Raw genomic sequence first — 60,948 nt, 5'->3', positions numbered from 1 at the left:
GCTGAGGAGCTCTTTTTTCAAATTCGAGAGCTGGTGCGGTCCGCCGTGATGGAGTGTTGGGTGGGTAGAGGGGCTGGGGAGGCCAAGCGGGAGTGGGTGGCCTTGGGGGAGGGGTTCTGAGAGGGGTGTTGGGTTTTCTTTTTGTTTGGTTGTTTTGTTTGGGTTTGGGGTTTTAACAATGTATTGGGTCTGGTGTGACTGTATTATGATGTGATGTGACTTCCGGCAAAAAAAAAAAAAAAAAGAAAAGAAGAAAATGTATTTTGCCTGACTGTACTTGTGGGTGTTTAGGGTGATTTGTGGATGCATGATGGGCGGTGGGGTTTGTGATCTTTACTCCCCACAGGCTATTGACTGGACTTTGCTTTTGTGCCGCATAGGATCAACACACACAAAAAAAAAGGCTGGTGTGGCCTGTAGTGTCTTGTTTTGTTGTTTCTGATTGATTGATCTTCTGTGTGTTCCTTTATGTATTTGGGTGTTGACATGGCATGCCTGTGCTTTCCTGTGTGGTTTTTGGTTTGGCTTATTGGCTTAAAAAAAAAAAAATCTGTTCTTATCAGTTTATATGTCTGATACGTCCTCTACCCGAGGACCATATATTAATCTGATTTTTGCAACAGGGAGACGGAAGAGGGGCTTGCTCCGTCCGCTCCACGCATCGACCCAGTATTGCAGTGACTCCAGGAACGGTGCACATCCTTTTGACTGTGGAAGAAAAGAACCAACCCAGTGGAACTGACTGACTGACTGACTTACTGACTGACTGACTCTGATGAAATCCTCCTTGACAGACAGCAGACACAGCAGGAGTCCTTGCCAGGTCTTTTGGCCAGCAGTGCCACCTCCCTTTACGGCCCCTTTTGGGTTTTCCCGCCCTTTTACTCTTTTTTTTTTTATTTTAAATTTAAAGGGGATGTTGATACTGCTGTCTTGTTGCAACGCCTTGGAGTCACCCTCATGTCCACGACCGGCGCCGTTCATGCTCTCCGTCCAGCGTGCCCTGTGGCAGCCATCGCTCGGGTTTCTCTTAATCTCGTACAAATCTTTCGCCTTTTACTAAAGATTTCCGTGGAGGGGAACTGCCCCGAGTTTATGGTATTTTTGGAAGCTCTGCTTCAGCGGAGCTGCACCTGCCTGTCCAAAGTCAAGCATCGCGGTGTTTTGTTTTGCGTCGGCGGCGGCGGTCGGCTTTTGCTGGCCCCGCCTCCCCCCGTAACCATGTGAGCGCGGGGGGTGTCGCTAGAGGGGCCGCCGGACCCCGTGCAGTTGTGGGGTATCGCTTCTCGGCCTTTTGGCTAAGATCAAGTGACTATGGCTAGTGACCGTGTCTCTACGTCGGCCTTTAAGGCGCAGCTTCGCAATACAGTGCGTATTGAAGTGATGGACGGTGCGTCGGTGGAGGTTCGCAGCAGGTTTAGGCGTTTTTTTGTTACGTCGGTTGTTCACAAGGAGACGTTTTCTTTGACACCGGATGTTGTTTTTTGTGTTCAGGATTTTGCAGGCCAAGGGTTTTTTGATTTATCGTTTTTTGAGCTGCGGCCTTGTGTGGCCTTCCAGGAGGAATGGGCGCGAAAGAGTGGATTACCTGCCCTGGCTGGACTACGTTTGGTGCCGTTGTACCTGCAGGAGTGGATCCCCCTGCAAGTGCACCTCTACAATCCGTTTTTGGCAGATGCGGATGTGGAGGCTTTCATCAGGTTCCAGGTGGCGGACGTTAAGGGAGATGCGGGACCAGCTTGGCTTTTGGACTGGGAAGAGGCAGTATGTGGTGAAGCTGAAGGCGCATCCTGCAAAGCTGGTTGAGTTTCTTCACCCCCCGGGGAGTTTTAGCATTGGGCCTGACTGGGGTTTTTTGTCGTACCCCGGTCAGCCCGTGTATTGCTGCTGGTGTGGGGCCATGGGGCACAACAAGGCGCGGTGCGAGGGACGGATGTGCCGGTTTTGTGGGGGTACAGACCACGAGGCGGCGCGGTGCAAGGCCCCGAAAAAATGCTCTCTGTGTGGGAGTGAGGACCATCTCTTTCGGGGCTGCCCCAGGCGCCGGGACTCCTATGCAGCGGTTGTTCGGGCGGATGGGGGGAGGACGCTGATCAGTCTGCTGAGCCGGAGGTGGAAGATGGTGGAATTCTTTCTGCCGAGCCGGGCGCTGGGGAAGCTAGGCCGCATGGCTCGCCTAGCGACAGCCAAATGCTACATGCCGTGGAACAAAGGGCTGGAGCACATGGTCGGGAGGGTGGTGGGGGGCTCCCCCTGGTGGAGTTTTGTCCGATTTCACCGGCCAGCCCGATGTCATCGATGTCTTTGCCGTCGGCGCTTGGTGCCTCTCCTATGACGGGGGGGCCGGAGCCTCCTAATCGGTGGTCGGAGTGTGAGGAGGAGGACGAGATGGAGATGGAGGAGCGGGGCGCGCTGAAGCGGAAGTCGACGGAGGCGGTGGGGAATGGAGCGGAGCGTGCGGGGAAGTTTCCCGCAGTGGGGGAGGATGACGGCAGCGGTCCGGAGCGGCTGGAGGCGGCTGGTGATGAGGTGGCGCTTTCGGAGGCCCAGGCGGGTTCTTCGCCGGGAGGCGGCGCTGCGGTGGTCCTGGTCGAGCTGGAGGAGCTTGTTGCCCTGGTCGAGGGTTCGGGGCAGCGTGGAGGAGCAGGGGACTGGTGTGACGGCGTGTGACGGCGTCGCCGGTGTTTGTCCGTGAGGGGGGGCCGCTGGGGTTAATGTCAGCTTCCTGGAGGATGATTCCTTCTGCAAGGCTTTCCGACAGATGTATGCGGGGTTGCAGTGTATGAAGTTGATGTTCGCCTCCTTAAGGGAGTGGTGGGAGGGGGTGAAGTTGCGGGTTGGGTGCTTCTGCCGCTCCTGGGGGAAGGAGCGGGCGTGGGAGAGGAGGAGGGTGGCTAATGGGTGGGCGGCGGAGCTGCGGAGGTTGTGGTGTGCTGGAGAGATGGCTCGGCCGAGTGGTTGCGCTCGGGCGGCGGTCCTCCGCAGTCGGCTGTACGCTTTTTTCCAGGCAGAGGCCAAAGCCCTGTTGGTGGAGTCTGGGGTGCGGGGGTGCCTGCAGGGGGAGACCCCGTCGAAGGCTTTCTTCGCAGATGTGCGTGGCAGGCAGGAGAGTGGGGTTATAGAGGGCCTGGAGGTGCCCTCTGGGAGGGTCACGGGGGAGGAGGAGATCCTGGAGGCCTTCTACCAGGACCTCTTTAGTGAGAGGGAGGTGGATGACGCTCGGGCGGCGGGTTTCCTGGACGGCCTGGTGTCCAGGCTGTCGGCTGATGACTGGCGGGCCTTGGACGAGGACGTTACGGTGGAGGAGGCTGAGGAGGCTATGAAGTCCCTGAGGCTGGGTCGGGCGCCGGGGGGCAATGGCCTCCCGGTGGAATTCTACAGGGCCTTCTGGGGTTTGGTCGTGGTGGAGGTGTTTGTGGAGTCCTACCGAGAGGGTGGGCTGCCGGCCTCTATGAGGACCGGTTTGGTTTCCCTTCTGTACAAGAAGGGCAGCCGGGAACAACGGCAAACTGGAGGCCGATTACGGTCCTCACGGCCGATGTCAAGATCTTGGCTAAGGTCCTGACTTGCCATTTGGGGCGGGTCATGGGGTCAGTGGACTAAACGTGTGGGGTGCCGGGGAGGATGTGCAGCCTGAACCTGATCCTGGCGAGGGATGTGGTTGGCTGGGCAGATGTGAGGGGTCTCCCGCTGGCCCTCCTGGACCAGGAAAAGGCGTTCGATCGGGTGCAACATGCCTTCCTCTTCAGGGTCCTTGACGGATGGGGTTTGGGCCGGTGTTTGTGTCGTGGATCCGCCTGTTGTATACGGACGCGGTTAGCCGCGTTTGGGTTAACGGTTCCTTGTCGGGGCTGGTGCGGCAGGTAGGGGGTGTCCGGCAGGGCTGCCCCCGTCCCCGCTTTTATATGTTCTGTCCTTGGAGGCTCTGATGGCAGGGCTGAGGGCGGCGCCGGGCATTGAGGGGGTGCCCCTCCCGGGGAGCGGGGGGGAGGTGGTGAAGTTGGCAGGGTACGCGGACGACCTGACGCTCTTCCTGACCTCAGATAGGGGGTTTGTGTAGGCCGCTAGGGTGGTCGAGGAGTTTGGGAGGGCGTCAGGGGCCAAAGTTAATCTGGCTCTGATGTACTGGGAGGTGGGGGAAGGGTCGGTGAAGACGCTGTGTTTGCATGTGTCTTTCCATGTGCGCTTGGTGGTGGGTGACGCCTCACATAAAGCGGCCTATTTGGCGCGATATTGGTTGGGGCTTGCCTTGCGGCAGCTGAGGCCGCTGAGTACGATGTCCCCTTGGTCGTGGGATTCTCCGTGGTGGTACGTCCGGGTCAAGGACTTTGTGCGGGCCCGGGAATGGTGCCTGAGGATGGTGTGGTGTTAGATCACCGTAGGCTGTATGGGGACGCTATGCGGCGGGACCTGGAGTCAGAGCCGCTTCCGGTTTGTCCCGGGGCATCCAGTTGGCTCCTTCTGCCGCCGGGGTTCCTGCACCCTGGGGGGAGGGATTTGAACTGGCTGGCGGCGCTTAACCGGCTGCCGGTCAGGGAAAGGATCGTCGGCTGTGGGGGAGGGCGTTGCCCGGGTGTGTCATGGGTTGTGAGAGGGTTGAGACGGTGTCGCATGTGTTTTCGGCATCAAGGGTGTGGGGGTTGGTGAGGGCCTGGGTGGGTCCTGGGGTTGGGGTCTTTTTGGTGGAGGATTTGGTGGTGAGGGGTGTTGGGCTTTCCCGGCTGAGTCCGGAGGTTTGGAGGGTGGTGTGGGCGGTGGGGACGGAGGTGAAGAGGGCCTTGTGGGAGCGGCGGAAGGATTCCATCCGTCCTCAGACTCCCCAGGGAACACCGGAGGGAGTGTTTTACAGGGTGAAGGTGCGACCACCTCCTAGCGCACAGGCTACAGGTCTTAGGCGCTGTGCAGTCCCTGACCTCGTGGTCGGTCGCCCCACACCGCCTGCATTGTCTCCCCCCCACAGTCTTCCTTTCGGTGTCCTAAGCCCCCACACCTCCTGCAGTACACCGGCTGGCCCGGAAAAGATAAAAAAAACCCTGTCCGGTCCAATGGCAAAACTCCCCGGGGGATAAAAAGGCTCCCCCGGAGGTGCTTGCCGGAGGTGGTCGTGTCTGAGGTGGTCGTGTCTGAGGTGGTCGTGCCGGAGGGGGTCGTGCCGGTGTCACAGGGGCTGGAGTTTGCCATGCTGCCTTCTTCGGCAGATTTACTTTCCCTTCCAGGATCGGCAGAGGGCGGCTGGAGTGGAGGAGGTGGTTTCGGCGGGCCAAGGGAGGCCGCATGGCCAAGATGGCGGTGGCATGGGTCTTCCTCTATGGGCTGGTGCGGTGGTCCTGCAGTCGCATCTGGAGGTGGCGCCACCTGGTGGCCGGAGGGGGCCTCGCTGGAGCGAGGACCTGGAGGCAGAGAGGGAGTTCGTGGAGTCGGTGCTGCCGGTGGACATAGTGATGTTGGAGGCTACGCGCCGGTGAAAAGGGCGGCGGCCTCAGCGGACGACTCTGCCGGAGTGGTGAAAGTGAAGGTGGTCGAGGTGGGGGCGGCTCCGGTCCAGGAGGCGGAGCAGGTTTTGCTGCCGGGCTTGGCCCCTGCTTCTTTGCTGGGGAACGGGCTGGGGTTGAAGCAGGCTCATGGCCCGGCTGAGGTTTTACTGGACATACTGGACGCGAAGGTGGCCGACTATGGGCAGCAGTCTCTTCCGCTGTATCCTTCCTCTCCTTCCTCGGGGGGCGATCAATCGTTTCGTGCGGGGGCCTTGGAGGGTTCCAGCAGGGGCGAGGAGGTGGAGTTCGTACCGGGGAGCCAGAGCCCAATGCCGGACATCAGGAGGAATGTGCCCCCGCGCGGCCGTCCGCTGCCGGGAAGGGGGAGTGATGGTGGGGGACCTCATAAGGTATGACAATGATGATGATGGTGATGATGTGTCATGTGTTGGACTGGTTCTGGGGATGTGGGTTTTTTGGGGGGGGTTGGGGTGTGTTTGGAGCTGGGTTTTCTTTGTCTTTGTTGGGAGGTGTGGGGTTTTTGTGTGTGTATTCCATGTGGGGGGGTGGGGGGTGGAATGGGGAGTGTGGGGGGGTTTCAGTGCTGGGAGGGGTTGGAGGAGCACTGTCCTGTTGTTACAGGATTGCTACTTAAGCAGGGAAGGGGCCGTGGAGGTCTCGGTGAGGGGATGGAGGGGCGGTCCTTCTTGGTGGGGTTTTGTATGTGGGGTGGGGTTTCTTTTTCATGGTGGTTATGATGGACTGTAAGCTTGCCACTGTCAATGCACGGGGTCTAAAATGTGTGGTGAAGAGAAGGAGTTTTTTCTCTACATTGGTGGGGATGGGGGTGGATGTGGTGTTCCTCCAGGAATGCCATGTGAAGGATGTTGAGGATGGGTTTTTGTTTTCTAGCGATTGGGGGGGCGGGCCATCTTTCAGGGGAGCGGGGAACGTCCATGCAGATGGAGTGGGGATCGTATTTGGATCACGGGAGGTGGAGGTGGAGACTGCGGTGTGTGTGGTGCCGGGGAGGGTGCTATGCATCGACTACCAGTGGAGGGGGGCTAAATTGAGGTTGATTAATGTTTATGCACCTAGTGTTAGGGGGGATAGGGGGGGTTTCTTCGCTGGTCTGGCCCCGTTGCTGACCAGCAATAGAACTGTGGTGGTGGGGGGTGATTTTAATGTAGATGTGGATGAGCGGGCATGGGAGGGGGAAGAGTTAAGGCAGCTCTGCCGGGATTTCAAGTTGCAGGATGCGTATAGGGTGGCTGGTGGGGGGGCAACTTGGAGTAATGCGAGGGGGGTGTGGAGGAGGTTAGATTATGTGTTTTGTTCTGAGGGAGTGGGGATTGGGGGGTGTACCCACATGGGGCACGGATCATTGTGTGGTGGAGGTGGGCTTAAGTTTGGGGATGGGGGTCAGGCAGGTGCCGCGGTGGCGGTTCAGGGGGGATCTGCTGGGGGATGGGGATTTTTACGGGGCTTTCCGCAGAGAGTATGGGAGATGGCGGACCGTGAAGGTCTTCTTCCCTTCTCTCACGGCCTGGTGGGAGGAGGTGAAGGGGAGGGAGGAGGGGTTTTGTAAGGGCTGGCTGGGAAGACGGAACAGGGAGGCTCGGGAGGGGGTACAGGCTGCGTCGAGGGAGCTGCAGTGCCTGTGGGGTAGGGCAGTGGGGGGCGGGGAGGTGGACAAGGGACGGGTGAGGGAGCTGGAGGGGCACATCAAGAAATTCTATCTCCAGCAGATACGGCGGCTGGAGGTGCAGGCGGAGGTGGAGGAGAGGGAGCAGGGGAAGCGTCCATCCGGGTATTTCTTTAGGTCAGTGAGGAGGAGACAGGAGATTTGATGAGCGGTTGGGAGATGGGGGGGAGGTTGGGGAGTTCTTGGGGGGGATAGGCCAGACTTTGCCGGAGGAGGAGAGGGACAGGCTGGAGCAGCCGGTGAGGCCCGAGGAGGTGTGGGAGGCGCTAGCCTCTATGAAAGCGGGTCTTGCAGTGGGTGGTGGAGGAGGACCAAACGTGTGGGGTGCCTGGCAGGTCTTGTAGTTTGAACCTGGTCTTGACTCGGGATGTGGCGGAGTGGGTGGAGGAGCGGCGTCTTCCCCTGGCCTTGCTAAGCCTGGACCAGGAAAAGGCGTTCGACAGAGTCAGCCATGGATTTTTGTTCAAGGTTATGCGTCGCATGGGGTTTGGGCCGGGGTTTATAGGGAGGGTGAGGGTGTTATATGAGGGAGCGGGGAGTCGGTTCTCTATCAATAGCTCTTTTACGTGGTTGGTGGCGCAGAGGGGGGGCGTGAGGCAGGGGTGTCCCCTCTCCCCTTTGCTTTACGTCCTCTATATCGAGACTCTGGTAGCCAGACTTAGGAGCGATGAGGGGGCGAGGGGGGTGCATTTGCCGGGGGCAGCGGGCAGGTGTGTGAAGGTGGCAGCTTATGCCGACGATGTGTCGCTTTTTATGACATCGGAGAATAGTTTTAGGCTGGTTAATGATATTTTGGGTTGTTTTGAGAGGGCTACAGGGGCGAAGGTTAATAGGGGGAAGTCCAGTGTAAGTTTTTTGGGTCATGGGCTGGCAGGAGGGATGGGATGGGGGTTTTTGGGGTGAGCGAGGGTAGGGTGAAGGTATTAGGGGTGTTTTTTGGTAGGGAGGGGAATGCAAAGTTTAATTGGGATCAGAAGGTGGCAGCGGTGAAGGCGAGGTTGGGCATGTGGAGGGAGAGGGGTTTGTCGCTGTCGGGCAGGGTGATGGCCTTTAAGGCAGACATCCTGCCAATGCTCAATCACCTGGCCTATGTATACCTGTTGCCGCCAGCATGCGCTCGGGCGCTGGAGAGGGAGGCGTTTGCCTTCGTGTGGGGTGGGAGGGTAGAGTTGGTGAGCAGGGCTGACATGAGACGGGAGGTGGGGGAGGGGGGTCGTGGGGTACCCTGGTTCACACTCAAGCTAGCGGCATTGTTTGTGGCCTTTCAGGCACAGGTGGTTATGGGGGAGTTTAGCCACATGGCGGTGTTTCTAGCCCGGTTCTGGTTGGGCTTCACTCTACGGCGGCTCTGGCCGCTGGAGGCGATGAAGCCGTGGTCCTGGGAGCAGCCGGGGCATTATGCCGTGGCTGCTAGGTTTGTGGCGCGGCGGCCGTGGGCTCTGGAGGACGGCCTGATTCTGAGGCACAGGGAGTTGTACAGGGAGATGGTTAAGCGTACTCTGTTGCAGGAGCCAGCTAGGGTGGACAGGCGGCCTGGGGTGGATTGGGTGCAGTTGCAGCCGAGGGAGATAGGGGGGAGGGGGAGGGACCTAAACTGGCTGGCAGCGCTGGGTAGGCTCCCGGTGAGGGAGCGGGTGCACAGGTTGGGGGGTGGGGGGACGGCTTTGTGTCCCGTCGGGTGTGGGGAGGAGGAAACTGTGGACCATGCTTTGTGGTCATGCAGGGGGGCGGCAGGGGTGTGGAGGAGGGTAAGGAGGTGGTGGGGAGGATGGACGGGGAGGGCCCTCACGCGGGACCTAATTCTGTACAGGCAGGGTTTGAGGGGGTGGCAGGGGAGGAAGAGGCTGGTGGTGTGGAGCATCATCACAGCCTTTAAACTGGCCCTCTGGGACTGGAGGGGGGACTGTGTGAGGAAGGTGGTGCCCAGGCTGGAGCCAGAGAGGGTGTTTGGGATTGGGTTGGCAGGGAGGTGAGGATATTTAAGGGGATTCATGGGGAGGAGGAAACGAGGGCGGTGTGGGGGGGATTGCCCAGGGTGGGGGTGGGTTGACTTTTGGGGGAATGGGCAGGAGTTTGGGTGATGTGGGTGTTGTGGTGGTGGGTATTGTAAAGACCTGTATGGATTGTTGTCAAAAAAAAAAAAGGTGTTGTAAAATGTGAATGTATATGATACTGCATGTACTTGCTTATGTTTACAGGCAAGGGGCCGGTTTAGTTGTGTTTTGGTTTTGGTTTTGGGGTTTGGTTGGGGGTGGGTAGGTTTTTGTAGTGTTGTTTTGTTTGGTCCCTGAGTCTGGCTTATGTTTGTATGATTTATGATTTGTTAATAAACATTATTATGGCATCTGTTCTTATCAGTTTAATATCTGATACATCCTCTACCCGAGGACCATATATTAATCTGATTTTTGGAACAGGGAGACGGAAGAGGGGCTTGCTCCGTCCGCTCCACGCATCGACCCGGTATTGCAGTGACTCCAGGAACGGTGCACATCCCTTTGACTGTGTAAGAAAAGAACCAACCCAGTGGAACTGACGGACTGACTGACTCTGATGAAATCCTCCTTGACAGCAGACACAGCAGGAGTCCTTGCCAGGTCTTTTGGCCAAGCGTGCCACCTCCCTTTTCGGCCCCTTTTGGGTTTTCCCGCCCTTTTACTCTTTTTTATTTTATTTTTTAATTTAAAGGGGATGTTGATACTGCTGTCTTGTTGCAACGCCTTGGAGTCACCCCCATGTCCACGACCTGCGCCGTTCATGCTCTCCGTCCAGCGTGCCCTGTGGCAGCGATCGCTTCTCTTCATCTCGTACAAATCTTTCGAGTATGGAAAATGAGAGAGCGACTGTGTCGGCCTTTAAGGTGCGACTTAGGAATACCGTAAGGATCGAGCTGAGGAAGGATGCTTCGACGGTTGTTCGGGACAGGTTTCGCCAGTTCTTCGTCACCTCGGTGATCCTTCGAGAGACGTTCGCCCTGACTCCTGCTGCGGTTTTCTGCATAGAGCCGGTGGTGAGCCAAGGTTTTTTTTATTTATCTTTTTTTGAGCTGCGGAGGTGTCGGCTTTTTCAGGACGAGTGGAGGGCGAAGGAGGACCTGCCGGAGCTCCAAGGGTTGCGGCTGGTGCCCCTGTTTCAACAGGAGTGGATACAGCTGACGATCCACCTGTACAACCCTTTTGTCCCGGATGAGGACGTCGAGGCGTTCTTGAGGACCCAGGTAGAGGAGCTGAAGGGCGGGACCAAGATACGTGACCAGTTCGGCTTCTGGCTTGGGAAGAGGCGGTACGCAGTCCGGCTCCGGAGGGACACCACGAGGCCGGGTGAGTTCTTGCACCCCCCCGGCAGCTTCTCTCTTGGACCGGACCGTGGCTAATTATCGTACCCTGAGCAGCTTGTCTACTGTCGGCGGTGCGGGGGCCAAGGCCATGAGAAGGCGGCCTGTTCAGGACAGCGGTGTCGATTTTGCCAGGAGGAAGGCCACGTGTCGTCGGCGTGCACCGCACCGAAGAGGTGCTCCCTGTGTGGCAGCTTGGAGCACCTTTTTTGTGGCTGCCCGGTGAAGCCGCGGTCCTATGCGTCGGTCCTGCAGGATCCTGCGGGCTATGGGGGTGAGGAACTGGTCGCGGAGGTGGAAGGTGTCGAGCGGTCTAGCGTTGGGACTTTCCAGGAGCAGGAGGGGGTCATGGAGTCTGTTAGCTTCGGGCTAGATGCCGAGCTAACTGGCGGAGCACATGGCCCTTTGGCATCGCCGGAGCTCCCTCTGGTGGCTGCTGAGGGGGCGGCGCCTGCGCTCAGGACTTTGTTTTCCGAGTCCATAGGTGATAGCCCTCTTTCGGACTGGGCTGGGAAGCGGATGGGCTGGAGGAGGATGCCTCGTGTGACGGTGGTGGGCTAGAGCCCCGTGGGGACAAGCGGCCGCATGGAGATTCGGAGGAGGAGCAGCCGTGCAAGGTGGTGGCGAGAAACGGTTCCCAGGACGGAGCGGGCCCGGCGGAGGTGCAGTCGGATGGCTCCTCGCACGTTGTGGTGGGCTACGTGGAGGGGTCGGCGTCGCCCGGGCAGGCCTCTGCCTCATCAGAGTCTTCGGGGTCTGGGGAGTCGTTGTCGTCAGGCTTTCTCCCCCTCGAAGGCGAGGATGCGGTCTCCAGTCCAGGGCTCAACAGCGGGACGTTGGAGAGGAAGGCTGGGTCGGCCCCGCGGGGGGACCTTTTGGCCGCCCGGATCCTGGACGATTCGGTTCCGCAGTCAGAGGGTGAGCTCCCGCATCCCATGCAGCCCGCCGTGGCTGAGGGTGATCCTGGGGGGGGAGTGGAGGGCAGCCCTCATGGTGACTCATGATGCTGATGTGGACTTGTGTGTTAATGTGGATGGTGGGGCTGTGGACTTTTTTGGGGTTGTGTTGTGTTGGGTATTGTGTGTGGGGAGGGGGGAGGGGGGGGTGGGGTGTGTGTGTATTTGTATGATGGCATGTCTTCGGGTGGAGTCCCTGAATGTTCGGGGAATGCGGATACCCCTGCGGAGGGCGGCGGTTTTCTCGGCTGCCGAGGACAGGGGATTCAATGTTATGTTTGTGCAAGAGTGCCATGTGGGGAGTCCGGGGGATGTTAACATGTTTAAAGCGGGGTGGACATGGGGTCCTTCTGTGTGGGGGGGTGGGAATGTGCACGCAGATTTCAATTTCAATTTATTTCCTTAGGGGGATAGCCCCTTGAGATAAGATATCTCGTTTTCGAGGGGGTCCCCAGGACAAACAGTACAATACAAAAACAAAAACAGAACACTGAACAGGACACTTTCACACATACAGTACACACAAAATCTCCCCCACTCCCACCCCAACGTCACCACCCTTGAGGAAAATAACAATAGGTCATAGCATGGTAGTATTCAGCCTACACATTTACAAAGTATATTCAGTATAGGTGTTACAGAGAATAGTACTCAGCACATCACCAATATACATATACAGACACCTAATCATAATTATTCAAAAACATTTACATGTGGAGTTCACCTGTAAGTAGGTCAGAATGGAAAATTTGAATGAGTGAAGGCAGACTATGGATCTGATATGCCTCGGCAGACTATTCCAGTCGTAGGGCGCTCTAAATTTAAATGCCCGTCTACCAATCTCCTTTGTAATATTTGGCACCGTGAACGTGGGGTGTTCAGTGTGCCGCAATCTGTGGCTAGGTCTGTGTGGAATTAGATAGCGTAATACACAGTGATGGGTCATAAACGGACATCTTAGAACAAATCTACACAGGTTATTAAATGCTACAGTTAAAGGTTTCAGGTTTGAGTCGGAGGTGTTTTGATAAACAACGTCCGCGTAGTCTAACAGTGGGAATATTAGTGTTTTAACAATTCTCAGCCGCGTTGGTTGAGAGAAACAGTTTAGGGACCGTTCATTATTTATAAACGGGATCACCGGAGGGATTTTGAGTGCTTCGATCAAAAGTTGAATGACCCTCCCCTGCCAGCAATATAATTTTCAACGACCCTCCAGCAGCATTTTCAAAAATGACATGACCCTCCCCGGCCAATTGTCGATGTCTTCTGCCCACGCTCTTACGCGCTATGACAACACATCAACATATGCTACCGTCCTAAAATCAACCTCTGCTTTCTGATCTTACACATCACACTTCACCAAGATGGTGGCCATTTCAGTAGATTTACTCCCTAACATTGTTGTGGAAACACAATAAGCATGGAAACATGCACACTTCCTGCAACTGCATTAGCCTACTTGAAAAGTTACTCCAAGTATTCACATGAAATAAAACAATAAAGCATTGAGACCATTCAACAAAGCACACTGGGTAATAACAAATTCAACACATGAACTTGTTGCTATGGACTCGTCTCTAGGCTTCCTCAGTCATTGTAAAGCTGCCGAAGCTGAACATTATCCAAAACTCAATTTCTCAGACGACTCAATTTGGGAGCTTGCTACACTCCTTCCTTCTCAAATGACTTGAAAAGGCCGTTTGTACAATTTCACAAATAATCACAGGGACCGAAAAATACCTAACATGCCAACTTTTTCCGGGTTTATCATTTTTAACGTTTCCCTGCTGTCTTGCCGTTTTAATATTTTCCCGTAGAATATCCCATATTACTGTAATACTCATAACATTAGTCCTGCATTCTGGCCTGTCTCTGTGTTGTCCTGTTGTTACCCCTTGCCCTTCCAGTGAAACAGATGTATTCAAATCATCGTTTTGCTTGCTTGAATGCGAACTCAGAGTGATGTTAACCTAGGCCTATTTAAGTTAACGACGTGGTTGTCGTGAGAGCAAGATTCATTAGCGCTTGCGGTGTTCGGCCGTAGGCTATGCCTACGTGCGCACCTGCCAGGCTACTCAGCTAGACAAAGAATTCCCCCTGTATATTCACTCCAAGTTGGCCTACCATAACTTACCAACTACACTGTAGACCATAAACTGGCTATTTATATGACCAAATGTATTTGTTCAACTTTATGAAGCAGAATTACGCACTGCTACTTGGAACGTAGGCCTAACACATTTTTGTTGGCAGGAGAGAGAATGACAGCGATTAACAAATTGCACTTGTTGCTGGTTACCAATAAATACTATATATTTTTTTGCAAACAACAAAAACAGAAAGGATGGAGACAGCAAAGCTAGAGATGGGCAGGAACAAGGTCAATTGGTAGAAATGTTTGTCAAAACGTTAGGAGCTGGATGTGTGGATGAATGAAGCACAAGTATGCTTTGTGTTAAGCATGCACACTGTTTAAAGTTAGGCTACACGGTAAACTACAAGTAAACCAAAGTTAAATTTACCTTTTTTAGGGCTGGATAAAGTTAACCAAATAGGCTGTAAGGCGTGAATAAAGTAGGCTACTTTGTTGCTCCAACCCTTCCAACGTTAATGGGGATGAATGTTGACATTTTCCGTATTTTGCGTGAGAAACCCGGGAAATCTCCCTCATTTTCATTGTTCAATGTTGACAGAGCTATGGAACGAAAGAGAACGTTATATGGCGACAGAAATCAACAATCAAACAAGCCACTTTGATTTTTTGCTGTTTTCATTAATACAAAAGATGGGTGACCCTCCCTCCTAGACAAAAAAAAGTTAGGTGACCCTCCCCTCAACAAAGAATAAAAAGACATGACCCTCCCCTATTTTCCTCCAGTGACCCCGTTTATAAATAACGAACGGTCCCTTACTGATCGATACAATAAACGTAGGCAATTGTTAATCTTTTTTACAACAGAGTTAATGTGGTACCTGTATGAGAGTTGCGAATCAAGCCATAGTCCTAAATATTTAAATTCTTCGACTTGTGCAAGTATTGAACCATCGAGGAATTTAAGAAAAAGAGAAGAGACTTGGGTACGTGATGCTGATATGGTGGGAAACAACATGCAGTCTGATTTTTTTGTATTCAATAGTAGGTGGTTGGTCTGGAACCAGTGTTGCATGGCAACAAAGTTAGACTGTAATGAAGACTGGATCTTAGAAACCGACACATTAGATGTATATATCACAGTGTCATCTGCGTACAAATGAATATTGCAGTCTGAGCAGATTTGTGGAAGCTCATTTATGAAAAGGGAAAATAAAAGTGGCCCTAAGGAAGAACCCTGAGGGACACCCTTCTCCATTAATACAAACTGGGACAGAGAGTCATGTAGGGAGACACGTTGACGTCTACCATGGAGATAAGAATTGAACTAGAGAATAGAGTCCTTAGAAAGGCCTATTGCATGTAGTTTGTCAAGAAGCAGGTAATGATTGACCGTATCGAAAGCCTTGGAAAGATCAATAAATATGGCACCCACTGACATGTTGTTGTCTAGTGCAGATGATACATCATTGGTAAATTTGATTAGGGCAGTGGCTGTAGAAAAATTTGGTTGGAAGCCAGATTGAAATGGGGACAAAATAGATGAGTCATTAATATATTTGAATAATTGTTTAAATACTAGCTTCACAAACACCTTTGCTACACTACTAATGATAGAAATAGGCCTATAATTATTATTAACTCTAGCTGATTTCCACATTGGAGGAACCACACCAGTGGATAATGATAGGTTAAATAAATCAGCTAAAGGAAATGCAAGTACATGTGCAGCAACCTTAATGAACCTGACCTCCAGTCCATCCGGATCCATTCCACTGCCAACCTTTAAATCAGTAATTGCCTGCTGGACATCTGTAGGGTATATTGTTGAAAAGTCAAAGGAGCTACCTTGCATTTTACATGAGCTTAGATAGGAGAAATTAGAGCATTGGGTGTTGCAAATGTTGGAGAAATGCTGGTTAAATGCATCAGCAATTGCAGTGGGATCACTAATAACACTGCTGTTGAATTTAATTTTTGTAGGCATGCTTTTAGAGGAATTATGAAGTAAGGAGTTAAGATTTTTCCAGAACTTCTTGGGATTGCTAAAGTTACTAGACAGTGCATTTTTATAATAATTAGATTTAGCGTTCCTAGTTTTAGTCGTACAGATATTTCTTAACTTTTTATAGATATCGAAATCATCTGCGTTTTTTGACTGTATATACTTCTGCCAGGCCATATCCCTCTGTTTAAAGGAGTATATTAGGTCAGTGTCAACCCATGGTAAATGATGGCCCTTTACCCTAACTGATATCCAAGGGGCATGTTTATCAATGACTTTAATGACGTCAGTGTAGAAAAAATTCCAGGCATCCTCAATGTAAGGTATGAGATGAAGCCTGTCCCAATTAATGACAAGTAAGTCTTGGATGAAGTTGTCTGCGTTAAAGTGTCTACTTTGCCTCACTCTGATGAGCTTGGGTGGCAAGCGAGGTAATTTAATTTTCCACACACAGTAAATCATAGAGTGGTCACTAAAGCAGTCTGATAAAACACCAGGTTTAAACTTTCAAAATAATGTCGATTATTTAGTGATGAGCGGTCAAGCCAGTTAATATTAAAATCACCAAGAATAATCATCTCATTTGAGTTGCATACTGAATTGATAGTATTACCAATACACTGTATTGACTGGGATTTTTTTTTTGGATTCTGTGTGGGAGCCTGTGCCGGGGAGGGTGTTGGTGGTGGATGCTAGGTGGAGGGGGGCTGCGTTACGGCTCATTAACGTGTACGCACCAAGTGCTGTGGGGGAGCGGCAGGGTTTCCTCCAGAAGGTGGCCCCGCTCCTTTACACGGGGAGGGTGGTGGTGCTGGGGGGGAATTTTAATGTGTCCCTGGAGAGGGCACCGGGGGGGATTTGGGTTCTATGCTGCAGGATTTTTTGTTACAGGACTGTTTTAGGGCGGCTGGGGATGGGTCGGCAGGGGTGACCTGGAGTAACTCTAGGGGGGACGAGTCTCGTCTGGACTATATCTTTGTCCCAAAGGTGCTGGGGGTCCGGGACTTCCGGGTTGAGCCGGTCTGGGTGTCTGATCATTGCTTGGTGGGGGTGGAGGTGGTGCTGCCGGGGGTGGGGAGGGGGCGCGGCCGGGGGGCCTGGTGGTTTAACGTTGGGTTCCTAGAGGAGGCGGCCTTCTGCCAGGCCTTTCGGCAGCTGTATGTGGGCTGGCAGAGTATGAAGGGGTTATTTGACTAAAGTGGTGGGAGGGAGTCAAGGCCCGGATCGGGAGTTTTTGTCGCTCATGGGGGAGGGAGCGGGCGCAGGAGAAGAGGGGGGAGGCTAATGGGTGGGCGGCGGAACTGAGGAGGATGTGGTGGACGGGGGAGCTGGCCTCACCGGCCGGCCACGCTCGGGCGGCGGTCCTGCGCGGTAGGTTGGATGGCTTTTTTATGGCTTAGGCCAAGGCCCTTTTGGTGGGGTCTGGTGTGAGGGGGTGCCTGTCGGGCGAGACCCCGTCCAAGGCGTTCTTCGCGGAGGTGCGTACTAGGCAGGAGCGGTGCGTTATTGAGGCCCTGCAGATGCCTGCGGGGCGGGTTACGGGGGAGGAGGAGATTTTGGAGGCCGCCAGGGTGTATTATCAGGACCTCTTCTGTGAGCGGGAGAGGGACGAGGCCCTGGCAGACAGGTTCTTGGGTGGGCTAGAGCCTAGGCTGTCGGCAGAGGACCGGCAGGCTTTGGAGGCGGGCATTACGGAGGGGGAGGCCTAGGAGGCTATGAGGTCTCTGAGGCTGGGCCTGGCACCGGGGGGCGATGGTCTCCTGGTGGAATTCTACAGGTCCTTCTGGGATCTGGTGGGGCAGATGTATGGTGGTGGTGTATGGGGACTGCTTCAGTGGGGGGGTGCTGCCTGCCTCCATGCGGGCTGGGCTGGTCTCCCTCATTTTTAAGAAAGGCTGCAGAGAACAGCTTGCTAATTGGCGTCCTATCACGGTCCTTACAGCGGACGTGAAGATTTTGGCCAAGGTCCTGACGCTTACGTTGGGAAGGGTTATGGGATCGGTGGTCCATCCGGACCAGACCTGTGGGGTGCCGGGGAGAATGTGCAGCCTGAACCTGGTCCTGGCAAGGGATGTGGTCAGCTGGGCGGACGTGAGGGGTCTCCCGCTGGCCCTCCTTAGCCTGGACCAGGAAAAGGCGTTCGATCGCGTGCAGCACTCCTTTCTGTTCCGGGTTCTGGACCGGATGGGGTTTGGGCCGGTGTTCGTTGCTTGGATCCGGCTGCTGTATGCGGATGCGGTTAGCCGCATCAGGATCAATGGCTCCGTTTCGGGGGTGGTGCGGCAGGTGGGGGGTGTCCGACAGGGCTGCCTCCTGTCCCCACTCCTGTACGTCCTGTCCCTGGAGGCCCTGATGGCGGGGCTGAGGGCGGAGCCGGGCATTGAAGGGGTGCATCTCCCTGGGGGTGGGGGGGAGGTTGCTAAAGTGGCTGGGTATGCGGATGACCGGACTCTCTTTATCACCACTGATAGGGGGTTTGGGGCCGTTGCTAGGGTGGTTGAGGAGTTTGGGAGGGCGTCCGGGGCAAAGGTCAATTTGGGCAAGTCTGCGGCCCTGTGCCTGGGCCCGTGGAGTTCCAGGGTGGAGGTCCCGGGGGGTTTCACAGTGGGGAGGCAGCTGGCGAGGTGGAAGAGTAGGCCGCTTTCTTTGACGGGCAGGGTGATGGTGGTTAAGGCCGATGTGCTGCCTTGTCTAAACCACCTTGCTTATGTGTATCCGGTGCCGTTCCATATCGGGCGGAGATTCTCTTCTCTTTTATCTGGGGGGGCTCGGCGGAGTTTGTTAGTCGGGCCTTGATGTAGGCCACAGAACCTGCGGGGGCTTTATGGGGAGTGGGGGGTGTGGTGGGAGGACGTCCTGCTTTGTGAAGGGGTGGCAGCGGGTCAGGGGACGGATCAGGCGGGAGAGGGTGCAGGCTTTGTCTGCCCAACTGCAGCGAATGTGGGGGGATATGGGGCGTGGTTCTGCCTTTGACTGGGGCGCCTTCGAGGGGGTCAAGGCCCAGTTGCGGGGGCACTTCGAGGCGCAGGCCAGGCATCGGATGTTGTTGGTGGGGGTGAGGCGGGCCACACTGGACGAGAGGCCGTCGCGGTGGTTTTTCCGCTCCGTGCGGTGTCGACAGCAGCGGGGGTTCCTGGAGGGGTTGCGGGTGGGGACAGGGGTGGTGACCACCACGGCTGGTATGTTGGCCGAGGTGGAGAGGTTTTATGGGGATCTCTTCGAAAAGAGAGGTAGGGGGGCGCCGGAGGGCTCCGAATTATTGGAGTGCCTGGACCGGGTGCTTCCGGAAGAGGTGAGGGGCCGCTTGGAGGCCCCAGTTGCGGTGGAGGAGCTGAGGGCGGCGGTGAGGGCTCTGAAACGGGGGGTAGCTCCGGGTGGTGATGGGCTCCCCTCCGAATTTTACCAGTCCTTTTGGGACATCTTGGAGGGGGACCTGTTTGAGGTTTTTAGTGAGCGGATCCGTCAGGGCTCCTTGATGGGGTCTATGTTGGAGGGGAAGGTGTCCCTGCTTTTTAAGAGGGGGGATAGGCAGTCTTTGGCGAATTGCAGGCCCATAACCCTCCTTAACGCTGATTATAAGCTGCTGGCGAAGGTCATTACCGCTCGGCTGGGCACGGTCATGCCCATTGTCGTGCACCCGGATCAGACGTGTGGGGTGAGGGGCAGGATGGCCAGCCTCAACCACGTTCTGATCCGGGATGCTATAGCCTGGGTGGAGGAGCGTGGCTTGCCCTTGGCATTGCTAGGGGTGGATCAGGAGAAGGCATTCGATAGGGTGAGCCACGCCTTCCTGTTTTCAGTGTTGGGGAGGATGGGGTTTGGGGATTATTTTCAGGGGCTGGTTAGGCTCCTTTATGCGGGGGCGGTCAGCAGGGTGTCCGTCAACGGACACCTGTCGGCGCCTGTGCGGCAAGTAGGGAGGGTGCGGCAGGGTTGCCCGCTGTCGCCACTCCTCTACATTCTGGGGTTTGAGGCGTTGGCTGCTCACTTGAGGCGGGAGCCACGGCTCAGGGGGTTGCACCTGCCGGGAGGAGGGGGGGAGCGTGTTAAGGTATCCCTGTATGCAGATGACCTGACCGTGCTGTTGACTGACGACAGCGAAGGGGGGGTGGTGAGTGGGATTTTTGGTCGGTACGGGGAGCTTTCCGGGGCTAAGGTTAACTATGGGAAGTCCTCTGTGTTTTATTGTGGGGCGTGGGGGGAAAGGAGGGCCCCGTTGGGGGGGTTCGGCGTCTGCACTGGGGGGATGAAGATCCTGGGGGTCCGGTTTTACCGGACGGGCAGTGCGGCGCTGAACTGGCAGGAGAAACTACGGGACTTGGTGACTAGGCTGGCGAGGTGGAGGGGCAGGGCTCTGTCCCTCGCCGGCAAGTGCCTGGTCGTAAAGGTGGACGTTATGCCCGCTCTCAATTACCTCGGGTATGTGTTTCCCCCGCCGCCGAGGCAGGGGGTGGTGTTGGAGCGGGCGGTGTTCAGGTTCGTCTGGGGTGGGGGGATGGAGATGGTACAGAGGGCGCGCATGATCGAGCCAGAGGGTAGGGGGGGACGGGGTCTCCCGAGTGCCCCCCTGAAGCTTCAGGCCCTGTCATTAGCTCTGCACGCGAAACTGGTGCTGGGGCTCTTTGAGCACCCAGCCGCGTACTTCGCGCGGTTTTGGTTGGGGCTGGATTTTAGGGCGCTGTTGGCTCTATTATCCAGGACCCCGTGGGCATGGGAGAAGCCGCCACACTATCACCGGGTGGCGGGCCTCCTTAGGAGGGAGCCCTGGCTGTTAGACGGGAGAGGGTGGGGGTGGGGTGAGGGGCTGGGGGGGGTTTTCTTTTTTTCTTTTTGACTTTTCTTTTTATGCTTCTATGACATGGAGCCTGGTATGTTGGGGAGGCTGGGGATGTGTTTGATTGGGGGGATGAGGATGTTGTATGTTTTAGGGTTTGGAATGGGAGATGCCTAGTTGGGGGGGTGGGGGGCAGGGTATATGTGTTTGTAAGAGCCCGAGGAGCCTTTTTATTTGACTGTTTATGCGTTTTGGTTGCCGTTTTTGGTGGTGGGTTTGTACTGTATTTTCACTTGTAACGTCTTGTTTGGAGTGTAATAAAAAGTTAAAAAAAAATCTGTTCTCATCAGTTTAATATCGGATACGTCCTCTACCCGAGGACCATATATTAATCTGATTTTTGGAACAGGGAGACGGAAGAGGGGCTTGCTCCGTCCGCTCCACGCATCAACCCGGTATTGCAGTGACTCCAGGAACGGTGCACATCACTTTGACTGTGGAAGAAAAGAACCAACCCAGTGGAACTGACTGACTGACTGACTGACTCTGATGAAATCCTCCTTGACAGACAGCAGACACAGCAGGAGTCCTTGCCAGGTCTTTTGGCCAACCGTGCCACCCCCCTTTTCGGCCCCTTTTGGGTTTTCCCGCCCTTTTACTTTTTTTTTTTTTTTTTTTTAATTTAAAGGGGATGTTGATACTGCGCCTTGGAGTCACCCTCATGTCCACGACCGGCGCCCTTCATGCTCTCCGTCCAGCGTGCCCATCTTTACAGAGATTGCCCTAATTCTTTTGCCAACAAGCTAAAGGCTACCAAAATGGCCGCCATGGCCCAGAGAGAGAACAGGAAGAGAAGGGCGAAATGGAGGAAGGGGTGGTCCCTGAAGTTTTGGAGGGAAACCTCCAGCCAGCTTCAGGGACTAGCCGGGCGGCTACGAGCGAAGTTAACACCCAGGCAGAGTCAGAGCAAGATTTGGAGGCCACACCCTCCCAACTGGTAAAGGAGATGGAGCAGGCGGAATGGTCATAAAGGAGGAGCAGGTGTCACAGGAGATCAACACCGGTTGATCTCCACCTGTTTTAAAAATATGCCTCGGTAGTCTTTTAACTCTTGTCATGTTCATTTTTATCATACTGCTTATGAGTCTCACAATCTCTACCATAAATGTAAGAAGTGTGAAGACTCTAGTGAGAGCTCAGAGCATTTTATCCCTGTTGAGCACTCTGAATGCAGATATATTTCTGCTGCAAGAGTGCTCCTTGCCTTTTTTTAAAAATTACAGCAAGTGGGAACAGATGTGGACCCCGGGACCCTCCGTGTGGAGTGGGTCAAATTTTAACAGAGCGGACGGGGTCGCCATTTTAATAACAAACCCACACGTTCTGGTGAAGGGCAGCACAGTGGTGAGACCCGGGCGGGCCCTTTTAACCCACTTGACGGTTTTAGACAGGGATTTTAATGTCCTTAATGTGTATGGTTTTAATGATAAAAAAGACCGACATGACTTTTTAGAAGAGTTGCAGCCCCACATGCTAGGGAGGGCTCCCCTAGTTGTCGGAGGGGATTTTAATTGTGTTTTAAGTAAACAAGATAGAAAGAATGTAGGGGGGGATTTTAAGCTAGATAAGACATCTGAAGAGTTCAGATGCAAAACCCCCTAACTCCACTTGACCACTTTTTGAGAAAAAGGACATTTTTATCAGGCCTTTGTATTTTAAGTAGAGAAACCTAGATTTATTTGAAATCACAAGGATATTAGCTAGGGAAAACACTGTGTAAATTTCACAAATGTTACTTCAGCCAAATTACTGTTTTTAACAAATATTTTCTTTCTTTGGCGTCAAAACCAGCTAAATCCATTAGTGCTTTGTGTGCAAAACCCTCTAAATCCATTTTTTTCCATACAGACATGGGTAAGTGTTACAAAACCACCAAAGATACAACTGGAAACATTGAAAATGATTATGCCACACATATGGGGTGGTTATAATAGTGCTGGTGTTGTGGTTGGCACATTCATATCTAATTTAATGGACCCATGATCATCAGATAATCGCGCCATATTGTAGCCAATACCCAAAGAAATACCAACACTCATCTTCATAAATGAAAGCAGAAGCCGGTCATGTCAACATTTAAGAAATTAGAAATCCACACTGTTTAAACGCCAATAGGTTTATTTTCTTCACATCTGCAGACTTTATGCTTTCCAAGCAAAATGATACAAAGTACTAAATCAAATAAGATTTTCATGTTGTTTACATCCAAGTTTTTTTAATTGCACTTCAGTATTATTTCAATGAATTTTAACACAAATACATGCAACAAGCAATGTTCTGCCAAGAAGTATAAATAAATAAATATATAAATAATTAATTTAATTTACATTATGAACAAAAGATTGTTTTGAGACGACAAACCTGTTTTAGGTGTGTGTGTTTGTGTGTGTGTGCCATTATGAGTTTGTGCCTGCACTTGTGTGTCTGTGTGTAAACAGACATGCATACATTTTTGTCATTATCGTGACTTATGTGTGCATGTGTGTATGTGTTTGTGTCTGCCTAAGAGTGCATTGACTTAATGGTAGGTGTGTGTGTGTGTGTGTGTGTGTGTGTGTGTGTGCGTGTGTGTGTGAGTGAGAGAGAGCAAGAGAGCATGCATGTATTTGTGTGTGTGTGCGTGTGTGTGTGTGCGTGTGTGTGCATGTGTGTGAGTGAGAGAGAACAAGAGAGCATGCATGTATTTGTGTATGTGTGTGTGTGTGTGTGTGTGTGCGCGTGTGTATGTGTGTGTGTGTGTGTGTGAGTGAGAGAGAGAGAGAGAGAGAGAGAGAGAGAGAGAGACCATTTACTCATCCTCCAGATCTTGTCCAATGTCCCTGTCACCTGCACTTGACAACACCTCTTCATTAAATGCCTGCACAGCTGCAGGCACTCCCAACTCATGCAGTAACTTCATCACATCCCTCTTCTTCACCAGCTTCACACAGTTGACATCTGGTAGAGGAGCCGGCGCAAAGTCAAGCCACCTCTTCCCTCTTCTCAGCACGGAATGACGAGTAAAATCCCCAGAAAATGAAGGCTTACAATCCAGCCTATTCCCACAGATCTGAATGACTCTAGCATCGCTAATTTTGAAGGATCGTTTCTGGGTGGTGAAGGCAGCGGCTTCTTTCTTGAAGTCATAGCACTGCCAATCTCTCCCATACTGATGGACAGTGCCATGCCTGTGAAGGATGGATGCATACTCGTCTGGCAGCAGAATGGTGGCCTGCTTTCTTATGTGCTGTTCGATCCTGCCAAACACCCTGTCGGCTGGCAGGAAGCTGTGTCCTCGGACCGGAAAGAAATAGTTTATGGTGAGGTGGGGAAACAACTGTGAATGGAGGGCAAACAGCATAGACAGCACATTGATGTTTTTGTTTTGGCCATAGCAGGAGTCGGAGAAGAGGCGGAGGCACTGACACAGGGAGAGGTTGTCTGCAGCTACAGCTGTGAAGTAGTGTTGCAGGGCTGAGGCAATCATGTTGCTGTCCTTCGAGTTTTCATACTCCAGCCAGGTGTAGAGGTGGATGTCGTGTCTGCTTTGCGATTCTCCTCTGCCATGGTGACGCACCACTCCAAAGACATAGAAGTAGAGCTGTCTGGAGTAGTATGTCTGACCTATGGCAGACTTCGGCAGGACAAGGTTCTCCATGACATCAAAACACACAGTGAAAGAATCACCCACATCATTTAAAAGGTTGTAAAACTGACGGGCGCGTCGGCGATGGAGGGAGTACAGGAGGATTTTTTCACGCTTCTGTTCATCTGTTAACGTAGGGTCATTCATCTCCATCCGGGACTTCACGCATGTGGAGCACAGATCCTTGGCCGGGTGTCCGAAGGCCAAGTTGAAATCATACATGAAAATGCTCCAATACAGTGAGTATGTAACTTTGAGATGATTCTGTTCCAAAAAAAGGCGATGCATTTTTGCAACACTTAGGTCACTAGGCAGATACTTTCTGCCTGGAGCGCCACGCCGGGCGTAATGGCTTGCTCTGCAGTCAAAGGACTTGATGTGTCCTCTGATGACCTCCTTCTTGGCTGTTACGTCATCATTTGGTCTTGAGCCTCCTCTTTTTTCTGGGCGCGCCATGCCAGTTTGTAGCCAGTGCCTGGCAATGCCCTGGACTCTGTCTTTCTTGACACCTATAATGACAATAAATGGGAGAGAGAGTTGAGAATTAAAAAAAGAAGCTGACTGGCTGTTCATTCTTACTGTGAAAAATCAGGAGGAATTGGAAGAAAAGTTTTCCTTCATTCATTCATGCAAATTATGTCAAAATATTTGAAATCACATGCTTTGTCTTTTTTTCCCATTTTTATCCCATCTTATTATTAGCCTACTCTTTTGCTAAGGTGTGCTTATCTGTCATCAAAAACGACTGAGTTAAACTCATATCATTACTGTAGGCTGTAGCCTAAATACAGGCCAATAGCCATAGGGAATAGCAAAGCCTTGACTCACATCAGAAAGATACATCAGTTTGAGTTGGACTAACAACATGATCAGGGCTCTCTCTCTCTCTCTCTCGCTCTCTCTCTGTGTGTGTGTGTGTGTGTGTGTGTGTGTGCAACAGACAGCACAAACTCGTGAAGGAAGACACTGTGTTGACTTACTGAAAATGCTGAGGAAAGACGCCTGGCAGACAGGAACCCTTGTTTTGTCCTCCTTTAAAACGGTGTATTTGATGGTCACGTCCCTCTGTCGTTGTCTCGTCCCCTCGTCAACCTCCCTCCTCCGTTTAACAGACATGATGTCCATGTGGGACAGAAGTATGGCATCCTGTGCCACCTTGTCTTTGGCTGTGTACAGCTGTTTTTTGAAGTAAGCAAGGTCGATCGCTGTTAAGTTTGCCGCGGTGCACATCAGTCGGTTATGGTTGCAGGCTATTGCATTTTCGACGTTTTCGCCACTATATCGCTGTATTTTCGCTAAATACCGACCATTATTTTCTACAACACGGCGTTTCCTCCGCCCATTCACTGTCTGGAGGACAGGCTCACTCATTCCATCGTAATCGATGTCAGTATTAGGCCTCGAAGTAGCTGCCATTTCGCAGAAACTCACTGGATAAAGTTAGCTTTCCTGAGGAGACTTTGGCTGCGGCTGCGTCTTTGTTTACAAGCGTTATTGCACGTGACACGAGTCCAGGTCACGTTCTGATTGGTTGTTGAAAGTAGGGGCTTTTGCTGTTAAAGTGAAGTGGCGTTTAGCGGGTTTTGATTTTAAACAGATATTTTAGACACGGCGGGGAGCGTTTTTTTTTTTACAAAAACATTTCATTTACATATTCTAGATTTAGACAGGATTCACACAATATCATTAACTCAGTTTTCAAAAAAATGGCGTTTAGGGGGTTTTGCATCTGAACTCTTCATCTGTACTTTTAAAGAACATAGTTAGGGATTTTAACTTAGTCGACTGTTACAGAAAAGTGCATCCACAGGAGGAGGGCTTCACCTGGTACAGTGGTGACGGCGCCCGAGCCTCCCGTATCGACTATGTTTTAACAAGAGACTGCCCGCCCACGGATGCTACATTGACCCCCCTCTTCTATTCAGATCACTGCATGCTCTCCTGCACCCTTTCACTCCCCACAGGTGTGACTGTAGGTGGAGGGCTGTGGAGGCTGAACTGCTCCCTGTTACAGGATGAGGAGATAGTTAGAGAATACAGGGAGCAGTTCAGCCTCTGGCAGACCCTCCAAGACCTTTACGATTCACGAGCACACTGGTGGGAAATGGTGAAGGGTAGGACCAAGACTTTCTTTAAGAATAAAGGCAAAGATAAAAAAGAGAGAGAGGAGGTGCATGTTGGGGCTGCAAAAGAGACTACAGAGGTATTTTAACCTTTTAAACATGGGTTTTGATTTTAATGAAGAAATCAAACAGGTAAGAAAAGAAATGTCAGTTTTAGCCGAAATTAAAAGTAAGGGAACAATTTTAAGAAGCAAAGAAAGAGAAACTGAAGAAGGGGAAAAATGTACGAGGTACTGCAAAAAATGGGGTTTCCAGGGAGGTTTTTAAAAGTGGGTGGGTTTGCTGTTTACGGAAATATACAGCAGAATTTGTGTAAATGGGCACCTAACAAATGCGCTTAGTGTGCGCTCTGGCGTCCGCCAGGGGTGTCCGTTATCCCCACTCCTGTTCGTTGTGTGCATCGAGCCACTGGCACAGATCTTGAGAAGGGACAAATGGATCAAAGGACTTGACTTGCCAGGTGGACTGACCGCGACATGTGCTCTTTACATGGACGACGTGACCCTTTTATTAAATGACGGTTTATCGGCCCAAAGAGCACTCGACTTGACTGACTGGTACGGAAGGGCCTCGGGCGCCAAGCTCAACAGGAGCAAGTCCGAGGCCCAGCTCTTTGGGCCGTGGGGTGACGTAAGACCAGATCTGGCAGTAAATTTTAAACAGACAGACATGAAAATTTTAGGTATTAAATTTGACAACGAGGGTGGTGGACGGGGTAACTGGACTGACACGCTAGGGAAAGTCAGGCAACGACTGGGGTTCTGGGGACTAAGACATCTGACTTTTGAAGGCAAAGTTTTAATTTTTAAAGCTGTGATTTTACCCTTGCTTTTATTGTTGTGTTCTGTTTTTAGTCCCCCAAGACACTTTCTTTTAGGTGTGGAGAGAGCGGTATTTTACTTCATGTGGGGGTCTAAGTGGGAGAGACTCAAGAGGGAGACGATGAAAAAAAGACATGAAAACGGAGGAAAGGGCCTCCCAGATCCCCACCTGTTTTTAGGAGCCCATTTCGCCACCCTCCACATCAGATACGCGACGACCCCATCCGGAGACAGCAAAACAGCGGCCCTAGCCCGGTTCTGGATGGGGTCGTACCTGAGAAAGTTGAACATTTTAAAGACTTGCTTTTAACCCTTTCGTGCCCGTGCTGAACATTCCATTTTTGGTGCTGAATGACCTCCTCACACAAAAAACCTTATTTCTTGAGTATATTACATACCATCAATGGGATATACATATCATTGTAATCAGAAGGATTAGTTCTATGAAATGATCTAAAATACATATAGTAATGTTGATACAGTAATGAACAGTCTTTGAAATCCTCTCCAAATGTATATCTAAAATTTGTCAAAATTTAATTTAGTTCACTTAAAAATGGATTTTTATCATATTTCCCTACGAGATAGAGAAAAATATAGAGCGTATGACTTGTTCAGCAAGTTGTGCGCTATTTAACAAAAAAAACTGAAATGGAATATCCTTAACCTTTCAAAAGTTATGATAAATGTAGTGATCAGTGTAACAAAATGCAGAAAACGGGATTTAGAATGTTGACAGAATTTACCTTCTCTTTCTCACCAACAACATAAAAGTATGCATAAAAACTAATAATGAAGTCAGACACAATGGTTTAGATTTATTTGGTCTATAAGAATAAACCATTTATTTGTATAGAAGCAAATGATACAGTCAATAAGAATGAAAAAAAAACGTAACATTACCAGTAGTACAGGAAGTAAATATATATTTATTTAAGACCATTTTGGAATAGAGACATAAAACACATGTGATTCAACAGATAAAACTTTCTTATATGATTCAGTTTAATATGAAAACTATGTACATATATAAAATAATATAAGTTAACTAGAAAATGCAATTCCAAGGAATTACCATTGCATGTAAATGCAAAAAAACTGCTGTGCATAACATTATATTACTTACAGTATGATTATTCAGATTACACAGTCTTACAGTATTCTTGAAAACCACTTACTTGGTTAGATGTTAGCTTAGAGTATATGACAGTCAGTAAAAATAAATGGTCAATTCAATATTGATCAACATTCTTTGTTTTAATACAGCAGAATGATACTCAGAAGACACTAATGAACACTTACCAATGTAAGCTTGAAGTAAAAATCACAGTTGTGTACAGAACTTGATAATATCAATCATATTATCCTAAGACAGATCTCTTTATCAGTGGTAACTCTGAACTGGCAGCAACAGCTAGAGGCCTCAGTTAATGGTATTAGGTCAAATTTGATGGTGATATATACACTGAAGAATAAAAGAGTCAGCCCTTCAGATGATCAGTTTTAGACAGAACTTAGGTTAGAATCTTATTTTTCACACAGCACAGCTCAGGTCTAAAAAGAGAGGTCTAACAGCACAGCTATGTTTCACAGATGTTACAGCACAGGAATGATTCAAAGGTATGAATGGTTGACATATGATTCACAGGTATACATGTTCCATATAGTTAGTGAGTATAGTCCTTCGTATAGTTCTCAGAATGTCTCGGTGTAGATCTCAGATAAGTCTCAGTATGGTTAAATGGTATGTGCACAGATTACATGTTTGTAAGAATGTATGTTAGTATGTTGCTAGCAACATTGTCAGAGATGTATGGTTGACAGGTGTGCACACAGACAGGCACACACGTACTGTAATGTCATACATGGTCATCACCACTGGTCTGGAACCTAAAAGACAAAAGCAAACAAGTTTAACAGTTATGCCAAAACAATACAAGGAATGTCTGCAATTGTCCTAACAGTAGCCTATTCATGGCTTTCATAAGGTCCCTTTCCACAGGAGTATAATCAAGCACCAAAGGCATTCATAATCTAGGTGCTTGATTGTATACACCTGTGGAAAGGGACCTGATGAAACCCATCAATAGACGAACTGGCATACCGTGATAGTGTTTACTTAGGCTACGTAAGAATCAGGAGCATAGAATGAAAACGTAGTCATGGCCTATTTGATACACAATCAAGCGGTGTACAACGTTAAAAATTTGGTAAAATAAAAACAGTAACATAGGCTATTTGTTAGCTTTAACTAAATGTGAACGGTAGAAGCTATAACGTTATGACCATCAACAATGAGTAACGTGCCATGAATGAAACACATGATGGGTTTAATCAGGTTCCTTCACACAGTATAGCCTAATCAAGCACCAAGTAGTCTGCATTCATAATCTATTCTAGGTGCTTGATTCTATAAACCTGTGGAAAGTGACCTGATGTTGAATAGAACCAGAGCCATTAGTAGGCTACGTTAACGTTCTAGCAGAGAAGACAGACGGGCTCTGGTTATAGTTAAAACGCTGCTGGTTAGCCTAATAACAAATGTAACGTTAGTGCGTTACGTTTGATTGTCGTTAGCTATCGAAACCTACAGCTAACCGGTCACTGTAAAGTTGACGACATATTTGCGTTGATTAACAGTGGGTTTCCTTAAATAACATCAACGTAGCAAGGTGCGAACGTTAACTATTTCACTAACGTTAACGTTACCTAACGTTATAACGTTAACGTGACCTAACGTTATAACGTTAGTTTAGCTATTTGTGACCCATCATTTCATACAACTTAACGTTACATAACATAATATTTGGCGACATAAATGACTCCAATACCAAAAACCATAACACTTACCTTGTCTGTAATTAGAGAAATGTGCCTCTGAATGAGAGCACAGAAGGCGAAGACATTCAGTAGCTCCACAGCTCCAGTGGTAGTAGGCCTAGCTCGTGTTCAGCTGTTGATTATCTTCAGCTGCAGGTCACGTCATAATGCTAAAAGTTGCCGCCACGGCGGTCAATGTTAACTCTATGAGAATTTCTTGCTCTTTTATCATAAATATCTAAAAAAGTATAAAGTTCACAAATGTGAAAAAACATAGAACAAATCTCCGTTTCAAGACCTTTGTAGGAGTGGTTGAATGACGTCGAACGGTTCAGTGGTTTTAGAGCCTTTGAACGTCAAATTTGGTCGGAAGAAGAATAACAATAATATTAAGAAGAACAGCGATAATAGTCCATTGCATTTACATGCAATGCAATGAAAAGCTAGAGATACAATCAACTTCAATATCACTCAACAATAAATGTAGTCTAAACATTTGAAAGTAGATCACATAGTAGAACAAGCCTGTGGAGAAAACACGTACACACACAAACTCACACATACACACAAACTCACACACACTCACTTACACACAGAGAAGGGTGGGAGGGTGGGGTGGGGGGTTGGGAACCGGAAGGTTGAACACAGAAGACCTATGGCTCATCACGAAACGCATCCCCTTCTGCAGAATGCCAAATCTGAAAGCAATTTCGTTTACTACTAAAACAAAGTCGCCTACCATTACACTCGGGGGCCATACAAGCTACTTTAGTTTTATGCTCCTTTTTAAGTTTTTTATAACATAGGCAACAATTCCTCAGTGGCTCCTGCTGTACAGGAACATGTACCTGATGGAAAGATGACGGACTAGTAGTTGGAGGAGCTGAAGGCCGAGGCTGAAAAACTGTGTCGACGGAAATGCCTGCCAGCTGTCGTGATAGATTTTCTCTAAAGTCTATCTGGCTGTAGCTACCTAACCTAGGCTCAACACCAGATTCTGCATTGCGCTGCCAGTCTTGAAATAATAAGAAGCTATTGACGACGGCAATGTCCACAAAGTGGAGAAAAAGCGTTTTCCACCACTTATGTGTTTTTTGGAGTACACAATATGTACTTATCATTTGGTCCGACCTATCAACGCCCCCCATGTATTTGTTGTAATCACTTATCACAATAGGCTGACGTACAACTTTTTTGTCCCAAACCGAATTGCTCTTCACTAGTCTAGATACATCAGTCGAATCATTTGCATTGTGGAAATTGGACAGGCAGGTTACTGCACGAGTGTCCTTCCACTGTACTGCTAAGACATTACCCTCTATTCTACGCCACCTCATGTCCCCACGACTTGCCCTGCGCTCCCATTTTTTATATCTTTTAAGTCGTCCGGAATTTTTTTACGGTTTATCCTACATGTTCCGCATGCATTTAGGCCCCTTGTTCTAAGTTTAACCATAAGGGTTGGTGATGTATAGAAGTTATCAAACCAAATGGTGTGACCACTATCTCTAAATGGCTGTATTAGCTCCTCTACAACTTTTGAGGCTAAATCCAAGACGCGACCATCACGACCACCTGTGTAAATATTAAAGTCTAAAGTATACCCTGAATATGATGTTGCTATCACCCACAGTTTGAAACCCCACCTAACTGGTTTCCCTTTCATATACTGCTTAAATCCTGAACGACCTTTAGATTTTACCATGTGTTCATCTATGCTAAGGTGCTGACCTGGCTGGAATAACTCTAAGCATTTATTTTTTAGGTGGTCCATCAAATAACGCAGTTTCCTAAGACGATCTTGATTGTTTTCTGTAGCTGGATCTACTACATGCAGAGCAGCTAACAGAGCCTTAAAACGATTGCGCGACATGAACAATTTGGCCCACGATCCCTGCAAAGACTTGGTTCCCCAGTAGCGGTGGATATTAGGGAGGGAAGTGAAGCCCATGTAAATGATCAGCCCCAGAAACCTGTGAAACTCTTCTGGGGTCACTTCATCCCATGTCCCTGCACTATTTGCATACGACGGCCTACTAAGCACAAGCTCCCACCCCCTCTGGTTTGTAAAGCCACATATGTCTGACACAACAGCGTGAGTGAAAAACAACAAAAAAAGTCTATGTCACGCAGAGTTTTAGTGGCAGTTTGCACTGCCCTACGTACGCCACCTAAATCTACACCTAAGGGACGACGCGGACTAAAGGCTATCGGAACTGGTGCTTCTGTGTCCCTATCACCATAAGAAGGAAAAGGGTCAGAGAAGCGTTTACGCTTCCTCCCTGACACAGGACCTACGGGAGAGTGACTAATAAACCCCAAACCCACCAAATAAAATTAATTAATAGAAATGTTGACATATTTTACATATGAAGTATTATATAATACATGCAATCAAATACTTACGAGACTGAGGATGATGGCAGGCCACTCTCCTCCTCTTCCTCATCCTCCTCCTCCCCCCCCGTCACTCAGCAGCTCCTGGTCAAGAAGGTCTTCTTCTTCTTCCTCCATTCCCTCATGGTTTTCAGCTTGATGAGCTGCTATGATCTCAAGCTCATCAGCTGTCAGCTGCCTCCTTCTCTTCAGGCTGACAAGAAGGTCTGCATACTGGTCATCCTCCATCTGAAACAACAAAACCATAAATGAGAGTGAGAGAGTGCACTAGGGGTATCTAATGGAGGACATTTTGGAAAAGGTTTTTGGTTTCGGTGAGTCAACTTTATTTTGTGTTCAGGACTTTACACGGGCGGGTTTTCATGATGTTACTTTTTTTCGGCTGCTAGTTGTAACAAGTTTTTCACAGATTTTTTGAATGCTAAAGACAATCCGGCGTTGGCTGGCCTTACGGCGGTCCCTTTGTTTGATAATGACAATGTCTTGGTTACTGTGCACATGTACAACCCTTGGGTTGATACGGCTGAAATTTCACTTTTTTGGGGACGTTTTTGCTCTTCTGTCAGCGGGGGGACCAAGGTGCTTAACCCCTGGGGAGTATGGAATGGTTAAGCGCCGTTTTTTTGTCTGGTTTAAGAGGGATTTGGGGGGGAAGCCGGTTTATCCGCCTGGGAGCTTCCAAATTGGGCCCAACCGGGGATTTTTGTTTTTCAAGGACATGCCGCAGCAGTTCCACGCGTGGGGTGGCCCTGGTGGACTTTCGTGTCACGCCAACGTGGTGTTCGGACCACTGTGTGATTTCGGTGAGGGCTGACATGGGGGGGCTGGCACGGGTGGAGGAGGGGTTTAAGGTTGGATGAGGGGACTTGTTGGTGACACTGAGGGCGGGTAGGGCTGGGTTTCCATCGTGGGCTGTCTGGTGGGAGGCATTGAAAGTGGAGGTGGCGGCTTTTTGTCAGTCCTGGGTGGCTATGGGCAACAGGGACAGGAAGCGCCGCATGGGGGAGGTTTCACGGGAATTGGAGGCTTTGTGGCCTAGGTTGCAGGGGGGCAGCTTGGTGGTAGTAGAGAGGGTGGAGGAGCTCAAGCGGGAGATGGGGTCCTTCTTTGAGGCCCAGGCTAGGCGACTGGAATTGGAGGCCAGGGTGGCTGCCTGGGATGACGAGAAGCCCTCTCGGTATTTCTTGCAGTCGGCCCGGGCTCGACAGAAGAGGGTGGCTATGCTGGGTTTGGAGGGTAGGAGGGGGTTAGTGACTGCCGCCTCTGATATGGCAGAGATGGCGGCTGACTTCTATGAAGAGCTCTTCTCTGAGAGGCCAGGGTCTGAGGTGTTGGCGGGGGAGTTTCTGGGTAGCCTGGGGGGGAGGATGGGGGACGCTGAACGGGCAGCTCTTAACAGCATGGCTGACGGCAGCTCTTAACAGCATGGCTGCTGATAAATCCCCTGGGTTGGATGGGCTGAACCTGGAATTTTATCGGGCGTTCTGGGGAATTGGAGAGGGTGTTGGGGGAGAGTGAGCAGAGGGGCTCTCTGCCCCTTTCTATGAGGTCTGGGCTGGTGACCCTCCTTTTTAAAAAGGGGGAGTGGACGAGGCTGGCTAACTGGAGGCCAATCACTCTCCTGGCCGTAGATTATAAGATCGCTGCGAGGGCCTTGGCCTTGAGACTGAGGAGAGTGATGGCCTATATAATTGGTGAAGACCAGACCTGTGGTGTAGGTGGACGGTGTTGTGCTCTGAACCTCTCTCTGCTCTGTGATGTGATTGCCTGGTCAGACCAGAGGGCTTTGCCGTTAGCCTTGTTGAGTGTGGACCAGGAGAAGGCTTTCGATCGGGTCAGTCACCGATTCCTTCTCCTGGTCCTGGAGCACATGGGCTTTGGTCCTGTCTTTTTAAGGTGGCTCCGGCTGCTCTATAGGGGGGCTGGGTGCAGGGTAGTGGTTAATGGGGTTATGTCTCGCTGGTTTCATCAGGCTGGGGGGGTGTGGCAGGGGTGTCCCCTTTCGCCGTTGTACGTGATGTACTTGGAACCACTGGCGGCCTTTTTGCGTAGGGATCCGGGGGTGAGGGGGGTCCATATGCCGGGTGGGGGGGGGAGAGGAGGTTAAGGTGGCCCTTTATGCGGACGACACCACCCTTCTTCTGACCTCTGAGGGTGGGTTGCGCAGGGCGGATGAGGTCTTAGATCTCTTCTGCAGGGCGACTGGGGCACTGGGGTTATGTTTTTTGGGAGTTGGGCGGGTAGGACGGATGTCCCGGGGGGGTTTTCAGTGTCCCAGGAGGGGTTGAAGGTGTTGGGGGTTTGGTTTGGGAGGGGGGACAATGTGGCCAGGAATTGGGCGCTGATTTTCCAGAAGGTGAGGGAGCGGCTGGCCAGGTGGAAATCCAGGTACTTGTCTCTGTCGGGTAGGGTGGCTGCGGTTCAGGCAGACGTCTTGCCGCTGATTAACCATCTGGTGCTGGTGTACCCTTTGCCTTTTCTCTGGGGGCGCAGGTTGGAGAGGGAGGTTTTCTCCTTTATTTGGAGGGGGAAGGCTGAGTGGATGGGGCGGGAGTTGATGTACAGCGAGGTGGGGAGGGGTGGTCGGGGTGTTGCGTGTGTCCCTGTGAAGGCGTTGGCGATGTTCACTGCTTTTCAGTGTCGCTTGGCTGTGGGTGACTTTCAGCATAAGGCGGTGCGGTGGGCGAGGTTTTGGTTGGGTTTCTCTGTACGGCACCTCCGGCCCATGACCTCGCTGAGCCCTGGTCATGTGAGGGGCCTGACCACTACCTTAAGGTGGCCGAGCTTTTGAAGGGGAATGAGTGGGCGTTGGAGGGTAGGAGTGTATTGGAGCACCGGACGCTTTACAGGGGGTTGATGGAGAGAAGGTAGAGTGAGGCGGCGGAGCAGGAGGTGGTGCAGAGGGGGGTGGACTGGCAGGCTATTCAGCCTCCTGCTCTCAGGGGTGAAGGGAGAGACATCAACTGGCTGGCTGCTCTGGATCGGTTGCCAGTGAGGGGGCGTGGAGTTAGCCGTACTTCTCTGTGTGCCGTGGGGTGTGGGAGGGAGGAGACTGTTGACCATGTTTTTTGGTCCTGTCCAGGTGCCAGGGGGACTTGGAGTTTGGTGGAACAGTGGTGGTGTGGGTGGGCGGGGCTTTCACTTACAGCGGACCTGGTTTTGAAGGGGCGGGGTTTGGGGGGATTGAGGGTGGGTAAGAGGGTGGCTTTGTGGGTTTTAATTTCATTTGTTAAGTTGGCTTTGTGGGAATGGTGGGGGAGGTGCATCAAGAAGAAGCTGCCCGCTTTTGCTTCTAATGTCATTTTTTCTTGGTTTTTGGATACAGGGTTCCTACACATTTTCCATTTCAAAATTCCATACTTTTCCATACTCATATTTCCAGACTATGTGGTCACCGTGCAAATAATAACTTCATTATTTAAATACATTATTTGAAAATCCAGCTGTTAACAGGTGGCATATCATAGTATTAAGTACAGCCCAAAATTTCTGCAGCACCCCTATGGGTAGGTAGTCTACTATAGCTCATACAAACCAATTTAAACCAAACCCAGACGTGTTCAATGCACAGAATTTTATTCAAACAGCAATAAACCGTGCAATGTAACTGTTACAATTATGGGTTGAAATTAGTCAAACATGACATTTACATAAAACTATTCACTATGAACCCTATCCAAGAAACTAAAAATAAAGTCAAATGAGCTTACCACGTTGTCGTAAGAAACTAAAAATAAAGTAAAATCATTACATTAAAATAGTGCATTTTTAAACTTAACACAGAACGTATATTAACATGTACTGTAAAGTATTTAATCACAAATGTTCAGTGTCTCTGTTTTTCTCTCCTTCTGCCATAAGCATATCCTATCACCTCAGAGGCACAACACACATAAGCAGACACACACACAGACAGACAGAGGTGGTAATAGACAAATATTTCCTGAGTGACATATACACCGTACACACACATATGCATATGCAGTGTCATGTTGATACACATACACACAAACCATCATTTACCATCATTTAAGTCTAGGGGCAGCCCGACACCAGTAAAATACATCCTAGATACATTATTCACACTCAGGTTTAAAACTTTCAGCTAACCTTGTTGGACGAACCTCGAACTTAAAACCTTTTTACATCCACAACTGACGTGTATAGACTATACACTCAAAGGCTCTTCAATTCATTCATTTTCTTTTCAATGTCTTTGTCATATTTCACCACCTCTTGTTCTTTATCTTTTGCTCCTTTTCTGAAGGCATTTGATTTTGCCAGCAAAGACAGATTGTCTTTGCTCTCTGCTTCAATTGCAAGTTCATCAGCAGATGTTAGAAGTGAATTTATGGTGGTCTGGAGCTTTTTTCTCTTAATCTTGAGTTGGTCCACATCATCTTGTATTGCCTTCCGTTTCTGTGTTTGATGTGTCTGCTCCTTCTTCTTCTTCTCTTCATCAAGGAACATATGGTACCTCTGTCTTGCACAGGCAGCAGACTGTAGCAGTTCCTTGGTCATTGCTACATTAGCTACCCCACCCACATGATGGAGATGATCTACTATTACCCGCTGGGCAATCAAGGTTCTGTCCTTCATGTTTTCGACTACGATGTTCTTATTAACAGAAAAGCCTCTTTCTACAGAAGCCTGGCCATGGGACAGCAGGAGAACCTTTTCAACAAGTTCCCACAGATCTTTCAATGGCTTCTCTTTGGCCAGCTGTGCATGGAAAAAGGTGTCCAGTCTAGAGTAAGCACCAGTGGGCCACTGTATGACATCCTCACTTGTTTTGCAGACCACTGCAAAGTCCCTGAACTGGTTGAGAATTGTGTCACACTGGTTCTCTCTGATCCGTCCAGCACTTGAGATGATCTGCAGGCACTGCTTCAATTGTTTCTCACAAACATCGGGTTTCTCTTTTATCTTCTGTGGATCTAGCCACGCCAAGTTTCTCACCAGTGTGTACCTTAGAGGGCATTTCTCCAGCAGCTTTATCACAGCTGCAACAAGGAACTCCTTGGTTTCTTTCCTAACCAAGAGGACATCTCGCTCAGAGACCTTCTTCCTCAGCTTCATTTCTGTAAGTAGCTTGTCTGCAACAAATCCTATGTTGATAAGGGAGGCATCTCTGTGATTTGATCGCTCTTTGAAGTCTTCTGAGAAGAGCTTCATTGGGGTCTTCACCCTCTGAAGTGTGTCATCTTTGACAAATCTCTGGAGAAGATGCTTCAGTATGGTGAAAAGATCATCAGCCAAGAAAGGTAGCATGGGCTTATCAGTTTGATACTTTATCAAAAAAGGCTGGCATTCTTGTGCTTGTGTTGGCTTTGACCAGAAACATAGGGTCAGTGCATGCCTTTCCAATAGTTTCAAAGGACTTGTTTTTTGGATGTGGTACTTTAGAGTCATTAACGCCAACTACATAAGCTTGAATTTGTGGCCATATCAGAATGGCTCTTTCAAGCACAGTGACATTTTCAAGCCATCTGTGTTGGCAGTACTTGGGGGGAAAACACTTGAGCCTGTAACCTTTGTGAAGTCATCACGTCTGGCTGGGGAGTCCTTAAAAAGCCAATTAAGGCTATTCAGTGTATGTTCAATGTCCCACGTCGTAGTACTGCTCCCAGCTTTAAAAGCATTGTGCATTATGTGGAGACCACAACTCCCTATGTTCAGGAGTTTGGAGCCAGTCTCCTCCTCCAAGCCCCTGGATAGTGTGTCGAATAATTTCCAGTTAACATGTGGGCCATCCATGGATAGCTGCAAGAGCCCATGGATCCCAGCATTGTTGCAGTTGGTACGTAATTGGTCGTGGAGGTCAACAGCACATGCATGTCTGAGAAAATGTGAGTCAAAAAATCTTGAGCTAACACAGTCTCCATCCCAAAACCTGAGATATACATCTAATTGTTTCATCTGGAGGGGGCGGTTCAAACTCTCATCGAACAGTAGGACATATGCATTTGTAGATTTGACTTTTGACAAAAGTAGGGATGATAAATGCGGCGCAATACCAAAGGTTGATAAGTAGGCTGCTTTGTCATCCCCACAACTGAATTTAGAGGCTATGTTGCTGTCTGGAAACATGAGGTGGAAAAGGTCACCCTTCCCTGCACAGCTGTTGAAGGAGCCATGCTTCTCGACCAAGTCAAGCACCCACAACAGTTCTGCTGACAGAACCTCCGATCCACTAACAAAGGTCCTCATTGAGCTACTGGATGTAGCTGTGGCTGTGATTCTAGAAAAACACCAAAGAAATAGAATAAGAAAAAGAATAAAAATCACTGAGATGACATTGAGTTTGCAACAAACATATTTTCATAGCTAATTACATCATCACATCAGTACATCATCTTCTCAATTAATTGATTTTTTTACCACCAAATAGTTGTCGATTAATTTCATAGCCCACAACTAATTGCTAAATCTATTATACTACACACTAAATAACAATATAATAAAAGGCATGTCGGTGTGCTGTGGCACAACCTAAGCTTATACATCAATCAATTATGAATTAAAACATTAACATTGACTCATGAGTTTAATTATACAAATTAACAAAAGTAACAACATACATGACCAGCTTGTGTAAAAAACATTAACATCTCAGTACACCCTGTGTACTTAAACAAGTCACTTTTTTTTCTAAGGAACATACCAGTAATCTATAATGCAGTTAAATCTAGAAATTATAGCACATTGACGCCAAAGGGTGGCGATATATCACCACAAATGAAGTGGAAGTGAACTGACTTCAGTTAAGCTAATTCATTTGACTAAAAAATGCTAGCCATTAAGCTCCTAATCTCATTACAATTACCACTGTTGCAGCAAATACTACACAACAGCTTTTAATGTAACTTAACGCGGTTAGTCACTTTTGTGTTACATGAACAGTTAACACATGCATTCAAAACGTACATGAGAGCGGTGGCTGTGATTAGCTAAAGTTAGCTTTATACAATTCCAGATGATGTTAGGTAGTCATTTGAAGAGTATAGCGACAAGCTAAAATTCTCACCTTTCATCATTTGCTGTGTGGACGTTGCTTGGTCCCACGTTGGATTTAGACAAAAACGTCACTTTGGTTGCTGAAGAAGCGACAACAAGACGATTATGCTTTTGCCCTTGCATATGGCTAATAACCTCCGCCTCCCCCATGTTCGAGATGTCAAATGATTTTGTACAAATCTTGCACCTAGCTTTGGTTAGCCATTTGTCCTTGGTCAACCAGGACTCATATTTTGGGTTAAGTAGCCAGCTCTCGGAAAACTTGCACTTGCTCATGACATTCATTCACCAAGGAAGCTCTATGGAGAATTGTGTGTGCGCGCCCATTATATTAAGGTCTGCGTAGCTGAAAAGTGATGTTGCATGTGTAGCCCAAGGAGTTGTTAGGTTTCTGCTAGTCGACTTCTCTAATCATCCCACTTTATGCATATATTTTTTTCTTTATCACAGTCACAAAGCTACACAAAAAACAAACAAGGTAAGTGTAGACTATTTCTGAACGAACTAAAATTAGCCTACAGTTTACTCTATGGAACCTGCTATGACTTTGGTAATGAATTGAAGAGCTAGGAAAAAACACCCTTTGCTAAAACAGCGACTTCCCCAAATCACGCTGTGGTACGTCTTTTGCCTGAACTTTATATTTTAGAGTATGGTAGAAAGTCTGGAAACACAAATATTTCTCCATACCCTTTTTTTATTTTTCCATACTTATCCAGACCTGGAAATTAATAAAATCAAATTCCATACTTTTCCAGGTTTTCCATACCCCGTAGGAACCCTGTGGGTAAAGTGAGGAGACATGTGCAGGAATTTTTGACTGTGCATGGGGTTGACGAGACGAGGGTGGTTTGGGGTGGGTTGCCAAGGGTGGGGGTGGGTTAACAGGGGAATGATGGGATTGTTTTATGTGTGATGTCATGTGTGTAAATAATGTAAATATGTAAATAATATATATAGGGTGGCTTGGTGGTGGGTAGTCTAATTGAGTCTAATGTGGACTGTGTATGTTGTTTTGACTTTTTTGATTTTGAATAAAAACAAATATAAAAAAAATCTATTCTTATCAGTTTAATATCTGGGAACGGTGCACATCCCTTTGACTGTGGAAGAAAAGAACCAACCCAGTGGAACTGACTGACTGACTGATTGACTCTGATGAAATCCTCCTTGACAGCAGACACAGCAGGAGTCCTTGCCAGGCCAACCGTGCCACCTCCCTTTTTGGTCCCTTTTGGGTTTTCTCGCCCTTTTACTCTTTTTTTTTTTTATTTAAAGGGGATGTTGATACTGCTTTCTTGTTGCAACGCCTTGGAGTCACCCTCATGTCCACGACCGGCGCCGTTCATGCTCTCCGTCCAGCGTACCCTGTAGCAGCCATCGCTCGGGTTTCTCTTCATCTCGTACAAATCTTTCGCTTTTACTAAAGATTTCCCTGGAGGGGAACTGCCCCGAATTTACGGTATTTTTGGAAGCTCTGCTTCGGCGGAGCTGCACCTGCCTGTCCAAAGTCAAGCGTTGTGGTGTTTTGTTTTGCTGGCCCCGCCTCCCCCCCGTAGAGCGGGGGGCATCGCTAGAGGGGCCGCCGGACCCCGTGCAGTTGTGGGGTATCGCTTCTCGGCCTTTTGGCTAAGATCAAGTATTTGGATCATGAGAAGAGAGACGGATCAGGACTCATCGGCCCGCTGGGTGCGACTGCGCAATACTGTTCGTGTCGAGTTGACGGAGGATGCTTCATCATCAGTGTCCAAATCTCCTCAAAATAGCCGCTGATTTGTGCCATTTAAATAAACGTTTGTAGGGTAGGCTACTATGTAAATTGTCCAGCGGCCTTGTCCAGCAATTGTAGCCTAGCTCATCACCCAGCCCCTCCATCAATGTCCAAACCTAGGCCTATAGCCTACCCAATCGTTTGTGCTGATTGCGCCGACATTTCTCCTATGTTTATTACACGTGATGCCCAGCCCATCAATGTGTTTTCTGTAACTATATTTTTACATTAGCCTAGTTCTATCTGCTATGCACATGACATCAGTCTCACACACACTGGCCAAATCGTCCCAAACTGTAGCCTACCAAATGTTTCTCCTGATCTGAGCAGAAAACACAAGTGCAAGGAAGCTGTTTCTTAGGTTTATAGCTAAAGAGTAGCCTAATAATTTAGTCAACTTTATAAAGTGCTAAAAAGGCTACAAATGTACCTTTAGTTTTAGTATAGCCTACTGTCGTATGACTTTAATGTTTAAACATTATTTTGACAAACATACCAATTTAGCCTACCTTCTTGTCCATCTAAAATAACTCCTAGCTTTGCTGCCTCCTTCCTTTCTGTTTTTGCTGTTTGCAAAGTTTCATATATCCACGGTGGCCTTGGAGACTTGGGTCAGCAACAAAGCCTAAGTGCTGCTTGTGTGCACAATCCACTGTAATTCTGATGCATACAATTATTGAAGAATACATTTGTTTATCTTAGAGAATATAGGCTACAGTGCAGTGATGAGTTATGGTAGGCCAACTTGGAGTGAATATACACACACAGGGGAAATTATCTCTCGTAAGTCTCTCGTAGCCCACTCCGTAGCTGCGTGATAGTAGGCCTACGCACACTGCTGTGCACACCTGCAGACGCTACTGGCCGGAGAATGGAGTGGTGTTTCTCCACAGCTGAGTAATGGCCTGCAGGTTTATTCTGGTAGTGGTTGCAGTAATTCTGACGTATGCACAAGCAGCTGGTGTAGGCTACTATAGAACCTTTGGCAGCACAAACAGCCACGTAAATAGTAGCATGTCTTCTTTTCTCGGTTAAGGTCAGCACGATATAGCTTTGTAAACAACATAAATGTTTCTTTTTTCCTTTTGTTTCTTTTTTTATCAGCACAATCAGCACAAACGATTAGGACTACGATTGGGCATTGATGAAGGGGGGGGTGGTGCTGGGTGATGTCTAGCATACGCTACAACTGCTGAGCAACTTCTGCATAGTACACACACGTTTCTTTAAATGGCACAAATCAGCACACACGTAGCCAAAGCCATCACAACTATTTTGAGGAGATTTGGACACTGATAAGGGGCTGGATGACGTCACACCTGTAACAAAGCGTGATAACTTTAAAAACATAGCTACACAAATGTTATTTTTAACGGCACAAATGAGCACAAACGTAGCACAAACTATTGAGACTATTTTGGGGAAATTTGGACAAGTATGGGGGGCTGAGTGACGTCACTGGCCAGAAAAATTTAAAGTTTAATTACTTAAAACCCTTAACAGCACAAACGATAATTTTTACGGCACAAACCGGCACAAACGTAGCACAAACGAATAGCAGTGTTTTTAAAAAAATTTGAGTAACATGGGGGGCCAGCTTCACGCAGGTCGGATGGCCCTCTCACAGCCTGAACTAATACAAAAAACAAATAACTCAATAACTCATTGGTCAGCATGCACGTCAGGTCAAAACCAGGCCATTTTCGTGGGTCTATCACAAGGTGGCAGTCTCGCCAGGCCTCGCTGATCACTTCCCGGAAAGTTTACACAAGTAAGTAACAGGCAACACTTCATATTTCAAAAGACGTTAGATGTAACGAAAGACGTTATATCTCCATTTCTAGAAAAAAAAAACAGCGATTTTGATGAAAACTAGCCACTGTTTAGCTTGGGATTTCTCAGGAACAGAGGCGTGTAGAAATACACGGTTTGCACCCACCGAGAGCTTAAAGCCTCACCTTTTAATCGAGCTATTGTATGTGTTCATAGCTATAACACAGAATATGCTGTGGCTGTACAAAAATCATCAACAATGGTCTAGATTGCTGGCACTCTAGGACAAAGCTCCCGAAAACAGCCTGGCATTCAATGAGTTAAGGGGGCCCTCCTCCCCATACGGCCTGCTCTTATAGTGTGTGCCAATTCCATCCAGACACTCCACAATTTCATACTTGGTGGACACCCATGTATCCTGGATTTTGTGGCGATGGTGAAAATGGTTCTTGCAAAAGAGTGTACATGTACATTACATTTAGCAGACACTTCTTGACCAAAGTCACTTACATACTGTATGTCAGCTATATTACAAGGGATCACATTGTCCCCGGAGCAACTTGGGGTTAAGTGCCTTGCTCAAGGGCATAACAGTGGAAGCCGGGAATTTAACCTTTCAGGCTTGAACAACTTTCAGGCTACTGCACGCTAGCCCAGCTCCTTAACCACTTCACTACCACCGCCCACTAGAAAAAGACAAGAGTGCCAGGTGGTAATATGGGTACGCTATGGTATGCTGCAGCCTCTTCTAAGTGTCTCCTAGCACTAGCATAGACAGAAGTCAGGTACTCTTGATGTTGCACCACCCAATCAGTCGGTGTCCCTGTGGTCACCTCCAGTATTTCCAAGTAGATGGTCGACTGGTAACTGTGGCTTCTGACCGAACATCAGCTCGTATGGGTAGTGCTGTGTGGACTGGTACATGGTGATAATATAGGCGAACAGGAGTTGAGGGAGCAACTGGGGCCATTTACACTTCTTTTCAGGGGGTAAGGTCTTGAGCAAGTCATGAAGTGTCCTGTTGAGATGTTCACACTGACCGTTCCCCTCTGGATGATAAGTGGTAGTTCTACTCTTTGTGTGTACATGGTGAACTTGTTGCTCAGGAGATACTTGCATTTTTTTCTATGATTGCCCACTTGACTGCAAGGAGTTTGAGTTTCATGGCACTATAATTTGACATGTTCCTCTCACTTGGCCGCAAGCCCCAGCTAGCAAAGGCTATTGGTCGCTGTAACCCATCCTTCTCCTGTCACAGAACTGCCCCCAATCCTGCATGGCTTGCTTCAGTCTCTAAGATAAAGGGACGACTCCAATATTCAGATGTCTCTTTTTTTTCTTTGTTTTTGTAATTGAAATGTATGCAAATTAGTGCATAATTAATGAAATATTGTTAAATTACATCCATAAACATATATTTTTAGAAAACTTTTAATGCAAAAAAATATTGTCTCTACATAAATAATCAACTAGTAAAGTTTCATAAGAATATCAAGGAGTTACATTTTTTTACCCTATTCACCTATTCTATGTTGCCTATGGAGGCCAATTTTAGGCCGCAAATGCTAATTAGCAGGTTTAAAACATCAGCTAAGTAAATATGATATTCAGAATCAGCACCCAAAAATTAGGCAAAATACCCTCTTTACCAGTGTTTTCTAACATTTGACCCCCAAGTGATAGTAGTCCCAGTCTTAATTATGCATTATATAAATGATGATCTCATCTAAGTGTGAAAATGGATTGTGAACATTTGAAGACAAAAAAAATCTTGTTCCTTAGACTCTATACTAGCAAAATATGCAAAACAATCTATTTTTACAAGAAAATCCAGCAGGATTACACAAGACACCATACTAAGAGAAAAAAAAGTTTCTACCTGGAGAGTTTACTCACTGTTTGTGTGGAAAAAATAAACTTTAATAAAAGGTTAAACAAAGATTTTGTGTGTTTTCTTTGGAACATCAACAATGTTATATTTCTGAAATATACATATATTGTGACATTTCTATAAATGTGACATAGCAGAACATTACATATATTTTGCAATATATTTACCTAATATGAGTGCAAATATATGTCCATAGACATATATTTGCAATATATTGGTATCCCTAGTATGCGTACAAATACATAACTTATCATATATTAACATATATGCAACTGACATATATTTGTATATCTGGGAAAATATATGTGACATATATAAAAACGGCCAATTTTGCTATATTTTGAAATATATTTGACATGTATGTGTATATATGTGACTTATATGTGTGAGGCATACATTGACATATACATAATATATGTGATTGACATATATTGCCATATATCACATTTTGTATTTTGTACTGGTGAATATAAGCGTTGGTCATGTTTTACTTTTTTGTAAGAGACTGGGTTAACGAAGCTAGCCTACTGTAAAGTTTCCAGGTTATTTCAACCTAAGGTAGCACGCTAGCATAACGTTAGTTAGCTCACCGTCAATCTTTTATCAAAGCCAACAAACTTTTCGGTTAAAAGTTAGCATTCACCCTCACCATCACTAAGTGAATTTGAAGTTCGTGTTGTCAATATAAGTGAATATAACCGCTGGTCAAGTTTTAACTTGCCGTTTGCACGGTTTCTTTTTTAAATGTGTTAGGTCCTAATGTTTCCTATTTTTTTTAAAGGATATCAAGAAAGAAGTGGTGGACTGGATGAAGCTGGATGATGGACTTTTCTATACAGGATTTCTGGAGCAAGGTAGGTCCAAAATTTAATGAATATCTACAATTAAAATTTGATACCTTTTTCTTTTTTTCCTTCCAAAGAATCAGGAATTACAAGAGGTAAAACAATGCACACAATTTTGACAGCAGCCAGTAAATGTAGACGTATATTAGAACATTTTAAACTATTAAGTGATGTATAAAACATTTGATCACTGTATTATTATTTCAAACGACCTTAACTCTTGTTTTGTCTGTCATGGTGATGATTGTAGGTGCTGCAGGACTTCCAGCTACTGTTTGCAGAAGATATTTCCTCTCAATTTATGGAAGTGGGGAATTTTTCTGAAGCCAGAAAATATCAAAGGATCCAAGAACCTCACCAAGACACCCATGTTGGACTCTTGATTCCCAAACACCACTTTATGATACACCAAAGTCCTTTAGGGAAGTCCCTCCACTCTGTGGCCATATTGCAAGCATTTTGGGCCCTTATCGGGCATCTATTTCGGGCAGAACTGCACGTGTGCAAGGCTTCACAACACCGGCCTCGCTCCAGCGGCGAGATCACAACACATGATTGGTACCTTGTATTCACAACACATCACATGATTGGCACGATGTATTCACATGTCGTCTTTTGGCCACGGAAGGTGTTGAGATGTGGATACACTACCCCAGAGCATTGTAGACAATCACATAATTACGCCAGTCCAGTACGTATACATGTTTTTATATTTTGCCAGAACTTCCTGATGTTTAGACATGATTATTTAAATCCATTCATGAATTGTAAGAATGAGGAACAAATGTAATGCCTTTAGTATATTGCTTTTTATGAATGTCAGCTGTATTGTTTCAAACTAGATTGTGGATTTTATCCAAACATTGTAATGCTTTTTTGACACTGTCTTGACAGGTTTGAAATTAAATATGTTGAACCGTGAGTTGTGGTGTAAAATAATTTCTAAATTAGTTAATATTGTTTTGTAGTCATAGGTGTTAAATGTTATTTTGGTGAGCGTACAAACCTAACAGTGTTGCATAAATTCTGCATTAGAGTAAGTGGTACACTCAAAATCTGTATTTATTTATATTTTGGGGATAAATATTATCTTTAAAGTGGTACATTTTATCTTATCAGGTGCTGAAAGGACACGGAATCAGAGTTTTCATTTTATTATTTCAGTGTTGCAGAAGTTACTATTACAGGTGTTGAAGTTACTCAAAGTAGTGTCAAATGATGCCTCTGAAAGAGTGCATTTGAACACTTGTGGTGTTAGAAATGTAACTCTGTGATAGTGTTAATATTTTAACTCTGGCCATATATACACCGAAACGTGTGTAAAGAGTATGATTTACACTGTCCAATTTGCTGTGTGCATGCTACCACTCCTTCCTTCTCAAATGACTTGAAAAGGCTGTTTGCACAATTTCACAAATAATCACAGGGACCGAAACATACCTAACATGCCAACTTTTTCCGGGTTTATCACGTATTTTAACCGCTGTCTTGCTGTTTTAATATTTTCCCGTAGAATATCCCATATTAATACTCTCATAACATTAGTCCTGCCATCTAGCCTGTCTCTGTGTTGTCCTGTTGTTACCCCCTTGCCCTTCCAGTGAAACAAATGTCTTAAAATCATCGTTTTGCTTGCTTGAATGCGAACTTAAGAGTGATGTTAACCTATTTAAGTTAACGCCGTGGTTGTCGAGAGCACAATTGCGCTTGCAGTGTTCGGCCGTATGTCTACGTGCGCACCTGCCTACCATCAGGCTACTAAGCTACGAGTACACAAAGAATTTCCCCTGTTTTATATTCACTCCAAGTTGGCCTACCATAACTTACCAACTCTACACTGTAGACCAAAAAACTGGCTATTTATGTAAAATAACCAAATGTATTTGTTCAACTTTATGAAGAAGATTTACGCACTGCTACTTGGAACGTAACACATTTTTGTTTGCGCAAGAGAGAATGACAGCGATTGACAAATTGCACTTGTTGCTGGTTACCGATAAATACTATATATTTTTTGCAAACAACAAAAACAGAAAGGATGGAGACAGCAAGAGATGGGCAGGGACAGGTCAATTGGTAGAAATGCTTGTCAAAACGTTAGGAGCTTGATGTATGGATGAATGAAGCACAAGTATGCTTTACTATGTTAAAGGGGTGATAGAATGATGATATAGGGTATTTTGTGCTGGTCCTTAAGGTCTCTGAAAAGGGTGTGTAACATTGGTTGGGCTGAAAATGGCACATGTGCTGTTCTATGTGCCCTAATGCAAGCCTGGTTAAAAGCCCTAGAATTAAAAGCCCTAGAATGAAACAAGAGGTTTTCTTCCTTTTATGGTATGCTCATGAATATTTAGATGAACTGCGTGCTGATTGGTTGGTTTACAACGAGCGAAGCTCCGGAGCAAAGACGCAAAAATGGCCGACACCACTCACTGAAACAGCCAAGGTGTTAATACTATGGAGACATAGGTGTTGAACAGCATATTTGAGTCTGAATCAGAGGAAGAATCTGATATAGAGGAGCAACCAGTCGCCCATAGATTGGAAATGACTACTTCAGAGTGGTTTTGTAATTTACACACATAGCCCCGTTAGCTAGCTGTAATACTAGTGTAATAGACGTTAGTGTCATAGACTAAGCTAAACTTTGTATTAGGTTTGTTTTTAGCATTGTAAGCAACATAAGTTATTATTTTGCACACAAACAAATGTTTTACAACTTGTACCCTCATGCAATTTTTGTCCAGATGTCCAGTTAGCTGAAAAGTTCGTAGCCAGTCGTGGGCAGTCAGGCTATGCTGTAGTGAAAGGAGTGCTGCTTGCAAGGAAAGTAACGTTAGTCGTTTAAGTCAGTATATTCTCCTGCTGAATAGGTCATCTGATTAGGAGTTACATTATTGTAGTGGTAATATGCGATCTTACAACAGGACGTCCAGTTAGCTGGGCTGGAGCTCTGTACAGTTCGTAGGCTATGTGGCTGAAGTGAAACGAGTAGCCTACTGCTCGCGTCAATGAAAATATTATGTTTGTGTCAGTAGGTAATGTACTCTTGTAACTACTATCCTGCTGATTAAGTCATCTGATTATCAAGATTTTTACCTTCTTTCCATGTAGTAATATGTGATCTTACAACGGGACGTCCAGTTAGCTGGTCAGGAGCTCTGTGCAATTTGTAGCCTATGGATGAAGTGAAACGAGGTCAACGAAAATATTACTAACTAAAATATTACTCTCGTTTGTGTCAATTCAAAAACACTTTATTTATCCCCAAGGGACAATTCACATAGTACCATGGAGTAGAGTACAATAATCAAAAATCCTATAAATATCACTGTTTAAAGTACAGTAGGTAGGCTACAGTCAGTAGGTCTAATGTAATCTTGTAACTATCCTGCTGACATCTGATTATGAGATTATTACCTTCTTTCCATGTAGTAGCCTAATATGTGATCTTACAACTCTGGTAACTAAAACTGGAGACATTTACTTAAGCTACTTTGTGCTTTTTGCTCATTAAAAATTACGAAATAACAGCAGGGAAATTATGTTTGTTTTTACAGGTTATGAAAATAATGACCCAGGTTCCTGAGGAGCTGATCATGGCCTCGATCCGTTGTGCCTCTATATTTATTCTTTGCAAAATACAATGAATATTTACAGAGCTGACCATGGCCGTTTGAGAATCAGAGGGATGGAAAGGTGAGGACAATCTGATACAAGTGTTAGCACTTACAGTATATAAATAAAATATTTTTAACCAATACACATTATTGGTTCAGCATATTGCAAAAACACAGTTTGATCAACACCACAAAATGACAAACTTTTTTTTTTTCAACAATCGTCCAGTGATACTCTTACGGAGCCCGTGAGGTGACATGAAAGAAAAAAAACGAAGGTAAAAAAAAAAAACTGAGAAAAGGTATGTACTTGGGACAAACACTGACTAGGTTTGCGAGATCTTGAGTTTGTTTTGCGAGATCTCGAGTTTCTTTTGCGAGATCTTGACTTTCTTTTGCGAGATCTTGAGTTTATTTGCGAGATCTTGACTTTCTTTTGCGAGATCTCGAGTTTCTTTTGCGAGATATTGACTTTCTTTTTGCGAGATCTCGAGTTTCTTTTGCGAGATATTGACTTTTTTTTGCGAGATCTCGAGTTTCTTTTGCGAGATCTTGACTTTCTTTTGCGAGTCTTGCAAATCCATCAATGCATTATGAGAACCACTAGAAATGTTCCGGAGAGCTTTAGCCACTGGAATTAGGTTGCAGTTCCTTATTTTGGCATCTGCGTTGGTCTGAGGTTGCGTTCCACACTGACTGACAAGCCAACCTAGTCAGGGTGCGATTTGTGAAAAAAGCCGAGGGGGGGGGGCCCTGATTTCAATAGTCAATTTGATTTTAGAGGCTTTAAAAATATGAAGTTTCTTTTCCCTTTCTTTAACTTGTTTAGCTGTATTCTCCAGTGCAGTGAACAAGCCGCTGCATTCTGCAGTGAGTCAAGACCAGAAGTTAACGTTACCGGCACACACGCACAGTAGTCTTTTGATTTTAGACAGGGCCGGTTCTACGTTATTCTGTGCCGGGGAGCAACACGCCCACGACCGCAACAGCCATTATGGTCTAGGTATACGCACGCAGCACAGGCTACCAGGAGAAACATCAACCAATTCAGATCAATTAGTTAAAATAATATAGATGAACCATACAATTGCAAGCGACCATGCCACAGCGGGCTACTGTATTAATGTCATTATTGTCCTACCGTATCCTCGAACTCGTCTATTGCCCGAATGTGAAGCCAAGAACCATAGGCCTACCTTCTTTGCGTTCTCTCCCTCCTTTTTTGTATTTTCTATCCTCTGTTTATGTTCTTTTTTTCTGGCTACCAAATTTGTTTACAGCCATTTTCCCACTAGTTTTGCCTACCAAGCATACGCGTAGCCACGGCCAGGGGCCTGTACTACGAAGGGAGCTTAACCTACCCAGATGTAACCCAGGGTTACTTTGTTAAACCAGGGTTGACAAATCCTGGTTATCTTAAGTGGTGTTAATCGGTACTACGACGCTGATTATGAAGTTGGATTTGTTGAGCCGGGGTTAACCTGTGCGCGTTCACATAAAAGGGGCGGGTTGCAGCGCAAGTCACCACTTTCAATGATGACGCGATCACCTTATTTTACGGATGAGGACTGCACAATTATTATGACAAGTTATGAGGAATTAAAACCCACTCTACGACAAAAATCAAATACGTCGGCAGTGAGCAAAGCAAGGCTGTTGGCAAAGTAAGATGCCTACAGATGCAACCCAATTCAGAAGTGGGCATATAGATTACAGTAATAAGGCATAAAAAAAAAAAAGGTTTGGTTCCTGTTGGTTGTCAGTTGAGGCCATGGGTCGGTAGGGAATTTTTTTTTTTTTTTTTTTCCCAGTGGCAGTAAGGGATAGGTAGAAAATCAATCCCACCAGGATTTCGCGAGGTTTTTTGAGACTGTTGCGACCTAAAATGCCTTGATGGAAGTTGCGGTGATTTTAGCTGTTTCTTGTGGAGAAATTGCGGGAGGAAGTGAAAATTGCTAAAATAGTTTAAATTTAGGGCAATTAAGGTTAGTAAGACCAAAATCACACTGATAATCTTGATGCTTATTAAAAAGGATAATCAAAGGTAAACAGTAAGGATTACAGAAAATCAAAGTAGGCCTACTTTATTTGTGAAAATGCTTTGACTGAGGTCATTCACAAAGCATTATAGTAGAACTGTCCAAAAAGAGATGGCATCATGTCATATGTTTCAATACATTCATATATTTTGTAATTCATATTAAGTTCATATCTTTTTAATAATTCATAGTCTGTGGCCTGCATAATTACTAATAGCCAAGTAAGTAGCTAGTAATTTCATATTGATTTAAACTATTTGACTACACTTCTGTTTGTCATTACATTGGTGGTGTACGTCTCAGTGTTTCCTCTAGGATTTTTTTAAGCAGTGGGGGCAGGCCCCACAACAACCACCCCCCCCCCCCCCCCCCCCACGACACATACATAAAAAAAAAAAATTATAGCCTATAATTTAGTACGAAAAGTATTTCTATTTATATTTATATGAATTGCTTAAAAATACTGCTAATTTTATGCTGTTTAACAAATGTATAAATTGTGCACTGTCGCTTTAATTCACGTTTATTTCTCAATGATCTTCTGCCTGCTCCGCTATAGCTAGTGCTGTACCTACGGCTGGGCCCTCTCACAGTTTTTAAATGGTCAGTAGTGGGAACTACTGTTGCCTTCATGGTTTCCTTTTAAAAGTATCTTATAAGAAGGATATATCAATTATCAACAATGACAAGCCAGCTGGAACCTGCGGCTCTCTCTCCTTCTCGTGAGTGCAGACGCTTTCCCAATTAAATGGATCACATAATGTTCACGTTAGATCTGCTGCAAAGGAGTTAACTTAGTTTAACATGATGTTATCTCGATTTAACATGATGTTTTGACATTGACATTGCAAACGTTCTCTAAGGAGAGTGAAAAGCGGTTTGCAGTAAGGCTAACCAACGTCGTCTCTATCGCAGGAAAAAAATAGCGAGCAGCCTGATAACCAAATGAAATGCTTGGCAGGCCGGATGAAAATGCTCGGCGGGCCGCAGTTTGCCCACCCCTGGCTTAGGCTAAGCATTCTGTAGCCTAATTCGTTAGGAAAAAAAAATGGTTGCACTTCTTTTTGCTATTTTTCACATTTAGCAACAAGGGTAACAAACGTTTAGGTCGTGCGGCCTTTGTGCGTCTGTGTAGCCCAAATTATTAAAAAATAAACTTTTCCCTGTCATACAATACAACTATTTATTTTAACATCATTACATCTATTACTACATCTATAGACTATTTATTATATTAGTATTATATTAGTGACTCACTTATCGTTTTAATGTTTCCAGATGTTTGATATCAGGACGTGAGCTGTCAGAACTGACAAGTTGAACGTTGTCTTATTAAAACGGACCCACCACAGTGACGTTTTTGGTGGAGGTTTTGTTTAATAGTGACTCAGAAGAAAGCAAACGTTTGGACAATAAGCACATCCACACACTATGTGGAGGTAAACTGGACAGCCCCAAACCTCTGAATAGTTCTGCTTGTTGTTAAATTGCAATGTTAGCGGCTGCCAACGGGGGTGCATAATGTCGGCAGGATCATTTAAAAGGCAACTGCGACTATTATGCGTCAGTCCCATTTCTGATACCGTGGGGGAAGAAATTAAACCGTGGCGGGCCGCCACTACCAAATCAACATAGAGGAAACACTGCGTCTAATTGACTGCCTGCCCCTTTAAGGACGTGAGAGTAGCCTAAGTACATTTCTGAGTGGATTGGAAGGCTTGCATCTCACTGTGTTCGGCTACGAGTGTAAATCACTTTTTGCATAGTGCATTACGATATGTGGATGCAATTGGGAATGTCTTCTATGTCATTAGTTAAAATAAATGTTAAAAAAAAACAACTCGAATGAAATCATTATTGGATCATAGAAGAGGTAAATGTCTTGCAATTTTATTAATTTCTATGATTTTGGTAGCACTACTCAAACTAAGCCCACAAGCTAGCAAACATGACATAAGCTAAAAGGACATATCCAGGTAAACGTTTGCCAATGGGTTGCATAGCCTACTCAAAAATCAGTAAACCAAGTAGGCCTTAATTAACTTACTTTCATAGCCTAGGTAGGTTAGCAACACCAGGTTGAGAGATGCAAGTAAGCAGATCATTAACGTTAGCCTTCTATTTATTGTCATCAAAACTGTAGAGGAACGAACACGTTAGGGCAGTCTTTGGTGTCATATGCAAAAGGTGCAGAAGTAAGTGTGCCATCTGGCTCAATATTCTGCGCGAGGGACTGTTGTGGTAGGGGAAATTTCACGGTGAAACTACGATGATTGGTCAAATTTGCGAAAAAGTTGCGGTGTTTGGACAAAATTGCGAGTGCCTTGGTAAGTGACGAAAACAATCGTCTTCGTGAACAGCTGTGCATAGGCTACTTTGTAAAAGAGAGAATACGCTCATCCCTATACATAACGCAAGGGGTAATTAATGTAATTATAGTTCGCATTTTATTTGTGGATTTATTTAATATATTTAGTGTTATTTCTTCCCCAAGCTCATAAAATAAATTTGGGTCGCACATAAATTGACAGGGTCGGTCGGAAACCGGAACCCAAGAAAAAAAAATTTTATGCCTAAGGATAATTGAATGTTTAAGTAGCCCCCATTGACTGATTTAGTGTATGCCTAGTCCTGTGAACATTTCAGATGCAACACCATTGCCAAACGCACATGGCAGCAGGTGAAAATGAAACACAAAAACATTATTCAGAATAGTAGGTTTATATAGTTATAGCTTGCATTAATATTTCTTAATTATGAAAACATGTAGGCCTAGCTTATAGCCTTCACTTGGCCTCTGTTTTACAGCTAACAAGAAACAGGTGTCTTCGAACACTACTGTAGGAGGAAAGGCACCAGAGTGTTTTACAGTAGCAGAGGAGTTGGCCATCGCAAATAATAGTGGAAGGCCGATTATGGAGGGGGTTGAGGGAGGCATTCGGTCGGATTCTGGTGCTGTGGAAATGTGTAGCCTTTATGTGCAGGGTACAGTAATATGACATTCAATTCAACAAGTTTGTTAAAATGGTGATTTTTATTTATTAGGCCTACTGTAGGCTATGTCCGATTTATTTTAGGCTATTCTTGATCAGATGTTCAGCATACTGTAGGCCTATGTCCGATTTATTTTAGGACATAGCCTACATTCTTGCATCACCGATTGAATACATGAATGTCCACGTACGGGCATTGCTATGAGACGTCTTCCTAGATCATCTGACAAAGATAACGAATTCCCTCGGCTGACAATCTATATCTTCATAGAGAATATCGTCCGGGTAGGCTATATATATTTTCTGGCGGTCTCTAAAACCCCTCGCCCTGCGATGAGAGTCCCTCACGATTTGCGCTCCAATGTCGTATGGATCATCCAGGTACGCCGACATGTCTCGGGAGAAATTGTTAGTGGAGGGGTGGTACTTATAAAGGGTGTGGTTACCGGAAACCTCGGGTTAACCAAGAACATAACCTGGTCGGAGCAGGTTTGAGATGCAGCGTAAATTGCCATGGCAGCATACCTTGGTTAAAACCTATCCACCTTTCGTAGTACGGGTTAATCGGGAAGTTACGCCACACGTGATCAAGTTACTCTCGAAGTTACCCAGATAAGCCAGAAACCCCGCTTCGTAGTACAGGCCCCAGGCCTGTCTACTTGTCAGTCTTGCCCGTCCAATTAGGCTTTCCTTCGTTTACGTTCACCATCTAAAAAAGACGCGCAAGTCAACACTGCGCGGATAGTTCAAGAATCAGTAAAATCGTGTAGGCTACAGCCGGCAGCTCCGTAATTGTCAGGTGTGATGAAATGCGTTCATATTCCACTTTTTATGTCAAACGCTGCATGCCTATGAAAAGGCTTTGCAGTAGGATTGTCCGATGGTCAAGCTGTTGCTTCAATTTGTGTTTTAATTTATGCAATGCACCGATGCTGGGTTCATGCAGTTTTGCGGAAGTTTAAAATGTTTAGCCGACAGCATAATGTGTCATTTTTGTACAATAAGTTCCACTTTTCATGTCATGAATGTAACATGCCTATGATAAGGCTTTGAAGTTGTCCAATATGGTCAATCAATTGTGTTTCATGTGACGCACCGAAGATACATTCATGCATTGTTTTGCTCCAGTTGGTAATGTTTTTGCGTAATTTGTCAGCTATGATCAAATGCCTTCAATAAATTCCACATAAATATAACATGCCTATGATTAATGTTTGTATGGCCACCCATTTGAACATTTCTGGCTACGCTACCGAGAACAGAATCTCTCAATCTCACATCTTGACAGGTCACGTCTAACGTAGCCTACTACTCCCCACGGGGGAGGGGTAGCCTAACTCTTGATACATTTTTTAAAATAAATCGTTATCAGCCAATAGGGAAACTGCCAGAAACAACAAGCAACAACGCTTTAAGCTGGTAAGTGAGACACATCGATGAATGCACACTGCAGAATCACCCCCCCCCCCCCCCCACTGATGTAAAAGATTAAGAAATAAATAGTAAAAAAAGTGCTTTTCCACCCTTGTGGAAAAGCACTTTTTGTTGTTGTTGCAGGCAATGAAGTGACTTGGCCTACAGGTCTTTTGTGAGCAGGAGCTGGGGTTTCCTTAGAAGAAGCGGCCGTGTAATGATCCCCTCGTGGGTGGTGGAGGGAGCTTCCGGATACTTCATGGCAGTACGTTGGATTCAGACCCCTTTTCGACTGATCCGTGACACTGTTCAGAAACAGCATCCTCCATGGAAGGTCTGTCAAGCTGAGCACACAAGTCCTGGGGCACAGGAATCCGCTGGAAGGTCTTTGATGATCTCGAAGAGGACAAGAAAGAGGACTTATATTGGATACTGTAATACAGTGCATCGTAGGCTGTATACTGTACAATAAACAAATTGTATGACCCTGAACATTGTGCTTTGTTTACAGTACTGATGATGATTTCAACACCAGTAGCATCAGATCTAAGACCGCCTGTTGTGTGTGAATCGATAAGTTCTTTTTAGTGCCTATATTGTTGCACATTTTGTTGTTTGTAATAAAAAAAATTTTTTTATTAAACTTACAAATTGTTTGACAAGTCTGTACATAGTTTCTCCTTGGCTGTCTTTCGTTGTGGGGACTTAGCATTCTCATTGAAGTGCATGGCTGCAAGATAAAACCTAAACCAAACAACAGAAATGTTGTAACACAAGTGAAAGTCACTTTTGCATGCACACACCAAGCTGTTAACTCACAGCAAAAGCATTTGCTAATATTCTAAGCCCCACAAGATGCCACACTTGGAGCATCTGTTTGGCATGCTGCGTTTGTCACATGTTGTCGTTCTTGTAATGTTCTAAAATTAGAACGTGCAAATAAATCCATTGTATCTACACGGTTTTCAACATATCGACTAAATATCATTTGAATTGATAACGTGAAGTTGTTTCCACTTCTGACGTCAAAAAAGTATGTGGGTTATATTACAGCTATCGTTGTTACTCAGCTTCAGTTAGCTATCTTGCTGAGAACATAACCTGTCAGAGATCTTGACAAACATGCAATGCATAGTAAAATGTAGGTTAACATGACAACACAGGTTTTATCCGAATGACACACAGGAAAATTAAATAGCCTTGCCAATGAACTAAATCACACATTCTACTTGCTAGATACACATTAGCATGGCTAATAACTGCTTAGCGACAAAATAATACTTACAGCATGCGGTTGTGATGACCTTACGATTGGAACAGCCCCTGGTTTCAGTAACAGCAGCATAGCAAATCCTGCTTTAAACTGTCCAAGGTTTTGAAAACTGCCTTCGGTGAAATGTTTTGCAAATTACTAACCGAGTGTCGAACTTTGCAGGGATCTTCTGGTAGAAAAACATTATCCATGCCCCTCGAACTTTTGAATCGTTGGGAAGACTATGGAAAGTCTCTGCTTTCTTTGTAGCCTAAGTTTCAGCCTGGAAAACTGCATTTACGACCGTGGCTCATTTTCGATATCCTTGAAGAACTGTCTGCTTTATAATTCCAGTGGAAGTAAACGAGCAGGCAGCTAAACTAGTGTTTGTCTCATCTTCGCTCTCCATTCACGTTCCTGGGCTCAGAGCACCAGTGGGCTGGTCTGTATGTAAATTTTGAGGCGTGACAAATGTACAGGCCAGAGCCAAATAAGGTACCACCTGCGAGTTTGCGTAAACTCGTAGCTTCGTTGAGATTCGCCCGTTTTATGGCGGGAGTTTCGAATTGTGAGATTTGCATAGGATGGAGGTGTCGATGGGGTTTTGAAGTTCTCTGCATCTCCATTTCACCCACTGAACTATCGCTATTCATCTATGACAAGGTAAACTCGGTTTTGCATTCTATGACCCCTTTAATTCTGAACAGTTATTTCTCTACTGGCTCAATTATCAAAAAGGTGCTTTCTCTTCTTCCTCTGCAAATGAAGCAGGTAGTTCCGTATAGAGACGTTAGAATAAATGAGCATTTGCGATTGACAAAGTTGTGATAAGTAGGCTATAACACTAACTTTGCAAAGTTAACTTGAATGCATCAATTTTGAACAAAGTTGTGTAGGCTATAGGGCTGGGACAACGCGTCGACGTAATCGATGACGTCGACGCAAAAAATATGTCGAGGCAAAATATGACCGTCGATTCGTCAAGCATAACGTCTGCTGCTGAATATTTTTAATTTTACACCTTCAGTGTTTTCCATAAGTTGACTAATCTGTGGCTGGGCACCACGAAATCAAAACCGGCCAGCACACATTGATGTTCTATGTTGTAGGCCTACTATTTAAATTAAAGATAAGATAAAATAATTTCATTGAGCTGCACTTTTTACTCACACAGCCTTTCCTCGCCCTGCACGCTCTCTCTTGTAACGAGCCCGCTGCTCCTCCTCTGCATGTGCATTTAACAAAATATTCACGATTGTTGAAGGATTGTTGTTGCCACATAGAAGCACTGCATAAAACACAGTGGGCTAAATTGCTATTAAATCCGCTTAGCATCGTGACCATGCTGCGCAAATTTGTTCAAAACTGCTGCATTAAAGTTAAAGTAAAGTCTGGTCTTTTCACAACATAGTACATTGAGGAGACTAAACTAAGTTAAGTTACAGTATGCAATCAAGCAGTATCTCAAATCTAACGTTAGAATACTGTTTGGATGTCAAGTTTAGCATGCTTACTTGCAGCTGCTTGTATTCGTTACTCATGCAGGGCTCATGACGAAATTTTACTCATTTTATTGACTCTGAATGTTTGCAAAATCCCGATGTAAATGGAAAAGTGTTTTCCAAGACTCAAAAGTGCTTGTCCAAAGGAGAAGTATGAACCGTTATTTGAACTAACTACGTTATGCAGGGATGCAAACAGAGGTATGGTCAAAAAGGAGTGAGATTATCGAAGCCCACGCCCCCACAGGAAATATCATATAATTACATTTTGCCACCACCTCTGCCATCCAGGGCTCACCCTATTCACACAAAAATGTTCTTTATATGAAAATACACTGTCCCAGTTCCTTCCCTTATTCTGTCTGCTGGGGCCTGACTTTGGCTGGTAGCTGGCTTGTCTTGACAGAGGACCTGGGCCACACTGGGTAAATATGATGGTAGCCACTCTTTCTGTGTGTATAGCACTCTGGCAGTGGAAAGGGGGTAGAGTTGGATATAACGTTAGGCTGCTACTAAAATATTACAGGACAAAATACTGCTAGTCTGTCCGGAACTGAACTAAACTGACTGACGCAACAAACAAGGTTAAAAAAAAAATCCAACTGTATTTTTGCTAGTCATGTAAAATGTAGCGCTAGTGTGCTACCTAGTACTAACCTGGCATAGTTATTGTAAAGACTGTAATGACACATTAGGACAACCTAAACATTACACAATGCAAATGGTAGAAATTATGTGATTAGAAGACATCAAATATGGTTAACCTTACCTTTCTTGCAAAAAAGACCAGGCGCGACACAAAATTACTGGATCCCGGACTGATGGATGTAACGTTAAATCCTTGCAGTGAGTGCAGCCCCTTAGCAGTAGGATAATGGTGCGCAGCAAATGGGATTTTTACGTGCGCAGCTTTTTAATTTAGTGTTGTCTTACACTTCCTATGTTTCATGGACTGTAACGGTAGGCTATGTGTTTATTTAGTCATTTTAATACAGAATTAACTTTGATGAAATTATAATCAGACACTTCAACCCCCCCCGCCCCCAAAAAAAAGAAAAACTCATCGGATCTGCACGATTCACACAAGTCCCCCAGACAGCCGTGAAAAAGGCGGCATCCGCCAAAAGGCGCGCTGTTTGCATCCCTGGTTATGAATTGCATCCACACATCAGCAGCCTTTTAACTGTGTTAACTCATTTTCCTTCCCATGACTTTTTTTTTTTTAAATTACGAAACTAGACACTCTAACACACCTTATATGTGATTTTGGGAACTCTGTGATGAATGGAAATGAAATATATGACGATCGTGAAACTCATGAAAAGCACAATCTGGACATTTTATCATAACTCGGTTGCCGGTTTGGGTCGAATCAGTGGCACATGCACGTCAGGTCAAAACCATGTCATTTTCGTGGGTCTATCACTAGGTGGCAGTCTCGCCAGGCTCGCTGATCACTTCCCGGAAAGTTTACACAAGTAAGTAACAGGCAAAGGCTCATGAAAGACGTTATATCTCCATTTCTAGAAAAAAACTGAGATTTTGATGAAAACTAGCCACTGTTTAGCTTGGGATTTCTCAGGAACAGAGGCGTGTAGAAATACACGGTTTGCACCCACTGAGAGCTTAAAGTCTCACCTTTTAATCGAGCTATTGTATGTGTTCATAGCTATAACGGCATCAGCTATAACGACATCAACAATGGTCTAGATTGCTGGCACTCTAGGACAAAGCTCCCGAAAACAGCTTGGCATTCAATGAGTTAATGTAAATTGCAAGGATTCCCACACGAACGTCTTAAAATGACAGGCACTCAATTAGACATACACTACTGAACTTTATTGAATAAACATATATTGCAATGTTAAAGAATTCATGTTTTTTTCATTCAGATAAACATGTATAAGTTGCTATTAGTGAATTAATGGGGGAGATAATCGAATCGGACTGAAAAAAATGAATCGTTAGATTAATTGATGCATCGAAAAAATAATCGCTAGATTAATCGTTTATCCCAGTCCTAGTAGGCTACACCGCGCCAGTTGTAGTCTGCATGAAGACACTGTTTTGATTTGCGTAGTTGTGTTACCCCCAACACTGACAATAACGTAGACAGCAAATTAAGATATTTGTTCGTTTTGTGGAGCGGCACTGGTAGGCTATCAAAAGCAGATTTCGATTTTCGTTACCACTGTGTAGCCAAGCCTTAAGCCATACCCAAGTAGCCTAAATCGAGGTAATGTTTAATTATGCATGATTTATTTTGTTATTGAATTCATAGGCTGGGATTCCTCTCGGCAACAATTATGTTTAAAGGTAGCCTCCTGCTTTTTCAGAAGGGGCGGCAGGCAGGCTACTGACAGAGCGATGTACAGTGGCAGAGCGACGCACAGTGGCTGAAAGTGGTACTAAAGTTTCACGCAGCTTCACGCCACGTAATGCACGACTGAAGTGGCCATTTGAAAGTAATGCCCACTGTATATTCTTTAGCCTTATCCATCCACCTTTTAGCAAAACGCATGGCTTTGTTATTGCATGTGTATTGCTTATTGCATCATCTACACAAGCATCTTACACATTTTTAAACACTTACCTTGAATGTGAGATCAAACTTAGATATGTACTTCTTCTTTCTGAAAAAGT

General features: G+C 46.5%; 1 protein-coding gene, 4 non-coding genes and 1 pseudogene across 5 annotated transcripts; 5 read left to right on the top strand and 1 right to left on the bottom strand.

The window, feature by feature from the left end:
• The first annotated feature begins 513 nt into the window (after positions 1-513).
• LOC143135562 (U2 spliceosomal RNA) lies at positions 514-703 on the top strand. The gene has a single exon (XR_012989043.1). It is a non-coding gene; the product is annotated as a U2 spliceosomal RNA (small nuclear RNA).
• A 312-nt stretch (positions 704-1,015) lies between these two features.
• Positions 1,016-1,129, top strand: LOC143135754 (U5 spliceosomal RNA). The gene has a single exon (XR_012989187.1). It is a non-coding gene; the product is annotated as a U5 spliceosomal RNA (small nuclear RNA).
• Positions 1,130-9,494: 8,365 nt separating this feature from the next.
• Positions 9,495-9,676, top strand: LOC143135528 (U2 spliceosomal RNA). Its single transcript, XR_012989019.1, has one exon. It is a non-coding gene; the product is annotated as a U2 spliceosomal RNA (small nuclear RNA).
• A 10,955-nt stretch (positions 9,677-20,631) lies between these two features.
• Positions 20,632-20,832, top strand: LOC143135564 (U2 spliceosomal RNA; annotated as a pseudogene).
• A 2,310-nt stretch (positions 20,833-23,142) lies between these two features.
• Positions 23,143-25,617, bottom strand: LOC143134971 (uncharacterized). The gene is made up of 2 exons (XM_076295698.1): positions 25,009-25,617; positions 23,143-24,537 (listed from the first exon to the last, which is right to left on the bottom strand). The coding sequence occupies exons 1-2, from the start codon at positions 25,442-25,444 to the stop codon at positions 23,192-23,194; spliced, it is 1,782 nt and encodes a 593-aa protein (XP_076151813.1). The 5' UTR covers positions 25,445-25,617; the 3' UTR covers positions 23,143-23,191.
• A 14,971-nt stretch (positions 25,618-40,588) lies between these two features.
• On the top strand, positions 40,589-40,699 carry LOC143135760 (U5 spliceosomal RNA). The gene has a single exon (XR_012989193.1). It is a non-coding gene; the product is annotated as a U5 spliceosomal RNA (small nuclear RNA).
• The last annotated feature ends 20,249 nt before the right edge of the window (positions 40,700-60,948 follow it).

The sequence above is a fragment of the Alosa pseudoharengus genome, unplaced genomic scaffold (genome assembly GCF_046254945.1).
Source record: "Alosa pseudoharengus isolate Yale_2024_CS ecotype anadromous, Long Island Sound unplaced genomic scaffold, YU_APseudo_1.1 YU_APseudo_1.1_scf_2, whole genome shotgun sequence".
Lineage (NCBI taxonomy): Eukaryota > Metazoa > Chordata > Actinopteri > Clupeiformes > Clupeidae > Alosa > Alosa pseudoharengus.
Note: the sequence above shows the minus strand (reverse complement) of the source record. Positions and strands in the feature narration are given on the sequence as shown.

Coding starts and splice junctions, on each gene's coding strand:
- LOC143134971 (XM_076295698.1), bottom strand. CDS start 25,444: ATGGCAGCTACTTCGAGGCCTAATACTGACATCGATTACGATGGAATG. Junction 24,538..25,008: donor GTCTTTCCTCAGCATTTTCA/GTAAGTCAACAC, acceptor TTGTCATTATAG/GTGTCAAGAAAGACAGAGTC.